Source organism: Orcinus orca, chromosome 7 (genome assembly GCF_937001465.1).
Source record: "Orcinus orca chromosome 7, mOrcOrc1.1, whole genome shotgun sequence".
NCBI lineage: Eukaryota > Metazoa > Chordata > Mammalia > Artiodactyla > Delphinidae > Orcinus > Orcinus orca.
In genome coordinates this window covers 86,468,246-86,540,088 of record NC_064565.1, presented here as the reverse complement: position 1 = coordinate 86,540,088, position 71,843 = coordinate 86,468,246, and the positions used below count along the sequence as shown (strand labels likewise).

At 42.2% G+C, this 71,843-nt stretch overlaps 3 protein-coding genes across 13 annotated transcripts in view; 2 read left to right on the top strand and 1 right to left on the bottom strand.

Annotated features, from left to right (window-relative positions):
* TRAK2 (trafficking kinesin protein 2) overlaps window positions 1-6,478 on the top strand; it is a 63,677-nt gene extending 57,199 nt beyond the window's left edge. For all 3 annotated transcript variants that reach the window (XM_004262862.4, XM_033430042.2, XM_049711950.1), the window contains one exon: window positions 2,322-6,478. In XM_004262862.4, coding sequence (XP_004262910.1) covers window positions 2,322-3,000 — 679 coding nt within the window. In that variant the 3' untranslated portion in view covers window positions 3,001-6,478. The remainder of the gene's footprint in view (window positions 1-2,321) is intronic.
* A 16,981-nt stretch (window positions 6,479-23,459) lies between these two features.
* On the top strand, window positions 23,460-35,191 carry FLACC1 (flagellum associated containing coiled-coil domains 1). The gene is made up of 9 exons (XM_049712190.1): window positions 23,460-23,595; window positions 24,093-24,167; window positions 24,275-24,332; window positions 26,217-26,356; window positions 27,536-27,629; window positions 29,290-29,351; window positions 31,406-31,503; window positions 32,543-32,595; window positions 34,057-35,191. Exons 1-9 carry the CDS (start codon window positions 23,483-23,485, stop codon window positions 34,213-34,215), a joined length of 852 nt encoding a protein of 283 aa, XP_049568147.1. The 5' UTR covers window positions 23,460-23,482; the 3' UTR covers window positions 34,216-35,191.
* A 176-nt stretch (window positions 35,192-35,367) lies between these two features.
* CASP8 (caspase 8) lies at window positions 35,368-63,618 on the bottom strand. 9 transcript variants are annotated; one of them, XM_033430062.2, is made up of 11 exons: window positions 63,402-63,609; window positions 61,100-61,163; window positions 54,290-54,541; window positions 52,573-52,907; window positions 48,980-49,085; window positions 47,994-48,132; window positions 47,839-47,883; window positions 42,136-42,221; window positions 40,389-40,563; window positions 37,761-38,262; window positions 35,368-36,584 (listed from the first exon to the last, which is right to left on the bottom strand). In XM_033430062.2, the coding sequence occupies exons 4-11, from the start codon at window positions 52,872-52,874 to the stop codon at window positions 36,449-36,451; spliced, it is 1,491 nt and encodes a 496-aa protein (XP_033285953.1). In that variant the 5' UTR covers window positions 52,875-52,907; window positions 54,290-54,541; window positions 61,100-61,163; window positions 63,402-63,609; the 3' UTR covers window positions 35,368-36,448. The 9 variants fall into 9 exon arrangements, with proteins under 9 accessions (XP_033285953.1, XP_033285960.1, XP_033285978.1 ...); XM_033430069.2 differs by lacking the exon at window positions 54,290-54,541; XM_033430087.2 differs by lacking the exon at window positions 61,100-61,163.
* Window positions 63,619-71,843: the final 8,225 nt, after the last annotated feature.

Here is a 71,843-nt window from a genome sequence, read left to right as displayed (position 1 = left end):
AATGAAGAAGATGAGGCGTAGAAAGTTCAGGTGACTGGTCCAAGGGCAGGCAGGTAGTAAATGACCCAGCTGAAACTATACCCAGAGTTAGCCAGACTGCAAGATTGGAGGGACTAGTCCTCTGCACAAGACTGCCCTCATTTCTGATATGACATGCAAGTTCAGGGGCTTCCCAAAACCATGCTCTTGTTTGATAAATTTTCTAGAAGGACTCACAGAACTCACTGAAAGCTGTTATGCACGTGGTTACTGTTTATTACAGGGAAAGGTTACAGGATAAAATTAGCCAAAGGAAGAGACACATAAGTCAGAGTCTGGGAGGGTTCCACACATGAAACCTCCCTGTCCTTAGGAATCATTACTTTCCTGGTATCAGTGTTTGATAGTGCACACAGAGTATTGCCAACCAGGGAAGCTCACCCGAGCCTTAGTGTCCAGATTTTTTTTACTGAGGCTTCACTGTGTAAGGCATGATTGATTGATTACCTATATAGCCATAACTCACTATAACTATAATAACTCACCTCCAGGTCCACTGACGCAAAGCTTCCACCCTAAATCACATGGTTAGTCTTCCTGGCATGGCCAGTCCCCATCCTACAGCTCTTGGGTGTGGCCAGGTCCACTCCAAGATCTAGTGTGGCCAGGCTCCATCCTGAACAAACACACTTCTAGCAGCCATGGCATAGATTACCTCCCAGAAGCTGAGGGCAAAGCCAGAACCCTCTGGGCAGTCCAAATTATTTACTACACAGATTAGAACAATAAGCAATATTGCTGAAATTTCTGTCCTACCAATTCCAAAAAGAATCTAGGGCAATTTCCAGAGATATGTAGAACTTTGCAGGATAATGTTAACTAGAAGTAGAGAAGAAAAATGAAGCAAAAAAGAATCAAGAGTAAGGATATAAAATGGATAGAGGAATACACCTAGTGTATAAATTGTACTATAAAGTCTTATATACTTGCTAAGTAAGGTGAGCCATGTATTTGAGTCTTAGCTTTTTAGCTGCCAGTGTAGAGGGAAATAACATTATGATTCACAATGTCTATAAGATAGAAGCAAATTGACTGTTCAGGGAAGCATTTGGGTGGATCCTATAAAGACCTCAATAAAGTCTACAGGCATACCTGCAATTTTTCTACATTGTTCTTGTAGTCAACAAGATAGCAAGTTTTATAAAATTGGTTCCTGAGGAGGCTCTCAATACAGGTTGATACCATCATTTGGTATGGTAGTGACATGAACAGTTTAGGAAAAGACAGGCAATTCTACAATAAAGTAGGACCAGGGAGGTGGGAGACTGGGAATACAGTAGACAGATTACATCAGAACCAAGGTGTCAAAGTTGTTTGCTTTAATACAAGTTGGTACTTTAGAAAGTTTATTTATTAATCCTAAATTTGCATCTTGTTCATAATCTTTATAAATCTTGATATCTAGATATTCTGAGTATTTTGTGTTAAAGTGAAAGTTTATGTATTAAATGCTGGTAACATTTGCTCAAGGGGGAATAATTTGCTAAAGAAGTACCCTCTTCATTCTATCACCATTTCCTTGAGTACATGATTGTTTATTTAGTTTTTTTTCTTTTTAACAAAACATAGAATAAGAAGAAAGATTCTAATAGCTGTCAAAGCTTTTAATTATTTTTAATTTGCCAGAAACCCATGCTTTAAGTCAAGATTGAGAAAAATTCGTTCCATGGGTATCCTTATAGTACTATTCTTTGGAATTAACATTCTTGGAAATTTAACAATTAGAACTTTATTCTCAGTAATATAAAATTGACAGATTAAAAAGAAATGTGTCTCCTTAGAAAGCCATCTTCGGTTTAATTATGAAAGATTGTATTTTCTAAAAGGTTGAAGAATTGTTAAATCACGGATTATTGTCTCTTGGTGTATTTCACTTTATGGAATGGATATGTTAATAAAAATCTCTAAACTTTACTTTCTTCAATAGTTAAATTTCTTTGATTTTTTAATTATAAAATTTAGTTGTATTTCCACAGATACATATTTTAGAGTTAAAATTTAAGAATAATAAAGTAATTATTTGAGAATAATAAAGTTATCTAAGTACAGTAAACTCATATTCTGTGAAAAGAAATACGTTTCAATAAGTTAATGACTAAATTACAAATAACTAATCATTGAAGTAACACATCAAAATTTTCATTCCTCACATACTGATGTGTTGCCTGTTCCTCTATATTTACTATGGATAACTACTGTAATTGCTTTAAATGCTGACTTGGGATTACTTTTTATTCTTAAATTCCCTCTCCTGCTTTTTTTTTTTTTCTTTCTGTGTAAAGCTCTGACTTCACTTCATTATCCTGTGGAAGTAGTGGTAGCAGTTCATCAAACACAGCAGTGAATTCTCCTGCTGTGTCCTATAGGCTCAGCATTGGTGAATCCATCACCAACCGACGAGATTCCACCATAACCTTCAGCGGCACCATGAGCTTGGCTGAACTTCTACAAAAGCGAGGCATCTCTGCTAAAGCATACCACAGCCCAGTTTCAGAGGACCCCCTCCTCCAGCCTCTCCCTAGAGGCCTGGCTATCCCTTCCACGCCACCAAATTCACCGTCTCACTCACCTTGCCCTTCTCCTTTGCCCGTTGAGCCTCGAGTGCATCTCTCTGAAAATTTTTTGGCCTCCCGACCAGCTGAAACATTCCTCCAGGAGATGTATGGCTTGAGACCATCCCGAAACCCTCCTGATGTTGGCCAGTTGAAGATGAACTTAGTGGACAGGCTGAAAAGACTGGGGATAGCCAGAGTGATCAAGACCCCTGCAGCCCAGGAAAATGGAAGAAGCCAAGAGGCAGAAAATGGTCTTGAAAGACCAAACTCTGCTGTCTATTTAAATTCAGGTAGCAATTTATTGAGTGGACTGAGGAGGAATCAGAGTCTTCCAGTCATTATGGGTAGCTTTGGCACCCCAGTTTGCACATCATCACCCAAAATGGATATCCTGAAGGAAGACTGAGGTTCAGAAGTTGACTGACCTCTTACACAAGTTAGCACATGAAGGAAAGATTTGCACTGATACATGTAGTCTTGTCTGAGAGAAAAGGAATGTTGCAGAAGGGTTGTGAATGTGGGAAGGGGAAAGTGGAAGAACGGAAACAGAATTGGCATGAGGTCTGTCTGATAAATTGAAAGTATAAATGGATAGGTCATGAGTGTTTGGAAGCAGAGAAAGAAGAAATGTTTAATGTGGTCCTCCAGTTGGTATTTCTTGTCTTGAAAATAAAAAGTGACTAGAAAATAAATTCAGTAATATTGGAACATACCAGAAATACTGAACTTGCTAGCACATTTACTTCTGGTGAGCATAAGCAGGGAGGACCCAGGTTAGGAGATGGGAAAAAAGAAGGAGCAGCTTTGACCGTTACCTTTAGAAAGCTGTTCTAGAAGGTTGCTGGAGTAAACTCAGTCTGTTAGTGAGACAACAGTGAGATGGCTTATCTGCTGGCCCCTGTTAATGTCTGGTTAAATTACACCTCCATCAAAGAGTACGCTCACTGCATTATCAGCAAGGAATTTTACCTTTTGCATAAGATCAGACTAGTGGAGACTCCCTTTCTGCTTTCTGTTTTCAGGCCTTTGAGCCACTGGGATCCCAAACATAATCCACATTCCTTTTGCATTTGTGATTAATAAGGGTTAATTTTTTTTTTTTTTTTTTTTTTTTTTGCGGTACACGGGCCTCTCACTGTTGTGGCCTCTCCTGTTGCAGAGCACAGGCTCCGGACGCGCAGGCTCAGTGGCCATGGCTCACGGTCCTAGCCGCTCCGCAGCATATGGGATCTTCCCGGACCCGGGCACGAACCCGTGCCCCTGCATCGGCAGGCAGACTCTCAACCACTGCACCACCAGGGAAACCCAAGGATTAATTTTTTTAATTTGTATTTTTATACAATACCCCCCCAAACAACATTAGTGGGGGGTAGGAGGGATTTACTTTAAGAAGGAAAATATGGGTACATTGGAACCAAGGAAACTTGTTTTCAGAATATTTCTTCTGAATAAGTGCATTGGCAAAGGTGTATGAACATAATTACTGTACATGTCTTTCAAATTTCCTTGGAGGCTGGATGGGTTAAACCAGAAGTGCAATCAATAGGAATTAGAGAATGTTGTGTATTTATCTTTGTAAGTTTTTTTGGAAGGAAAGTTGGTTGCAACTAAACTTTTTCCAAAATGTGCTATGCATACTTTTAATGAAAGATGACATATATTTGCACAAAAATTCTCAGGCACAGCAAATTATTATAAACTGAAGTAAAACCCAGGTGCTTTCTTTGAGATTGTGTTTTTTTAATATAAAATAAAATTAAAACATCTGCCTTTTTCTTCATACCCGCGGAAGTAGAGAATGAACTTTTTTCAATGAGAAAGTCAAATGCTTTTTCTTTTTCTCTGGGATTCCTTTTTTCTTTTTTTTAATTATGTGAAATGGCAAAGTGAAACTCCGGGATTATGTTTCAGCTTTCAGCAGTGTGACGCAAGGCTGTGAATTGGGAAAAAACAGATCTGTTTTCTGAGCATTGCTGACCAAGGTCTGCTTCTCATCAGATGACATGGCTTTATCTCGGCCATGCAGTTGAGAAAGAAATGCTGTTACATGAAAGGCATTATGGAGAGAAGATGAAGGAGGGGGCTAGTTCTTTTTGAAAATGGGAGGCATGTTACTTGATCTTTTCATTGCTTCATTAGCAAATGTTTTGCTCCTAAGTTCTGACTTAAACTGAAAGGCAATTTTCTGCAGAATTCTTGATGGGCGTGTTACTCCTGTGGCTCCCATCCATACACCTGTTACAGGCCAGAGGAGGGTCCTTCTCTCCTCTTGAGCTGCCTCTCCTTCAGGAAGAGCTATGTGCTCAAAACACACATGCAAGAGTAAAATGTGTGAGTTTTCCAAGATTTTTAGAATCTTTTAACTTCTTAAAAACAAAAAGAGTGACCTCTTCCCATTCTCTCCCCCTTGCTCATCATTCTGAAATCAGCAGACCATACTCAGAGATGTTCAGAAAGGATTCCAGCTGGTCTGTAAGTGAACGCACATGTCCCTGAATGTGGACCAGAAGAATTCCTGATGTTTAAATTTCTAGAATATTCCAGTTCACATTTTAAATGATATTTGAGTTGCTACTTCATAAAGTAATGCTGGGATGCTTATTTTAGACAATTCTTTAAGCTTTTTATTTATTCTCTAAGAAAGTAATCTTCCTGTTACCAGTTTCCAAGAGACATCAGGAAGTAGGAAAATATAGGACCAGAGAGTAGTACAAAGTGTTAAATTATCAGATTTTATGTATATTATATAAACAGCTATAAAAATTAAGCTAGATGTTGGAGTGTTCTGTATAGTTAGTATACTTTTAAAATAACCGAGGCTAAAATGGTCACTTTGGAGGTAGGGCAAGGGTGTGTTCACAGCCAAATAAGCCTGTCTGATTAAAGAGAACCAGACTTTGGTTTTTGAAAATTAAATTGATGTTGCTGTTCCACCAGAAACACAATGATTGGAAACTGGTGCATGCTCGTCTCTAGAAATGAATCCTGTTTTGAAACTGGGTTTTGTTGTATTTGAAATTTCCACCTAAAATCATTTTTGGTTGAGAATGAGAATCTCTATTATAATGAAATTGTGTGTAAAATATAGTAAGAACTGGAGCCTTGTAGCAAGTTCTTTCTTAATTTATCTGTTATGTTTTAGCACTGTTCACATTTTAGTTTTTCTTTATCAACTGTGTATGTACTTTAATGCCAGTATAGGGAACTCTGATTCTTTTTTTTCCTTCTGAAGGGTCTCAGTGATTATACCTCAGGTATTTCTGAGTATCCTATTATCTACTAGGAGGGATACCTTCCCTGTGAACTCAGAATTAAAATTTCTTCTGAATTATGATGATCCCAGATCTTATGTACATAGCCTTAGGCATGGGTCTTGGAAAAAAGTTAATGACTATTGTTAAAGTAGTTTTTTAAAAAATTTTGTACTATATGTCCTTGATTTGACCTGAATGAACAGACTTTGGCAAAGGGAGGAAATAAGTTAAAGGCAGCTCACAACAAGAGCCTGTTCTCTACAAAAGGTGTATTTTATACAGTATTGAAAGCCTGTTATTTTTTCTGACCATTCTGGTACACAGTTAGTACTTGTTGGTAATAACATTGACTTTTGACACCTGGAACTAGAACTCTTAGTGTTTAGTAGCCCACTCCTTTGATGTCAGATGCCTGCAAGCCTGTACTCCAAGTACAACACAGCAACATGTGCACTGAGTGGTTGCATAGCCAGCACAGCTACCTGGGAGTGGCATGGTGCCCTCTGGGGCTGCCAGGGAGATACTGTAGTTTGATATCTGGGGCTTGACTTTGTCAAAGAGCTCTTTGTGCACCTACCTTTGCTTTGTCAAATGTTAATCAGATAATAAACATGAGTATCTTCTTAAATTTTCATTTGTCTTTCTGTGTTTTTGTCCCAGTTCTTTCCACAGGTAATCCTGCATTAAGTCTTTCCTTTCCATTATGTTGTTTTTGGTACAGAAAACAACTCTATTTGTCAAAACAGCAGAAAAAACAAAACAACAATAGTCATGAGTAGTAAACATCTTATTCTATTTTCTTAGATTTTAAAAAATAGAATAGCCATATTTCCTCAGCAAAGTATCAGCAACAAACAAATAAAATCTAAAGTCAATGCAGATCTTTAATTTGAAAAGACTCAGGAAGTATGAAGCAATTCATTACTTATAGTCCACAATTTACTATTGATACTTTTAGCTGTTACGAAACTGTTTCCAAGAAATTAAATTTGAGAATTGTTGGATTCTAACAGAAAAGTTCTTTGATGTTCTCTTTTCTCTCTCACAATTTAATTGATGTATTTATTTTAAACTCATCTAATATCCATTTAGAAATATGGAGATTGGTTCCAGATAGCGGAATAGAAGGACATGCACTCGCTCTTGCAAGAGCACCGGAATTGCAACTAACTGCTGAATGATCATTGGCAGGAAGACACTGGAACTCACCAAAAAAGATACCCCACATCCAAAGACAAAGGAGAAGCTGCAATGAGACAGTAGTAAGGGCACAATCACAAATCAAATCCCATAAACGCTGGGTGGGTGACTCACAAACTGGAGAACAATTACACCACAGAAGTCCACCCACTGGAGTGACAGGACTGGGGGAAACAGAGACTCCACTCTTGGAGGGCACACACAAAGTGGTGTGTGCATGAGGACCCAGGGAGAAGGAGCAGTGACCCCATAGGAGACTGAACCAGACCTACCTGCTAGTGTTGGAAGGTCTCCTACAGAGGTGGGGTTGGCTGTGACACCATGGGGTCAAGGACACTGGCAGCAGAAGTTCTGGGAAGTACTCCTTGGCATGAGCCCTCCCGGAGTCCACCATTAGCCCCCCCAAAGAGCCTGTAGCCTCCAGTGCTGGGTTGCCTCAGACCAAACAACCAACAGGGAGAGAACTCAGCCCCACCCATCAGCAGACAAATGGATTAAAGTTTTGCTGAGCTCTGCCCACCAGAGCAACACCGAGCTCTATCCACCACCAGTCCCTCCCATCAGGAAACTTGCACAAGCGTCTTAGATAGCCTCATCCACCAGAGGGCAGACAGCAGAAGCAAGAAGAGCTACCATCCTGCAGCCTGTGAAACAAAAACCACATTCACAGAAAGACAGACAAAATGAAAAGGCAGGGGACTACGTACCAGATGAAGGAACAAGATAAAACCCCAGAAAAACAATTAAATGAAGTGGAGATAGGCAAGCTTCCAGAAAAAGAATTCAGAATATTGATAGTGAAGATGATCCAGGACCTCAGAAAAAGAATGGAGGCAAAGATCAAGAAGATGCAAGAAACGTTTAGCAAAGACCTAGAAGAATTAAAGAACAAGCAAACAGAGATGAACAATACAATAACTGAAGTGAAAAATACACTAGAAGGAATCAATAGCAGAATAACTGAGGCAGAAGAACGGATAAGTGACCTGGAAGACAGAATGGTGGAATTCACTGCCGCAGAAGAGAATAAAGAAAAAAGAATGAAAAGAAATGAAGACAGCCTAAGAGATCTCTGGGACAATATTAAACACACCAACATTTGCAATTAAACAAAATTGATAAACCTTTAGCCAGACTCATCATGAAAAAGAGGGAGAGGACTCAAATCAATAAAATTAGAAATGAAAAAGGAGACAATACAATGGACACCACAGAAATACAAAGAGACTACTACAAGCAACTCTATGCCAATAAAATGGACAACATGAAAGAAATGGACAAATTCTTAGAAAGGTATAACCTTCCAAGACTGAACCAGGAAGAAACAGAAAATATGAACAGAACAATCACAAATAATGAAATTGAAACTGTGATTAAAAATCTTCCAACAAACAAAAGTCCAGGACCAGATGGCTTCACAGGTGAATTCTATCAAACATTTAGAGAAGAGCTAACACCCATCCTTCTCAAACTCTTCCAAAAAATTGCAGAGGAAGGAACACTCCTAAACTCATTTCATGAGGCCACCATCATCCTAATACCAAAACCAGACATAGATATCACAAAAAAAGAAAATTACAGTCCAATATCACTGATGAATGTAGTTGCAAAAATCCTCAACAAAATACTAGCAAACAGAATGCAACAACACATTAAAAGGATCATACACCATGATCAAATGGGATTTATCCCAGGGATGCAAAGATTCTTCGATATATGCAAATCAATCAGTGATACACCATATTAACAAATTGAAGAATAAAAATCATATGATCATCGCAATAGATGCAGAAAAAGCTTTTGACAAAATTCAACACCCATTTATGATAAAAACTCTCCAGAAGGTGGGCATAGAGGGAACCTACCTCAACATAATAAAGGTCATATATGACAAACCAACAGGAAACATCATTCTCAATGGTGAAAAACTGAAAGCATTTCCTCTAAGATCAGGAACAAGACAAGGATGTCCACTCTCACCACTATTATTCAACATAGTTTTGGGAGTCCTAGCCATGGCAATCAGAGAAGAAAAAGAAATGAAAGGAATACAAATTGGAAAAAAGAAGAAGTAAAGCTGTCACTGTGTGCAGGTGACATGATACCATATATAGAGAATCCTAAAGATGCCACCAGAAAACTACTAGAGCTAATAAATGATCTGGTAAAGTTGCAGGATACAAAATTAATGCACAGAAATCACTTGCATTCCTATACACTAACAACGAAAGATCAGAAAGAGAAAATAAGGAAACAATCCCATTCACCACTGCAACAAAAAAATAAAATACCTAGGAATAAACCTACCTAAGGAGGTAAAAGACCTGTACTCAGAAAACTATACGACACTGATGAAAGAAATCAAAGATGACACAAACAGATGGAGAGATATACCATGTTCTTGGATTGGAAGAATCAATATTGTGAAAATGACTTTACTACCCAAAGCAATCTACAGATTCAATGCAATCCCTATCAAATTACCAATGGCATTTTTTACAGAACTAGAACAAAAAATCTTAAAATTTGTATGGAGACATAAAAGACCCTGAATAGCCAAAGCAATCTTGAGGGAAAAAAAATGAAGCTGGAGGAATCAGACTCCCTGACTTTAGACTATACTACAAAGCTACAGTAATCAAGACAATATGGTACTGGCACAAAAACAGAAATATAGATCAATGGAGCAAGATAGAAAGCCCAGAGATAAACCCATGCACCTACGGTCAACTAATCTATAACAAAGGAGGCAAGGATATACAATGGAGAAAAGACAGCCTCTTCAATAAGTGGTGCTGGGAAAACTGGACAGCTACATCTAAAAGAATGAAATTAGAACACTCCCTCTCACCATACACAAAAATAAACTCAAAGTGGATTAAAGACCTAAATGTAAGACCGACACTATAAAACTCTTAGAGGAAAACATAGGAAGAACACTCTTTGACATAAATCACAGCAAGATCTTTTTTGATCCACCTCCTAGAGTAATGGAAATAAAACCAAAAATAAACAAATGGGACCTAATGAAACTTAAAAGCTTTTGCACAGCAAAGGAAACTATAAACAAGATGAAAACACAACCCTCAGAATGGGAGAAATTCTGCAAATTCTGCAATTTGTATTCCTTTCATTTCTTTTTCTTCTCGTTGCAAATGAATCAACAGACAAAGGATTAATCTCCAAAATATATAAACAGCTCAAGCAGCTCAATATTAGAAAAACAACCCAATCAAAAAATGGGCAAAAGACCTAAATAGACATTTCTCCAAAGAAGACATACAGATAGTCAACAGGCATATGAAAAGCTGCTCAACATCACTAATTATTAGAGAAATGCAAATCAAAACTGCAGTGAGGTATCACCTCACACCCGTTAGAATGGACATCATCAGAAAATCTACAAACAACAAATGCTGGAGGGGGTGTGGAGAAAAGGGAACCCTCTTGCACTGTTGGTGGGAATGTAAATTGATACAGCTACTATGGAGAACAGTATGGAGGTTCCTTAAATAACTAAAAATAGAATTACCATATGACCCAGCAATCCTACTACTGGGCATATACCCAGAGAAAACCATAATTCAAAAAGGCACATGCACCCCAATGTTCATTGCAGCTCTATTTACAATAGCCAGGTCATGGAAGCAACCTAAATGCCCATCAACAGTTGAATGGATAAAGAAGATGTGGTACATATATGCAATGGAATATTGCTCAGCCATAAAAAGGAATGAAATTGGGTCATTTTAGAGACATGGATGGACCTAGAGACTGTCATACAGAGTGAAGTAAGTCAGAAAGAGAAAAATATCGTATATTAACACATATATGTGGAATCTAGAAAAATGGTACAGATGGACCAGTTTGCAAGGCAAAAATAGAGACACAGATGTAGAGAACAAACGTATGAACACCAAGGGGAGACGTGGGGGGGGGGCCAGGGGGATGAACTGGAAGAGTGGGATTGACATGTATACACTAATATGTATAAAATAGATAACTAATAACCTGCTGTATAAAAAATAAAATTAAAAAAAAGAAATATGAACATTTTGTGAGAAATGAGTAAAGTTTGAGTCTCTACTTCTTTGATATATAATTTAGTGATATTCCCAGCATCTTTGTGTTTTCTTTCACAAATGATTATCAATGGATGTGTTTTAAGTTCAAATACCTGATGAGGCTGAATATTTGAGGCTTTCAGCATCCTGTTGACTTTCATCTCTGTTTTTATTATATGTTTGAGTTATGCTAGTATTGGTTTTTCTTATTTTCATTAGTTTTTATGAAATAGGGCTAAAATGCCATAAAATTTTCAAGTGAACAATTGTCGTGCAGGTTTGGCGAAGATGCCAAAACACAACTGTCGGCTGACAGGCAGGAAGTGCTTTATTCTTTAACATAAGAAAGTATGAGTGAAGCACACCAAAGGTGAGGTGAGATGTTAGAAGAAATATATATAAATGTCAGATAAGTAAAAAAATTTTATTCCATTAAATTTATTTGTCTTACCTTCTCAGCAAAATCACTAAGTTGTTTAAAAGCAAGAACTTCACATCACATTCAGACATTACAACAAAAGGGCCAGAAAATTTTACAAAGTATTTTAATTTCATTTAATTCACTACCACTTATAAAGCTATTTCACCATCTCTGAAAGCAATCGCCAGATCTATACAATAATGTGAAGAATTGGCGCCATGATTCATCTGCATTCCATCTAGACCTCTCTATATATATCAATTTAAAGGTAATCAGAACCCATGTTACAAAATGCTCTTCAGCTATAATATGTAGTTCTTGCAAGTACCACTCCAATAGATGAGTACCTGTGGATTTACAAATGAAAGCATGAGAAGCAAAAAATGGATCCTCAGCACCACTGGGAAACAGTGCTCTCATTATGCATAAATCTGTGCATTCATGCTGAGTGTTTTTGACAAGTTCCCTTTCCTCCCACCTCACTGCTCCTGCCCCAGTTCTACCTGAATTCCAAAGCAGGGTTTCTGACCTTAGCAGCAGGACAACCCAGAAACTTTCATAGCATGTGGACACAGTCATCTTTTGTTCTAAAGATAAAGGGCAAGAGATGGGGAGAAGCATTCTCCTGGGGCCTGATGATGTTAATGATGAGGAAGCATGTTTAGGGTTACAGGTCCTGCTATTCCAGAACTGAGCTCAAAATCAAGGGCCCATGCGTTCTTTAATAAAGTTAGGGTTTTGTGTAGACCTGTGATATGCAGAGCCGTCTAAAGCCCAGGGCTCAGGGCAACGGCCTCTCTTTCTAGGTGTGAGGGTGGCACTGCAGGCTGCTGCATGATTCCTGGGGCTCCCTGGCTAGGGGCCATTTGGAAACTGCTCAATGAGTCTGTGGGATTTAGCATAGCACCCTTAACTCAGATCTTAAAAGACAAGAAATGATCAAAGAGAACTGAAAATAATGACAAGCCCCTTAAGAGAACACTGTCTTTTCCACAGTAGGAATATTCTCATAGAGCCACCATATAGAGCCGCACGAACGGGAAGCCTCTAGATGCTCACCAGCTGATCACATTTGCCATTTCATGAGGGCTGCAGCGTCACACAAGATGGTGCCCATTTCCCCAGCCAATGTGCAGACTAATTTTGATGACATATGTGGATTGTTAGGTCACAGTTTCTCTCATTCATTTATTCAACTTATACTTGGTTATACTGTTGGTATTCTGGCCTCCTCCACCTTCATTCCAAATACTAAGGCACACTGCTTTGGGGAAAGTTACTGAGAACGTTAGTAGCATCAGTCCCCTTACGGGGTCTTTGGAAAGAGCCTTTTATGCAATGCCAAAGTTTCCCTAAGTTCAACCAAAGAAAGAGCAATGAACATTTAGCTCCGAAAAACTTTCATTTCCTTCCCTTCTGCTGTTTTAGAGATAACAAAGTTGTCCTAATGACTAAAAAGAGGAAAGGAGGGAAAAAAATCCCAATGTTATTAGTGCTAAGCCTTGGCCAAGTCAAGTGGCTGGGGTTTTCCTTCAGCACCCACTTCCTTTGTATCTTTCTCTTCAGCCACTCTCCACACAAGACCCAAATCCTACCTATTATTTTTTAATCATAAGACAGCAGGTAAATATAAATTTTCATGCAATAAACAGACTCAAGATAAATATCCAATTCCTAAATCCAATCCCCTTGTTCTCTTGATAACTTCTCTCCCTCCCTTTTAGTTTTTTTTTTTTTTTTTTTTTTTCTGACGTGGACCATTTTTAAAGTCTTCAATGAATTTTTTACAATATTGCTTCTGTTTTATGTTTTGGGTTTTTGGCCTTGAGGCATGTGGGATCTTAGCTCCCCGCGCAGGGATCAAACCTACACCCCCTGCATTGGAAGGCGAAGTCTTAACCATTGGACCACCAGGGAAGTCCTCCTTTTAGCTTTTGAAGTCATCTCTACCTAGTCTGCTCATCGTACTTGGAGTCGTGGCAGCCACAGTGCAGTCACGAGGCTCCCCTCCAGCAACACACTGAGGCTGACATGACAGAAAGATGGAAAGAACCCAGTTCTTTTTTTGTATATAGTTTGTATGATCTTTATACATACTTTGATGCTTCAGCTTTACTTTGGTAACTATTGCAAAGTATCAACAGAGATTTGCAAATGAAGGGCAATTTTCTCCAACTGTTCCTTATGAATCACATAAAATACATTTTTCCTCCATAGCAGGTGTCGTATGGTAATAAGATGATAATGCAAATCGTAAAATACACAATAATCCAACTAAGTGCAAATAATTAGAGTCAGTCCTAGCATTTGAAAAATGGTCCATTTGGTTTCAATGAATATGTTATGTTCCTCCACACTTAAATTCAAATCTTCTGGGCTTCCCTGGTGGTGCAGTGGTTGAGGGTCCGCCTGCCGATGCAGGGGACACGGGTTCGTGCCCCGGTCTGGGAGGATCCCACATGCCACAGAGCGGCTGGGCCGGTGAGCCATGGCCGCTGAGCCTGCGCGTCCGGAGCCTGTGCTGCGCAACGGGAGAGGCCACAACAGTGAGAGGCCCACGTACCGCAAAAAAAAAAAAAAAAAAAAAAAAAAAAAAAAAAATTCAGATCTTCTTTACTTAGAGACTAATTTGTTAATTAGTCAAGTCACCAAGAACATATCTGTGAGAGTAAAGATTTATCCTAAATGTAGACATATTTATTTTCTCTGCTGACTAATTAAATATTCATTATGCATATAAAGGAAGATTTATTGAAAATAAATATTCTGGAATATAATGACAGTGATAAGGAAGAGAAGGAGAAGAGCTAACAGATTAAATGGAAAGAACCGAGTTCTACAATGACATTTCTGAGTCTACATCAACTCTGGTAGCCTGACCTCAGACTTTGTATTTCATGAAATTAATGAACCTCTCTGTTTTAAGCCACTTTCACTCACGTAGTAGTTTTACATATTTTAACTAACACATGGTTCATACTTTGAGAAACACTGTCATAAACGTTGGTGATCCTCAGGGCTCTGTTCTAGACCCTCTTCTTTTTTTTTTTTCACACACACACATACTGTATTTTATTTTTACAAGAGATAAATAAACTGACACCAAGCATTGTAAATGGATGACCACAACAAAAGCAACGATTGCAATTACCAAACACAAAACACACTCACACTATGTCATAATATTGACATTCAGTCCAGTAATCCTCCACTGTAACAGCTCCTTTACTTTGCAGTGAAAATTGATCTGTATATTTTTTGCCCCTGAGTTCTTGTGGGATTTTTTTTTCAACCTCTTCTCTTCTTACACACACCCTTTCCCTGTGTGATCTCATCCACTGCCTTGGCTTAATATAGGATCTACTCTGAAGACTCCTAAAGTGTTTATAGCCCAGACTCTTCTTTTGAACTCCCAAAACATGTAACAAGCTCTGTAACTGACCTCACCACTTGGCTGTCTCCCTGGCATCTCAGACTCAGCAAGTCCAAGAAATCATGACCAGCTCCCCTGAGCCTGTCTGTCCCCCAAACTTTCCCATCTCAATATATGGCCCCACCATCTATTCAGTTGCTTGACCTAGAAACCCAGGAATCATCATAGCCTCCTCCTTTTCCCTCAATCACCAAGACCTCTTGTGTCCTCTTTCTCTCCATCTCCACTGCTACTCCCTCATTTGGCCACTGCCACAGACTCCTAACTGATTTTCCTCCCTCATATGTATCTTGGCCCTTCCAATTGTTTTTTCCTACACTGCAGTCAAAATTATCTTTCTAATATGCAAAGCTAGTTAGATTCTTTCTCTAATTAAAACTATTTAAAAAAATTAAAACTATTTGACTCATTAAGCTAGAGAGAAATCCCAGCTATCCACTCCCACTGCATGTGGTGAAGCCCTCAATATAAGCTTCATTGTGCTTTTCTTGAATTTATTAACTGTCCATTTCCCCACTAGTCTCTAAGCTCTTTGGATCCCAGAAACTGAGGTATCCACCCAACCTCACAACAGTGCCTGGCACACAGTAGATAGTAAGTGTGGAGTAGAATGAATGGATGAACTTATAACAAAGTTTTAAAAGCTTTGGGGTGTGACTCATCAGTGAATCATGAAATCAATCTGGTGGATTTATAATCAGCTTTCATTTTAAATAGAAGAAAAAGGGATAGATTGGGAGTTTGAGATTGACATGTACACACTACTATATTTAAAATAGATAACCAATAAGGACCAACTGTATAGCACAGGGAACTCTGCTCAAAATTCTGTAATAGGGCTTCCCTGGTGGCGCAGTGGTTGAGAGTCCGCCTGTCGATGCAGGGGACACGGGTTCGTGCCCCGGTCCAGGAAGATCCCCATGCCGCGGAGCAGCTGGTCCCGTGAGCCATGGCCGCTGAGTCTGCGCGTCCGGAGCCTGTGCTCCGCAACGGGAGAGGCCACAACAAGTGAGAGGCCCGCGTAACGCAAAAAAAAAAAAAAAAAAAAAAAAAAAAAAAATTCTGTAATAACCTAAATGGGAAAAGAATTTGAAAAAGAATAGATACATATACATGTATAACTGCATCACTTTGCTGTACACCTGAAACTAATATAACATTGTTAATCAACTATGCTATGTTAATCAACTATTAACAACTATGATAGTTGTTAATCAACTATCAATATAAAATTAAAATAAATAAATGAATAAAATTTATTTTAAAAAATTTAAAAATTAAAACAAATTTTTTAAATATATGAGAATAGTATGTAACAAGGGTATTATTTAAAGCAATTTTTTATTATAAAATGTGTAAAATATAGTGAGATGCAGCAGAATAAAAATAAAAGCCACTGGTCTTTTTTTAAGCAAGCATTTTTTTTCTTTTGGGTTGGCCAAAAAGTCCGTTCAGGGTTTTCGGTAACATCTTAACAAAAAACCCTGAACGAACTTTTTGGCCAATCCAATATGAGGAAAAGAAGCTTTTTTTAGGGAAAAAAAGAAATCTGAGTTTCCTGGTACTGAAAAAGACTCCTCTCCTGGGGGATTTGTACTTTTATAGATTTCAAATCCTGAAATTCAAGGAAGAAAGTGCTTACTTTAGAGTTTTAGGTTTCTGTGAGCAAATGACAGAGGAACTTAAAACCCATCACAGATCCTGTCTGGAAACTACTGCCACAGCCAACTAAGCCTAGGAGTGCTGTTTAATTTTATTTCCTCTGAAAGTATATCTTAAGCATATCTTGTCTCACATCTTGGAGAATTTCTTAATGGCTGCTTCTCCAGCCTTCTCTCTTAAAGAGCAGAGTGCCTGAGCCAATGAGGTGCTGCCGTTCTGTTTCCATAGCAATAAAAGAAACAAATCTTCCCTTCCATCTCCCAAGGACAAACCTCACAACGCAAAGCCCACGTCAAGAGTCTGAACGAAGGGGTGACTTTCTGCTCTAGTTTGACTTTCATTGCAATACTGAAAGACTCAAACTGGATTGTCTTTAGAAGGGAAATTCATGCTCATACCAGGTCAACCTTTGTAAAAGACTTTGACAGGATTCACTGGAAGCCTGCCTCTCTGCAGCACACATACTGTGGATTTTCTGCTCTGGCATTTCAATCACTTGGAATGACCACTGAAGTCTCGAGTTCCGGAACCCTCTGGATTTGACCTAGAATGAATTCTGATTTTGTGTTGTTGCGAAACAGTTTCTCTATAACCTTGTGGTGTCTTTAAGACTCTTGGCTTGGAGAGGAACCACATGGGGAAACCAAATCTTTGGGCCGTCCAAGGTAAGCCCTTTGGGAAGATGTTTCATATAATTTTTTCTGGAGGCTCAGCTGGCTCACTGGTGACTACAGAGTCACCAGTTGGCACATTCGGTCCACTGATCCTCAGGTAAAATCATCAGGGAGTGATATAGGAAAGGAGAATAATGAGGAGAAAGAATCCTAACCCCATCACCACCACACACACCCCTGTGTTTAGAGCCATAGGGTGCGCATCAAGCCACTCTGTATGCAGCAGATCTATCTATGCTGATATGGAAATATCTATTAGATAGCCTGCTATATATTAAAAATTTAAAAAAGCAGAAATGGTGTCGTGTGTAAAGTATGTTCTCACTTGTGTACAAAATTTTAAAGATTACAGAACATTTCTGGAAGGGTAACCAAAAAGCTGTTAACAGTGGTTCCCTCTTGGGAGGGTACAGAGGTAGAGGGCTGACGTTTAGCTTGTATGCAGTTATTGATATACTGAAATACTACCATACTCGTTGTGCATATACATTGTTCAAGCCCCTCGAATGCCCTGACTGCCACCTTGTTACCCCAATACCTCCCCTGGCACCCACATACCTCCTCAGGATTCAGCAGGTAAGGGTTTAATACCTGGCATGGGGATGGGAGAGGGTCCTCCACCCTGTTCCATCCCTATAACCCTTGACTATACTGATTGTTCCATAGTCTTGTCTTACCGGTTGTTAACTATTTTGAGTGTCATCCCCACGAGTATTTGGAGGGAGAGGCCTTTACTTTTTAAGAGCAAAAGAATATGCACTAAGCATTGGTGAAAAAAGGAAACAACCAAATGTTCATCAATATAAAACTGGCTAAAAATATAAACAGGTACATTCATAGAAGGGAAATTTACAAAGTCAGGATGATATAGAATCAAATCTCAGGCTTGTTGTAAAGATTTGTCTTAGGTATAATTAAAATTATAGATTTGCTTTTAAAATAATCTAGTGTTAGAAAAGTGGCCTGAGTATAGATGAATGAGACTAGTCACAAATTGCTAATTGTTGAAGCTAGGTGATGTGTGAGTTCACTGTACTCTTTTCTCTACTTCTGTACATTTAAAAAATCTCTCCATAGTAAACTTAAGTTTAAAAAGGATTATATGGGGGCTTCCCTGGTGGCGCAGTGGTTGAGAGTCTGCCTGCCGATGCAGGGGACACGGGTTCGTGCCCCGGTCCGGGAGGATCCCACATGCCGTGGAGCGGCTGGGCCCGTGAGCCATGGCCGGTGGGTCTGCACGTCCAGAGCCTGTGCTCCACAACGGGAGAGGCCACAACAGTGAGAGGCCCGTGTACCGCAAAAAAAAAAAAAAGATTATATGATTATACTATATATAATATATATACTATATATATATGTTATACTATATATATATACTATATATATATATAGTTACTGACATTAAAGAAGCTCATGACATTGTTTAAAAAAGGCACATCTAGAATGTAAGTAGAGTTTGTTCTCATTTATGGAAAATTATATAAATCTGTTTCTTTAGAGAGAATTCTAGAAGATATTAATCAAAATATTTTCAGTGGTCATCTCTAGATGTTAGTATTTTGGAGAATTTTTACTTCCTTAGACTCTTCTGTGTTATGATTTTCTTTACAATAAGCATATTTCAATTTAACAGAAACACAAAAATAAACCTATTCTCCCACAAATTTAGAAATAAAAGTTTCTGTAAACAAAATGCCACTGGGGTTCATATTATTCCTAAACTCAGTTACCAGTTTTTGAGAATGTAATGTATGCAAGGCAGTGTGCCAAGAGCTTTCCTGACATGGTCTCGTTTCATGTGCACAACAGCACAATGAGGAGGCATGAATTTTTGTCCCCATTTTGCAGATGAGGAAACTGAGACTCAGAAATGTGAAAGTACATTTTTTGAGGTCCCACAGGTGATAAGTGGAGAAGCTTCCATGCAAATCAGACCCATCTGATTCCAAAACCCAAAGAAAATTTTAATAAAGAATGTTGTGGAGGGGGAAAGAAAAACTATAATTCTGACATTCTGGCCCAATTTTCATTTTTAAATATATTCTTTTCTAACCCTTGTCCATATTGGTACAAACTTTTACATAATTGTATTCATTGCTACACACTATTTTATATCTTGGTTCATACTCATTTCTTCATGTTTCCACAGGCTTTAAAGTGGTCAGTTAAAATCTATATAGGGCTTCCCTAGCAGTCCAATGCTAAGTCTCTCTGCTTCCACTGGAGGGGGCATGGGTTCAATCCCTGGTCTGAGAACTAACATCCAGTACACCACGTGGTGCAGCAAAAAAAAAAAAAAAACTATATAAACTCCATGGAGTGGTTGTACCATAATTTACTTCTGTACATTTTTACAGTTTCACTTGTGGAGCTCCTTTCTCCTTGTTGACTGCTCCCTGTGATTAGAGCCACCCAGTTTATTAGTCAGGTAACAAATATTTATCAAATACCTGTCGTGGACAAGTTGCTTTGCCAGGCTCCCTGGGGGCACAGAGAATGACATGGTGGATCCAGGCCTTTAAGAACTGCTCAGTCCAGATGGGCCGACAAGAAATGGAATAGGGAAGGCACTTGCTGGGAGTTGGCCTGCCCCAGCCTCTCACTTCTTGCCCCAGGGACTCCTCTAAACCCCCAAGTTCAGGATCGGCCCCATTCTCACAGGAAGCAGATACAAGGTCCTAAACAGAAGCAGAGCTTCTGTCTTACTACTGCTGCAGGCTCCTCTCAGATTCTTACCTGAATTCTAGTCCCCTGTGGCACCATCTTCTCACCTGGTGTGCTCCACCCACCTCCTTCCCTTGTCTCCCTGAGACCTCCTGACCAGGCCCCCAGCAAAGGGGAACACGGACAGCTAGATACAGTGGCCCTGTCACCTGGTCGTTGGGCCAACATTCTCCATCCCACACCCACCCCCAATCTTCCAGTGCAGTCACAGATCACTTTTTGGTTAAATCAATATTAAGCGTTTACATTAATATATATGAGAGTGTTCCTTACTATGCTTTTATTTACTTTCTTATGCAATATTTGTTAGCCTGCAGTAATTATGCAATTTTAATTTTCTTAGGTGTCTATGTTTCTATTTTTAACTTTTCCCCAAATTTTCTGTTTCCTATTACAAGTGCTCTGTAACAAATTACCACAAATTTAGTGGCTTAAAACACCAGTTTATCTTTTAGTTCTGAGGTCAGAAATCTGAAATGGGTCTCACAGAACTAAAATCAAGATGTCGGCAAGACTTCGTTCCTTCTGTAGGTTCAGAGGAGAATCATTCCCTTGCCTTTTCCAACTTCTAGAGGCTGCCCACATTCCTTGGCTCATGGCCCCTACCTCAATCACTCCTACTTGGCCATTTTCTTCTCTGACTCTGACCTTCCCACCTTCCTGTTAAAAGAACACTAATGATTACCTTGGGCCCACATGGATAATCCAGATAATCTCCCCATCTCAAGATCCTTAACTTCAGTATCTTGGCTATTATGAATAATGCTGCAATGAACATAGGGGGGTGCATATATCTTTTCAAATTAGTGTTTTTGTTTTCTCCATATAAATACCCAGAAGTGGAATTGCTAGATTGTATGGTAGTTCTATTTTTAACTTTTTGAGGACCCTCCATACTGTTTTCCATAGGGGCTGCACCAATTTACATTCCCATCAACAGTGCACAAGGATTCCCTTTTCTCCACATCCTCGTGAACACTTGCTCCTTGTTGTCTTTTTGATGATGGCCATTCTGACAGTTGTGAGGCTATATCTCATTGTGGTTTTGATTAGCATTTCCCTGGTGATTAGTGATGTTATGCATTTTTTCATGTGTCTGTTGGCCACCTGTATATCTTCCTTGGAAAATTGTCTATTCAGGTCCTTTACCCATTTTTTAATCGAATTGTTTGGTTTTTTTGCTACTGAGTTGTATGTGTTCTTTTATACTTTGGATATTAACTCCTTATCAGATATATCGTTTGCAAATATCTTCTCCCATTCAGTAGGTCGGCTTGTCGTCTTGTTGGTTTCCTTTGCTGTGCAACCTAAGTACCCATCAACAGATGAATGAATGTAGATGTGCCATATATATACAATGGAATATTATTCAGTCATAAAAAAGAATGAAATCTTGTCATTTGCAACAACATGAATGGACCTAGAGGCTATTACGCCAAGTGAAATAAGTCTGAGAAAGACAAACACTGAATGATTTCACATCCATGTGGAATCTAAAAAACAAAACACCCTTTTTCACTTTTGCAAAAATTCTAGTATATTCTAGTATATTTTTAGTATAACATTTCTAATTCTAATATAACATTTTAAAATATTTTAGTTATCTACATTGTTTTTAAACTCAGTTTCCTGCCAGTCTTTCCATGTGACTCCTTAACCAGCCAAGCAACTCTGATTTATTCTATTCTGATAACACACTATATTGGCCTTACCTGTATGAACATGAGTTATTTTCAATAAAAACTTTAATAATGACTTTAAAACATAAAAAATAAACAACAAAACAAATGAACAAACAAAACAAAACAGGAACAGACTCATAGATACAGAGAACAAACTGGTTGCCAGAGGGGAGAGGGGTAAAGAGTTGAGCAAAATAGGGCCTCCCTGGTGGCGCAGTGGTTGAGAGTCCGCCTGCCGATGCAGGGGACACGGGTTCATGTCCTGGTTCGGGAGATCCCACATGCCGCGGAGCGGCTTGGCCTGTGAGCCATGGCCGTTGAGCCTGCGCGTCCGGAGCCTGTGCTCCGCAACAGGAGAGGCCACAACAGTGAGAGGCCCACATACCGCAAGAAAAAAAAAAAAAAAGGAGTTGAGCAAAATAGATGAAGAGGATCATAAGGTACAAATTCCCAGTTATAAAATAAATGTCATAGGGATGTAATGTACAGCCTATGGAATACAGTCAATAATACTGTAATAACTTTACAAGGTGACATGGTTACTAGACTTATCATGATCAGTTTGTAATGTATATAAATGTCAAATCACTATATTGTATCCTGGAAACTAATATAATATTATATGCCAACTATATTTCAATAAAAAATAAACTAGAGGGGAAAAAAAGCATGGTTGAGGGGGAAATCCTTAATCACAGCAGCAAAGCCCCTTTTGGCACGTAAGGTAACATATTTACAGGTTCCAGGGATTAGAACATAGATTTTTTTGCTGGGGGGACATTATTTGACCTACCATGTGCTCCAACAGATCTGTCAAATACCCATCAGAATCATCAGATAATCTACCAGTTCCAATCCTGAGTCTTAGGGAGCTTTCCCCTGGAAATTGGTTCCTGCTGGTTTGTACGCCCTTTGCAGGCACGTAGGCTGCAGGTTCCTATGGAAGCTAAGTGAGGGAGTTATGGTGCCAAGCATGTACTGACATCACCTGTGCAATATTGTCTCCTCTCTCATTCTCTTTGTTTTTGTGGAATTAAATCTCTTTTAATCTTTACTCTCATTTTCATGGGGTTCTGGAAAAGAAAGAAGATAAACAAGTGTGATCAAGGCTCCATGTTTATCTGACAGTTGTCTTTCATGCAAACCTTCGTAACAGGGGTTTTTGTTATTGGTTTTGTTTTTATGGAGTCAAGAAAGAAGAGTTTTGATTGTGTAATTCAGGCAGGTGACCAGGAAAGAGAGACTGAAAGATCTGCTTGCACTATAATTTGACTAACAGACCTGATTTTCCAGAAAGGTCTATGAAGGACTTGCTGTAGGGATTCCTCTTCGCTTTAGAGACAGCTAGTGTGACCTGATGGAAGAGCAAGTACTTAGGAGTCAGATAGACTTGTGTTTGTTCCCAGCTTTTCCACTTGCTACCTCCGTGACCTCTCTGAGCCTCACTATCTTCATCTGTAAAGTTGGCATAACAATAACTGATCGCTTATTGTAGATCTGACTCATAGTAAGCACTCAACTACATCAAATGTGAAACTGCTTTCAAGTCAAGTCTCCTAGGTGGCAAGGGGTGAGGTGTTATTCTATAGTCAAGACTCTGTACCACATCGACAACTTCCAGAATCTGTCATCTGTGCTTTGGGCCTTCCCTGGGTTCTTCCCAATTTGTCTCTAAGTATTGTTGCTCTGACTCTGAACACTGTGACTCTGCTGCCGTTTTCCCATTTCAGCAAGGGCCTCCTGACCTAGCAGCCAAGGTGGCCCCTGACCTGCCATGTACCCCAACCCTCTCGTCTACTGCCCCTGCTGGGATCCCTGGAACTTGGGACCACGGAAACTAATTGAGACCCCTCGGCCACCAAGAAAGACCTCCCCAGTGAAATCCAAGTAAGGACTACCTGGGATGGAGTGGAGCCTGGGGGCTTGGGCTCCATTACAGCCAGCTTTCTCTCACAAGATTTCCGAAACAGTCAACTTGGCAGCAAAATCCCAAGAGGGCCAGAAAGCCCAGCTTTCCACAGCCTGTAGGCTGCACAGTGCTCTAGCCAGTGATGCCGGGGCTGAGTGTCATTTTCAATGAGGAAGCCTCAGAATTAGCGCAGCAGGGAAAGGGCCCATGGCAGCTGCCTCTCCATGGGGGACAAAGAGCTTCTAGAACCAGGGGATGAGCTGTGCTGCTGGCCCGGGAACCCCTGGTCAGTGAACAAGTGCCAAGGCCTTCAGCCTGAGGTTCCCCAAGATCGTCCTGTTTTTAAAGATTCCTGTTGTCAGACCATATATTCCAATTTGTTTTCACTGTGGGGATCTCCCTTACTGGGGAGTGCTAAACCTGGTTTCTGAAATTCCAATTTTCTCTTTCTCGTTATTTCCTTTTTCACTTTCAGGCTAACTCCTCCTCCTCCGGCTTCAAAAAAACAAAATTATGCCCAACTGATAACAAAATCTGTTATCGCCCCAAAGTAAGTATTTTCATGTCAATGGGACAGAGCTGTTCAAGGTATGTGAATAAAATAATCTCCCTTCTTGGCCTTCACAACCCTTCCTGACTTGAGCTAATTGCTGCCAGGTATGTCAGAGAAATGACAGAACCCGATGGGATTCCTCCCAGACCTCAGCTCCTACAAGTGGGTTCTGTGGTCCTCTGATCCCACAGCTTTCAAGGTCACTTCAAAGGAGCTCTCAGTGGGAGTGCCCCAGAAAGCCATTCCCTGACCTAAAAGGGCACGATGCCCAATACACGTCCTTGGCAAAGAGTCTCCCGTGGATTTATGGTGCTACTCACCCTTCTCCTTATTACCGTGTCTAAGGTTTTCTGTAGATTGCAGCTCTGTTTCTACTCATCAATTAAAGTTTTTAATCCATATTTATAAGCTTAGATGTATAACTTAGCTTTAGGCCATTGCATGAATCTTTGTGTTCTATTTATTTATTTATTTGGAAAATTTTTATTGAGCACCTATTATTTGCTATACATTGAGTCAGGTGCAGGGGGACAGCAGTGAACACGGCAAAGTCTCCACTCTCAGGGACTCACATTCTAGTGGGGAGGGGCAGGGAGATGACCATAAACATGTTAATCCATCCAAGATCTACAAGTGCTACGAGGAAAAATAACACAGGCATAGGGAGGAGGGTGGGATTGCTATTTTATACCGAGAAGTCAGGGCAATCCCTGTATAAAAAGCCAGCAGGAGCCGCTTTGGCACCTCAGGCAAGCACTCTTGGCCAAGGGAACAGTGGGTACAAAGGCCCTAGGTGGGAACTTGCTTGGCACGTCTGATCTTTTCCTGGAAAGCAAAGAGGCCCATGTGGGGGGAGTGGAGGAAGTGAGGAGACAGTGTTGGGAAACGAGCTCAGAGAAGCAGCAGAGATGCTTAATGTAGTCAGCAGAATAATGACACCCACCCCACTCCCCACCACCCTCCCACAAAGAAGTGCATGTCCTAATCCCTGGAAACCACCACTTTGTTCTGTTACTTGCCAAGGGAAAATTAAGATTGCAGATGGAATTATGTTGCTCATCAGCTGACCGTGAGATGGACAGATCAACCTGGATTATCCAGGTGGGCCTAATGCAAATGTAAAGGTCCTTACACATGAAAGAGGAAGTCAGAGTGTCAGAGAAGGAGACATGACGATAGAAGCAGAGGTTGGAGTGATGCCGTTGTTGGCTTTGAAGATAGAGGACAAGGCCACTAGGAACAGGGGCAGCTTCTAGGAGCTGGAAAAGGCAAGGAAATAGATTCTCCTCTAGAGCCTCCGGGAGGAATACAACCCTGCCAGCACCTTGATTTTAGCCCAGAAAGACCCATTTCAGACTCTGCCCTCCAGAACTATAAACAAGCTGGTGTTGTTTTGGGGGTTTTCTTTTGTTTTTTGCGGTACGCGGACCTCTCGCTGCTGAGGCCTCTCCCGTTGTGGAGCACAGGCTCCGGACGCGCAGGCTCAGCGGCCATGGCTCACGGGCCCAGCGGCTCCGCGGCATGTGGGATCTTCCCGGACCAGGGCACGAACCCGTGTCCCCTGCATCGGCAGGCGGACTCTCAACCACTGCGCCACCAGGGAAGCCCTATCCTCATTTTCTGATAAGGAAACTGAAGCACGGAGATGTTGAATAACTATGGTTGGTGGCAGAGCCAGGATTTAAACTCGGGCCCATCTAATTCCAAAACCTGAGCGGTTTCCACAATGCCTGGCCGCCTCCTGGCCTCTGGCCATGAAGGAGAACGCAGAGGAGGATGTGGGCTGGGAAGCAGAGCGGTGGCAGGGGCCAGCGGCTGGCTTGTGCACATGCTGAATTTGAGAGGCCTATGGGGGCGCTCAGGAGCCAGCCGAGTCTTGCGCTTGGGGCTGAGGAGAGAGGTAAGCTGGGGGAGGGCACGGGCGGAACTTGGGCCCGGGCATCCCACCTCACATGTCTGTGTTTAAGATGTGAGTAGGGCACTAGCAGAAGATTGGAGCAATCTCAGCACTCCAGGCCTGCACTATACCTTATCTTCCACCTTGAGGCCCAGGAAATAATAAACGTGTCACCTGGCTACCGCTTCGTTCGGAATAGGGAGCAGATTTGCATCACCTTGGGAGATGAGATGTCTGCTAGGAAAAAGCATTCAGAATCAGAGATCATGGACAAAGTCAGGACTTCCAGGCAATGTCCCTGGACCCGCATCCAGTTCTTCAGCCCCACCCCGGCCTGGCCTCGAGGACGAACCCCTTACCTGACGCCCAGTCCACGGCATCCCTTCACTCCTCAGCATGGCGCCGGCTCCTCTCCGCACCCACCTCTCTGCTCTGAGCCCGTTTGAGTCAGGCAGACAGACATGTCAGGCAGCTGATCTGGAGAATGACTGGGTGGGTGTCCCTCACACTAAAGGGGACTAGCTGTTTCTGGAGGTAATGAGTAGATGCAATGTTCAGAAAATAGTCTGAACTTGAAGGGTGAGAGCTGAGAGTAAGGTCAGGGTTTCTGGGAGGCCAGAGCCTGCATCTCTTTTCCATTAAGTCGAGAGATACCACTCAGTTTACGACTCCGAGAGGTGCAGCGTGGAAGGTTCTGGTCTGATTCCATCCCGGCTGGGCACGCTGACACCCCCTCTGTCATTCAAGGCCCACCCACTCTCTATCCTCCGGAACCATGTAAAGTCAGTCCGCACATCCTCTTCGTGCTACCTGCTAAACCTCTCATTCATATCTCCTCCTTCCCCATCTCCTCCTACATCCTCTCTCTTCTTTCCTCACCCTCAGGAATCAAGGACCTCATCTCTGCTGCACTGCCTGCCACCCTGTTCACTCCAGCTCAGCCAAACAGAGCTGAATAACCTTACAGATTTCACGGAGTCCCCAGACTCAGAAACACAAAACTCCGTAAATCTACTCTGAAATCCACACTCTTAAATCCCCTCTTTGTCCTGTTTCCGGCCCATTCCTTGTCTATGAGTCACTGTCTGCATCAATCCTATGCCTCCACCTAATTTCCTAATCCTGTGAATTTCTCCCTCCTCCATTTCAAGTATCTTTACCGAGTCAAGGTCAAATCCTAATAGATTTCTGGCATCCTCCTCTTTCCCTTCTAGTCAGTGGGTCACCAAACCACCCCTGCTCACTTCTGGCCAGATTACCCAAAAGGGCTCCGTGTGAGGCGCAGCCACCCTACTGCCAAATTCCTTCTCCCAAACCACCCTCTGCCCCTACCCCCCACCCCCCATGGTGATGGAGCAGGTGCAGATCATGGCCTGGCTCTCACCAGGCCAGAGCCAGCCATGCCCAGGGAGGGCCCTGACTGGGACGGCATGGAAGCTGTGTGGATCACGGATTACTTGTCCCGCAGGACTGCTATCATTACTGACCTCGAAGAACAGATCTCAGAGCTGACAGCGATAATAGAGCAAATGAACAGAGCCCATCGTTCTGCCCAAAAACTGGTGAGTGGCCCTTGAGTTAACCGACATCTCTTTGGGAAGGGGAAAGGCCAGTAGTTTCAGATCACCTGCTATGTTCCAGGCAAGGCCAAGCACCTTCCTCCTGGGAGCCAGGCTGTCCAGACAACAGCCCTGACTCCATCTTCACCCATAATCGCAAGAACTCAAGTCCCTCCTCTAGGCCTAACTCAATTTCCGGGAGTTCTCGGGGAGCCTCTGGCATGTTCAACGCCACTGTCCTCTCCACACTAGGGGGTGCCAGCCATTTCCAGCAGGGCTGGCTGTGGCCTGTGCGGTGAGTTAAATTTCAGACCTTGCTGAGGCTCTTGGTAACCGCATCAGCGTGACCAGGACTTCAGTTTTGCTCAAAAGCTGCCCAGAAGCCTCCAGTACCACTTCCTGTTGCTGGTGAAGCTGCCATAGCCCACTCTCCAGGACCTGCTCATTTCCGTTTGCACTCTTCGTGTTCCCTGGGGATTCTGGGAACACTCCCTTTAAAATTCACCATTCATTTTATCACGGACTTTTCTTCTCCGCCCTAAGCAGAGGTGTCTGGTGGCCTGGACTGGAATGATACATCAGACCCATCCTTAGATCTCCTCCCAACTCCTCCCCTCTCCTCCCCATCTGCCCATCCCCTCCTGCCACCAGCACCCCCCACCCCGGTCCGCCTCACTTGCCGTTACCGAACCCACGTGTGAAGGGTGACTTCCCAGCAGGCCAGCCCCTCGCCCTCTGATACACACCAGATGTGTCTGAATCCTGTAGTGACCCAGCATAGGACTCAGGCTGAGACCTTCCCTTCTGAGGATTCATTCCTATACCTTCCTGAAAACCCTGCCAAGTTCATGGTCACCTTCCTACAGAAAGGAAATTGAGGCTCAGGAAGTTAAATAATTTGCATGAGATCACTCATCTCATCTGTGGTGGGTTAATGGGCAAAAGGCACACTTTCAGTCACTGAAGCATCGGCCCTGCTGAAGACATATTTAGAGATCATTTCCATCGAGGGACCTCAGATTGTGATTCTTAAAATTCTCCCAGCTGTGAACATCCTACATTGTTGTGTGACTGTGCAGAAGGGGGGGTGTGCTGGCCCCGAGCCCTTGTCTCGGCTGGCGGTGTCTATTCCTCCTGAGGCACTGGCCAGGGGACCCGATGTGCATGTTAGAAGGGAGGTTCACCTGGAACTGAGCACTTCCTGCCTCCGGAAACAGAGCCATCCTGCCAATGAGGGCTTATTAACACTGGTTTTAAGTTCATCAAAGCAGGGTCTGAGTCTCAGGCCTCTTTGGCTCCTCCAGGTCAAGCCCTTTGCACAATCAACGATTGCTCAATTGAATTACGTATCCAAAAATCCGAAGGCCATGATCTTACAAAGAGATTACAGTCCAGCCAAAGAGGCCAGACCTGCCCACAAAATAGTGAAAGGGATGGTTTCCATGCACCCTTTGTGAACTGATTATGTACCAGACAATGCAGAGCGAGGCAAGAATTGTCCCGTTCCCTCAGTAACGATGTGCTCTCTGGCACTGCCGAACTCAACGGGAGAGGCTTGGGGAGAGGGACATACCCCGTGAATGGGAAGGCTTCTCAGAAGTTGCAGGTTGGAGTGGGAGTGGGGTCCTCAATACTGTCTTGTAAATGCCAGCCTCGTTTCTAGCTTGCCAATGAAATGGATCTCCGCTGTGCTGAGATGCAGAAGAACTTTGAAAGCAAGAGGAGGTACGCTTTCTGGCACAAGCTCTTGTGTACTGAAGGTCCTAAGGCTCCTGCATCCTTGCAGGATTTCAGTTCACTGGGATTTCAGACAAGGCCAAATGGAACTGGGTGGCGAGGGGTAGGGGAGATAAGAGACATGTCTTTGGAGAGCAGAATGGTTTGATCTGAGGTCACTAAAATACAGCCCGGAGAAGGTTATTCCTGGCTTTGTAATTTCTCAAACAAATTTCATTTCAATTATAATCTCCCTTTAAGTTGATTGCCGAGAAGAGCCGTTTTTTGGTTCTCCAGGAGGTTTTCATGGTAAACTACTGTTGTTCCCAGCCTGGTCTCTCCCCACGCCTCTCCTCTTCTTCCTCTCACCTCTACTGTCCCTGGCTACTAGGTCAAGGTCTGGGCAAAATGGGAAGAAGGTATGGGAAGGGCAGGAGACAGAGCTGCAGAGACAAACCAAGGGGAAGAAAAAGGAGGTGTGTTGTCTGTGAGAGTGAGAAAAGCAACAGAGTCCCCTTCCACACCTCCTGCTGGGCACCAGAGCAGCCCCAGTAGTCCTGCTGGAGAGAAGTCTTCCTAAGTGTCACAAACTTGCTTTTTAAAAATTTTTTTAATTAATTGACTTATTTACTAATAGACTTTATTTATTTATTTTTTTACTATTTTTTATTTTTGCAGTACGCGGGCCTCTCACTGTTGTGGCCTCTCCCGTTGCAGAGCACAGGCTCTGGACGCACAGGCTCAGCAGCCACGGCTCACGGGCCCAGCCGCTCTGCAGCATGTGGGATCCTCCCGGACCGGGGCACGAACCTGTGTCCCCTGCATCGGCAGGCGGACTCTCAACCACTGCGCCACCAGGGAAGCCCCTAGACTTTATTTTTTAAAGCAGTTTTAAGTTCACAGGAAAAAAGAGCATAAAGTAGAGAGAATTCCCACATACCCCCGGGCCCCATACCTGCACAACCTTGTGTCATCACTGACATCCCACACCAATACGCGACGTTTGTTACAATCAATGAAGCCTACACTGACACACACTGTTATCCCCCAATGTCCACAGTTTACGTTAGGATTCACTCTTGATGCTGTACATGCTATGGGTTTTGACAAATATTTAGTGACACGTATCCACCATTATAGTATCATACAGAATAATTTCATTGCCCTAAAAATCCTCTGAGCTCTGCCTATTCATCCCTCTCTCCCCACTAACCCCTGGCAACCACTGATCTTTTGACTGCCTCCGTAGCTGTGCATTTTCCAAAATGTCACATAGTTGAAATCATACAGCCTGTAGCCCTTTCACAGTGACTTCTTGCACTTACCGATATGCATTTAAGGTTCCTCCGTGTCTTTTCTTGGCTCAACAGCTCATACAGCCTTTTATTTTATTTTTTTAATATTTATTTTATTTACTTATTATTTTTATTTTTGGCTGCGTCGGTTCTCAGTTGCGGCGCACGGGATCTTCACTGAGGCATGCGGGCTCTTCCTTGTGGCACATGGGCTTCTCTCTAGTTGTGGCACGTGGGCTCTTGAGCACGTGGGCTCTGTAGTTTGCAGCACGCAGGCTCTCTAGTTGAGCCACGAGGGCTTAGTTGCTCCGCGGCATGTGGGATCTTAGTTCCCCGACCAGGGATTGAACCTGCGTCCCCTGCATTGGAAGGCGGATTCTTTACCACGGGACCACCAGGGAAGTCCCATATGGCCTTTTATTTTAACACTCCTCTTGAACACTGCCGACATCTGCCTCCTGGAATGGAGGCTGGAGAGACCTTGGGCTCTAAAATTATCCTGCGTGTTAATCAGCCCACAGTTTCCCAAAAGGATTGTAAGCAAAGACTGTGCTGTTGGGGGGCATCCATGGCCCCCTGATGTCTCCATGCAAAATAGTGGATGGTGAAAACAGGGATCTCCTCACCCTTTTCTGGATGGATGTCAGGAGAATGTGTCAGGAAGTGAGGGCCCCGCAGCCTGCCCACCAGCTGCCTGCGTGAGGGAGGGGAGGCGGGATCAGGTGAACTTTTCACGGATGACTGTGGCCTTCTCCTGGGGTCTTACAGGGAGCTCGAGGAGACTCACGCAGCACAGCTCAGTGAGCTGGAGAAAAACTACAAAGCAGCCTTGAAGGCAGAGAAGTTGGCTGCCCAGGATAAACTAGGTACGGTTGGGACCTGGGAGAATGACCCTGATGAAGGGGTAGCGGCTGACCCTGCAGATCTAGGGCAGAGGAACTCCCACGGCCACGGGTGGACTCTGCCTAGGCTTTCGAGGTTTCCTTCTCAAGCCCAGGAAGAGCAAGTGGTTGAGAATGAAACTGAAAAAAGGGAAACCATGTCAAGCAATGTCCTCCCTACCCCCAGAAGTTTGAAGGGTCTGTGGCCAAGTTTTGGGGTCTGAGCAAGTCCCTTCATCTCCTTAAGTCTTAGTTTCCCCATCTAGGAATCAAGGACAAGAATACCTGCCTTTATCAGAGTGATAAAAATGTGAAAGCACTGTTTAAAGTATATTTAAAAGGTCTACAAACGTAATACTGTTCCAATTCAACAAGTTTCCTCACCTGTAAAATGATGGTGTTTCATTAAATTCTAACAGGCACACTGTGATTTGTACGGCCTTAAAACCTGTAAGGGTTGTGTGGGCCATTTATCCCCTTATTTATGCTGCCTTTGGGAAGGACAAAGTGTGTACCCTTCAGAATTCTGAGTTTATAGACTAATCGCCACAGGGAGAAGAATTTCTATAATCTCCTTATTTTCCTTTAGCTTACATTTTTAAAAGATGATATTTGTACCTTGCTGGTTTTCCAGTTCTCTAAAGAGAACATGTATTGTTTTCAAAACCAAGGTACACTAGGAATGTTATTTTAAAAAGACAGAAGGTTTTGCTTCTGTTTTTCCTTCAGTTGTAGGTTTGCCCCCAGGGATTAGTCCTCATACTTGGGGTGCATCAGAATCACCTGAGAAGCATATTATTGACAGATACTGAGCCTTGCCTCTGAAACTCAGCAGGCTTAGAGTGGGGTCGGGCCATCTAAATTTCTAATAAACTTCCAGAGTGATCGCTAAGGCAACACCATGGTTTCACCACCGACAAGATGAGTTTGAGGTACGGACGGTGTGCAGGAGAGCTCTCATTTGAATTTGAAAACATGTATTTCAGAGGAATAATGATGACCCTGTTGTTTTCCTTTTGTCCAGAGGATATGGGAAAGGAATATAAGTATCTGAATAATATGTTTCATATATATCAGGTGAGATTCAGAGCTCCTTGGTGGATTATGAGAGAAAGAGAAGCAAGGCTCATTCCTGGTTGATGACGTTGAAATGAATCTAGAGCTCTTGCCCAGAAAATCATTTCCTGAAATTCCTAGCCTCCTTGAACCTAAGTGGCCCTCAAGGAGAAGAGGGAACCTGCGGACTGTGATGGCAGCCATGCAGGACATGTCAGTCACCCAGACCCTAAAGGAGCCCGTTGAAAAATACATTCGTCATTACAAAAGTAATACCTGCTCATTGTTTTTTAAAAAATGGGAATGCAAAAACCAACAACAGGGACTTCCCTGGTGGAGCAGTGGTTAAGAATCTGCCTGTCAGTGCAGGGGAGACGGGTTCGATCTCTGGTCCGGGAAGATCCCAAATGCTGCGGAGCAACTAAGCCCATGTGCCACAACTACTGAGCCGGCACCCTAGAGCCCGCGAGCCACAACTACTGAGCCCGTGTGCCACAATTACTGAAGCCCACATGCCTAGAGCCTGTGCTCCACGACAAGAGAAGCCACCGCAACGAGAAGCCCGCGCACTGCAACGAAGAGTACCCCGCCCTCGCCGCAACTAGAGAAAGCCCGCGCGCAGCAACGAAGACCCAACGCAGCCAAGAATAAAACTAATTAATTAAAACAACAGCAACAACAGCAGCAACAACAAAAAGAATGAACTATCACCACCCCAAGACAACCACTGTTAATATTTGTACTTTGTAACATCTTTGATCTTAGTAAAGTACTGGGTCAAAAAGGATAAACACTTGTAAGGTCTTTGATGCATTTGGCCAAATTGCCACCCAAAAGGACTGTGTCGCTCTGCACTGACTCTAGCAAGCAGGGTAGGGGGTACCTCAGAACACAGCCCATCCACTTAGCCAGCTAATTTGATGGAGCCCCAGGAAACCAGAATTAGGGCAGGATTTCATCCTAGGGGGATGAGAGAGTGGGAGGGGGGAAGTGGACAGGGGAAGGGCTGGGCCAGCAAGCCCCCCATCCTATGGTGACCAACTGGTCCTAGTTTGCCAGGGACTTTCCGGGTTTTAGCACTGACAGTCTGGAGTCCCAGGAAACAACTCAGTCCCAGGCAAACAATGACAGTTGATAAAAAAAAAACAACAACTTGGCATTTCCCTTGTTTCCCCCTGTGCTATTGATGAGTGATTCATGGTTCAGAGGGAGCTGACACGAGCATCTGCAACATGCTCAACTGCCTGTCTTCAAAGGAAGCCCAGTTCCAACAGGGCAAACGCCGTGCAGAGTTCTCTTTGATCTTTAGGGTTCTGCAGGCTCTTGGGTGACTGGGCTGGAATTGACTCCCACCAGTCACCATATGGGGCCCCCAGCAAGGGTCCCAGGTGAGGGAAGCTGCGAAGGGCTCAGGGCTGAGCCTCAGGCCAGGATGCAGCCTTTCAGGATGCTTTTCTTCATGGTACCTTTGTACCTCCACAGGACAGCATTTATGATGGAATGGAGAAGTGGTCAGAGAAGAAGGCAGAATGGGAGAAGGAGTGGGAAAAGATCCTGTTACAGCAAAGTGAGTACAGAAAGTTTAGACTTTTTGATGACAGATGCACCACGAAACTAGCATTAAGTTTGGTCTCGACTTGAGGAAGGCAGCCTTGAAGTCACGAAGGATGATGGGGGTGCTGCATGGCTGGACTCCTGAATGGAAAGGTGCCTGGAGTCTTCAAGAAAGTGCAACAAGGATAGAGTCTTTTATGTAGTTTAGCCACCTGAGGGTCTCAACCGTACCCTCCAGAACTCACTGATTGCAAGTTTGGCAATCATGTGCTGGAACGAGCTTGTGGACATCTGTAGGATTGCAGACTTGTTTTCTGGGTACAGGTGACCCCGAAGTTCCAGAAAAAAAGCTCTTGAATTAGTTTCAAATATTCACTTGTTGGGGGAGGGGCAACACAGTCCATACTCCCACGTCCCCCCTAGAGAAATTCATGTTTGATATATTTTTCAATTGAGATATATTTTAATTGATATAAGGTGTACAACATGTTGATTTGATACAGTCATATATTGCTGTGTATTTTTTTAATATTTCCAACACTTAGCACAGAGCCTGGATCATACATAGTGCCCTATAGGACACTTTCCTACCTCCACTGAGCTTCTTCATAAATGGAAAAAAGAGAGAGAAATCTCTGGAAACTGCTCCCTGACCTAGAGGACTAGTTGAGGTAGAATTGGGGGCTCTATAAACCTATTCCAGATTTAGTTGATATTCACAAATTTAGTTGATATTCACAAATCACTCATATAAATGCAGATACTCCCTGGGAAAGGTCATCCTTAAAGCCCTTCCCACCCTGGACTCCCAGGAGGTAGCATGAAGACCCTGGAGTCAAGGCTGGGGAATGGGGTGTGGAGCTGCTCCTGTCTGAGTCTTTACCTGGAATCTTGGTGTAGCATAGCCCACGTCATCACCCGGACTCCCAGCTACTCGTACTACGCTCATCCCATGTTGCCAGAGTCTATGCTAAGATGCTACGAGCAGTTTTGCAAGACCGGAATTTAGCTGCTCATAGTGTAGCTCAGTCCAGACTTATCTTGTGAGCCCAGGGGTTGCCTCCCTATCCACCCCTAGCACCACGATGCTGAAGAAGAACTTTGTGTAAGACCTACACCCGTCCTTCCCCCTGTTTAGTACTGGGGCTCTGCTGGCAGGTTCCCCTGTCCCCCAAATACACTTAAGCCTAGCTCTGCCCCAAGGCTAAGTATACATATTATTGAATAAATTTTATTGAATAAAGAATAATAAATTTTATTGCTAGAAAAGTCACATGAGCCAAGAGCTGTATTTTAAGATAAGGGTATCAAAAAAACATGGTGATTGCTTCAGCAGAGGGAATAGACAAAATAATAAGCAACAGATCCAAAATAAACTTCTGGTTTCCCTACTCTATTTGAGGTTTCTGTTTATTAGTTTTTTTTTTAATGAAAGCTTCTTTCTTTCTTTCTTCTTTCTTTCTTTCTTTCTTTCTTTATTTTTGGCTGTGTTGGGTCTTCGTTTCTGTGCAAGGGCTTTCTCTAGTTGCAGCAAGCAGGGGCCATTCTTCATTGCGGTGCGCGGGCCTCTCATGGTTGCGGCCTCTCTTGTTGTGGAGCACAAGCTCCAGACGCGCAGGCTCAGTAGTTGTGGCTCACGGGCCTAGTTGCTCCGCGGCATTTGGGATCTTCCCAGACCAGGGTTCGAACCCGTGTCCCTTGCATTGGCAGGCAGATTCTCAACCACTGCACCACCAGGGAAGCCCAATATCCAATTAACATCATTCCTCTTAAAAGTGAGCTGAATACTGTACTTATGAGTAATAAAAACAAGGAAAATCATGCTTAGGTTTTTGAAATCTAAGTCTAAACAGTGGTGTCCTTCACCACTGAAAAGCAAAGTCAGCTCATGGCACAGGAGAGGAAGCTCACATGTTTCTGGGATAGTTTGTCACACTCACCACCAGCAATCAGGCTGGATGTGGGAGCATTATACCCTCAACCTCAACACATGAGGGTTTTTTTTAGCCAGATCAGATCACAAATATCCCCCTCAGTGATCTTTGACATTTCTTTTAAACTTACTATACTTTTTGTATCTACTATAAGTTCATTTTTAAACCTTCTCATCAAATTAAAAATACAATTAAAATCATGCCTACAGCTATGACTGTCTAGCTATTGCAAAGCCAGAGATTTAGATTGAATTTGCATAAAAATTATATTGTCCTGATTCCCATTCTCTTGACTTCCAGCTATCAAGAAAAAAAAGAAAGAAAGAAAGAAAGAATAAAATAGCAGCATTTTAACTATTGTTTAGTTATGCAACTAAACAATAGCATCAATTAAGGGGAAAGAAGAGTTTTTTCCTCAGTGTGAAAGTAGGTTGTGGCATCTGTTTGCCCATATTTTTCTTGTCATCCTTATTGCTTACTTCAAAGTTCACCTTGGTGAGGATGGTGAGAATATCTTCACCCCTGAAAAACATAACATCACCTTGTGACCATCTATGGGGGGAAAAATCAACTGGTAAACCCTATCATCTGCTGTGATAAGTGATAGTTATGTCCCTCAAAACAACAGGCATTTGAAATAACAAGATGTTAAACCAAGACCTACCACAGCTTTCTAGGTAAAGAAGTTGTCTCAGAGCTTAATATCTTATGACCATCACAAACTTCACTGTCAACATCAGATTTGGTTTCTTTGCCTCCTGACCTATTTGCACCTCACTCTGCTCCATGTATGTGTCACTTACCCCCAATCGCCTCAACGCCCCCCCCCCCAACATCCTCTGCCTCAAATTGGCATTGCTTCTGTGGATTTATCTGTGGCCGCATCAGGCTTTAGGCAAGTGGAAATTGGAAGTCTCCTGCAGCCACCCCACTGCTTTCTCACCAGCTTCTCTTATCAGTTTAGTTGGGCAACCTGTTTATTCACTTCTGTAGCTAACCCCTTGGAACCTTGCAGGGCTTTCTCTTGTGCAAGGGCTTTGGAACCTTGCAGGATTCGTGGTCTAAGTTACAAAATGAAAATGTAGTGTGGGTGTTATGGTTCAGTCCTTCATCTGCCATGGGAAATTCTTGCTCTTCATACACTTAAAACATAATGAGACACAGAACTAGAAGCAACCTACAGAGGATTCCTTGCTATTTATCTGCTGGTTGTGTGTGCATTTGGTGAACTTGCCGTACAAAACCATCATTTAAATAAAGGAAACATAAGATAATAAAAGGGAAAGTTATTTTCCCACATTTTGTGGGCTTCAAAGCAAATTTGTGGGAATAGAAAAAGTTTCTGATCTTTAGCACTTATCTCCCACAAGAGGGTCCGAGGTTGGTCAGCTATTATAGAACTTTTGACAGGGTTGGAGGATGTTAAACATGGAAATTCCAAACTAGTTGAGTGGGTTCAGTCATATTTCTGCCTAAAGACAGAGATAAACTATATGACTTTGCCATCTTTCCCACTCTATGATATGCTGATTGTCCTTTGAGGTGCTAAATAAAAGAAACTCCTCAGTAAGTATTTCAGTTTTTTCCATCAGTAAACTTGCCCTCTTTCCCACTCTGCAACTGACCTGAGAATTACAGTTATATGATCCACAGCTAGACATTTAAAGATGAATGAAGTGTTGAATAAGCAAAAATTACCTAGGACATCTTTCTCTCAGGCTCTGGCAAAGTGACTGGATATACCAGGTCCCCTCCATGGGGCTTCGGTAGGAAACACAGTTGTCCACGGTGGCCATCCCCAGCAGAAAGTCGGCCTCATCTGGGATATATCTCTTCTGAAGCGATGAATCCATTTCTAAATAGGTTTCCTTCTGTTCTGAGTCAGTTTCAACAGCTATACCTCTCTGGTAGTTATACCCTTGACAAGCCTGAATAAAAAAGATTTTGGGTTTGCCAAGAAGGGAAGGGCACTTTGAACCAGTGAAGTAAGAGGTCAGCTCATAGATGGGGGCTTCCTGCCCATCGGAGCCATAGATGATGCCTTTGTCTCCATGGGAGAGGATGCAGCAGATGAAGCAGTCCTTGTTATTGTGGTCCATGCTTTGATAGGATTTCAGAACCTCACAGATTTTCTTCGCAGTGTAGTCTTTGTAATGCACTATCTCAAAATGAAGCTCACTAAAGGTCTTTCTCAAAGCCTCTGAAAAGTGAAACAAGAAAAGTCACATTACACCGCAAGAATTCCCAGACCACAACCCAGGACTAGCGAGAACATTGATCAGACAAGAATCTGAACCAGAACTTAAAAACAAGACCCTCTATATTAGTGGCTGGATTCCATAGACTTCTAATGTTTACTGCCACTAGCTGAAAATATTTCCCAGCCCTGAGGCAAAAGAGAAAGGGGAGACTGCTATTGTTGGCCTGTTGTCTTTTCTCAACTAGTCTACAAGCTATTATTTAGGCTTACTACCTAACCAATCTAAAAAGTAACTAATACATAATCAGAAAAAAAGCAAAAACAAATTTTTAATAAAAGATCCATACTTATTTTATCCTGAACCCTCTCAAAATTGTTCATCAAAATACGAGATATGAATGTTTTAAAAGTCAAGTAGAACTAAAAAGCTACAAAAAAAGCTTTACAAAAAAGCTATCCCTCCTTTTACTAGGTAAAAGGAAGCTACTCCTTCCTTTTACCCAGTCATGTTCTGTCCAGCCATTTCTATGAAGGAAGCCACTTTCAACTTTTAGCTATTTTTTTTTTTTTTTTTTGGTATTAGCCTCCATTTTGTAATGAATTTGGGCTCATTTCTATTTATTCGTTTATAAATTTTAGACTTTTGTATTGAGTTCCTATTGTGGGTGATGAGTGCTTGGTGCTCTTATACATTTACAAGGTTTAGTTGAAGCAATAGAAATATATGTATTACTAATACTATGTAAACATAATATTCTTTAATTATGCTTCCTTTCTTATTAAGCTTTTTGTCTTTCCTGGAATTAGCAATAGCATTATTTTTTTCACTGCTTTGTTTTCTACATGCTTAACATTAGTTTCCCCCAAATGCTCTAATTGATCTAGTCAAAGTCTTTCAACATTTTTCAGGCTGCCTGTCTGATTATTTTAGATAAAAATAGCATATATTTAAGGTGTACAACATGATGATATGAATAGTGAAATGATTACTACAGTTAAGCTAATAATTTATCTCCTCACTCAGTTACCTTTTGTTTGCGTGTGTGTGTGTGTGTGTGTGTGTGTGTGTGTGTGTGTAATAAGAACACCTGGAATATAGTCTCTTTGCATACTTCTCATGTTCAATACAGCATTATCAACTATTGCCATCATGCTGTACAGTAGATTGCTAAACTTATTCATCCTACATACTGCTACTTTATACCCTTGATCAGAAATACAATCAAGGCCATTTTAATAAAAAATGTTTTCATGGTAAATATTAAGTAAATGAAAATCGAAAGCCTGAAACCTTTTCTTCAATACCAAGATATACGATGATGAGTGATGTAGTCAGTGAACTTAAGTTCTATGGCTTTTTTAAACCTTAGAATAGATTTGCTTGAATAAACAAATGTTAACAGAAACCATTCACAGAGTCCTGATGATTAAAATCAACCTATCTTATTTTCTAAACTACTTTATTTAAAAAATAAGTAATTACCTGATGTTATGACTCATAAACACCATTTTCAAAAATTCTTTGATCAAGTAAAAATTCTTAATATCACAATGGTTGGGTTGAATTCTTTCTTTTATTGCTTTTAGTTGTAGCCATTTCTATGTTCACATGATGCAAATTATTTTTCATTTAACTTGTAAGCTCTCAATCTTAGCCGCAAAAGGCTGAGCCAAAGACTTTCTGTTTAGTTTAACATTTGAAAATGCTATTTCTGTTAAGGACTCAATTTCTGCTGTACTCATAGCCCAACTTTTATAAACACAACTTCCGTAAATGGTCTTGATACCAAAGCAATGTTTTCCACCCAACACCTAATACACTCTATAGAGGCTCTATTCATCTAGTGGAATTAAAAACAAAGTTTATTGTTGCTTTTTATAAGCTTTTTAGTAAGATTTGATATTTTATCTTTATATATACATTGCTTTGATTTTAAAAATTAATTAAAAAAAACAAAAGCAGAAAACTAACAAGTATGTAAGAATGTTGTTCACCTCCACAGGGAAATACGGTTATAACCATCTTTTTGAAACACGTGGCCCTGTTGATACAGCTTTTGTTCTCCCCTTTTGACAAAAACATAGATATCAGAAATATTTCATTTCTCTTTTGGGTTCTACTGTACCTGCATCCAAGTTTGTTCCATTCCTATCCTTCATGCTATGAAGTTTGGGCACATCCTTCCTTGCTATGCTAAAATCATAATTGTTAAAGATCAAACAGTATCCCCGAGGTTTGCTTTTCATTCGGTAAACTGTGTTCGATGTCTGGAAAACAAAAATCCAACCCAGGAGCTGACTCTGTGGATCAAACACTTGAGACGTGAACAAACAACTCCCTAGTAAGAGGTTAGGCGTCACCTAAGCCAAACTGGGATGCAAGTACACTTTCCATAGCCCCACCCCAACTTGGCACTGCTCCCCTAAGGAACTAGTTTCCACTCATCCCCCGACAAGGATCGCAGACTTCTTCCCCACAGTTAGTGTGGAAAGTCAGTGTCCCAATACTTGGGCGTCCTGAGCATTTGCACTTATATTAATAGTGTTGTCACCACATTGTACTGGTATTATTTATTCTCATTTCTGCTCAAGGCAGTGAACATCTGTGCCAGGGACTAGGATTATTATTAATTTGTGAGCTCAATCAGGAGTTCCTGGATGAATGACTGTCTTGGTGCTGTCTCTGGGCTGCCCCTTTGAGACCTTGTGATTCCCTCAGCTCTCTGCTCAACTCATCCATGCTTCTGGGCTAACAGGTGAGGGTCTGCCCATCACACAGCATAGCATGGCCCCAGGATTTTTCAAGCTGATGGCTTAATCTGGATCTCAGGACCAAAGTGACTCGAGGAGACAAAAGTGCTGGGCAGGCAGGTCTTGGCTGTGCTACAGGTTACAGTATCCAGACTCCACTACTTGACAGTATCAATCAGAGGTGACCCTGTGACCTCCTGACTTCCCTGGGGTTGTTTCAGTGCTGAGATATTTAGCATTTATTGGGAAATCCATGCAGTTCCTCAAGGTGGAGAAAAGGGCCCCAGACTAGGGGGCCAAATTCCTGGCTCTACTACTTAATAACCTTAAGACTTTGGACAAGTTAACGAATCTCTCTTGCACTCAGTGTCATTAGCTGACGGGTGGGGATAAAAGCATGCAGAGTGCTTTTACTGTTTACAAAGTGCCACATGACTTCAGTTAATCCTTGATGTTCAGACAGAGAGAGGTCTGGTAACTTGCTCAGGAGTCCACTAACAAACGGTCTCTCCTAAGCTTAATTTCAAGTCTCCCACTAGACATTAGGCATACAGGGTTTCCTCTGTTTCCCACCACAAGGAAGAGTGAATGGGCTGCTGAGCCACAATGTGGTAAATTGCTGAAAGTTACAGAAACAGAAGTGATATCTAGAAAGGCAATTCTTGGGCCAGCTCATTGGGATGAGATCATAGAGACAACTAGATCGTTAGCATGTGCTGCTTACCCCTAATCGCAAAGGAGAAACTGTTTTGAAATGCCAAGCTAAAAGAAGACTTTGCTTTTTCTAATCCTGCTGACTCTTCTCCCAAAGCCCTCTCCCATTTAGGCTGATGCAGCTGCTGAAAGGATCAGGTTGGAGGCTCCCCACCCCTCTACCCTCCAACTATTCCAACATCTTCGCTTTTAAAATAGAAATTTAACACATGGGAAACCTTTTCAAAATTCAAAGTTTAAAAGTCACATTTTAAACTTGTGCTTTTGTGAATTTTTTTCTACAGTTCTCAACATTTTCAATAAGTTTCTGTCCCTTATTAGTTTATCTGGAAGCTAAAAAAAACCTCAGGAACACAATAACTAGAATCTGCAGCACAAAGGAGAAAAGGAATGGGAATTTCCCCGTACCTGTGACTCACTGTCCTTTTCTCCTGGAGAGTCCGACATGGCCAGCATTTCAAGGGAGCCCCCCCTTATAAACAATTGTGACATATCTGGAATGACACAGGCAGGGAAGGTGCTTTGGTGAGGAAAGATGTAGCACCCAAGACAACATAAAGTCCCTTTTAAAATGAAAATTCACAGGACTTCCCTGGTGGCTAAGTGCTTAAGGATCCTCCTGCCAATGCAAGGGACATGGGTTCGAGTCTTGGTCTGAGAAGATCCCACATGCCGTGGAGCAACTAAGCCTGTGTGCCACAACTACTGAAGCCCGCATGCCTAGAGCCCATGCTCTGCAACAAGAGAAGCCACCACAGTGAGAAGCCCACACACCACAACGAAGAGTAGCCCCCACTTGCTGCAACTAGAGAAAGCCCATGCACAGAAAAGAAGACCCAATGCAGCCAAAAATTTTTTTAATTTAAAAATAAATAGAATAATTTTTTAAAAAATAAAGTCAGGATTTGTTAAAAAAATAAAATAAAGAAAAAAAAAGAAAATTCACAGACCACCTTGAACATAATATCCTTGCAGTTCACAGAATAAGGGAAAATCTTATCACTAACTAACTCTGCCCCTATTTCAAACATGCTGGCCTGGCGCTGCAGGGTCTTTGTCTTTTGACAATGCCTTTTATATCTTCCAATGTGCAGAGAAGGTGAAAAGTAGCCAGTGCTATTAGGAGAACAGGTCCATTAACATGCAAATGTCATCTGCATACAGAGTGAAGTAAGTCAGAAAGAGAAAAATAAATATTGTATATTAACGCATATATGTGGAATCTACAAAAATGGTACAGATGAACCAGTTTGCAAGGCAGAAATAGAGACTTAGACGTAGAGAGCAAACGTATGGACACCAAGCAGGGAAAGTGGGGGTGGGATGAATTGGGAGATTGGGATTGACATATATACACTAATATGTAGAAAATAGAAAACTAATGAGAACCTGCTATATAGCACAGGGAACTCCACTTCATTGTACAGTAGAAGCTAACACAACATTGTAAAACAACTATACTCCAATAAATAAATAAATAAATAAAACAAAATGAAAAAAAAAGATGGGAGAAGTGGTCACAATTGTGACTGCTGTAGCCCTCCCTCTCCCCAGCCTGAGTGAGCAAGTGAGCCCTAATCAGCCGCTGCTTTTGCCCCCTCTTGCCTGGGTGGGGAACAGATGCCTGAGGGTGGCCCACATGCACAGACGGCACCAAAACCAAAGTTGAACTCCAGGGGCAGTGGGACCAAAGAAGAGAAAGGGAAATCTCTCTGTGCAGCCACAGGAGCAGAGGGTTAAATCCCTGCAATCAGCTTGGTAAACCCTGCATCTGTGGAATATCTGAATAGACAATGAGTGTTCCTGCAATTGAGGCTGTGGACTTTGGGGGCAACTGTGGACTTTGGGGGCAACTGTGGACTTTGGGGGCAAGTACACGCCAGAGTTGGGCCAGGTCAGAGTCTGAGCTGGCCCTACATAGCCCACAGCAGGTCCAGAGACCCACCTAGAAGTACTGGAGGACTTCCCAGGCAGGCAGGGATTGGCTGCACTTCACTGTGGGAGCAAGGACACTGACAGGTGAGGCCACAGGAAAATATTAATATTACTATTATTTTTTTCACTTTGTTTTATTGTTTTTTATTATTCTTTTAATTTTTATGTACTTTTTCTTTTCTTTTTATACTTTTATTTATAATATATTTTTTACTCTATTTTTTTTTCCTCTTTCTACTTTACTTTGTCATTATATCGTGCTTTTTCCTTGTTTTTCTTTTTTCCTTTGTTTTTATCTTCTTTTTAACTATATTTTATATTTTTCAATTTTTACTTTTTTGTTGTTTTGTATTTTTTCCTTTTGTTTTCACCTTTCTTATGTTTTTATGTTTTTTTATCTCTTTTGTGTGTTTTATGCTTTCTTTGCCTTTTTTTAGATTGCTTTCTGCTTTTGATTGGTTTTTTGTTTTGCTTTTACCATTCAACTTGGGGTTTTGTTTGTCTGTTCTTTTTTTTTTTTCTTTTCTTCCACACCATGTGGCTTGCAGGGTCTTGATGCTCCAGCCAGGTGTTGGGCCTGAGCCTCTGAGGTGGGAGAGCTGAGTCCAGGATGTTGGACCACCAGAGAACTCCTGGCCCCAGGGAATATTAATCAGCGAGAGTTCTCCCAGAGGTCTCCATCTCAACAGTAAGACCCAGCCCCACCCAAGGGCCAGCAAGCTCCAGTGCTGGATGCCTCACAACAAACTAGCAAGACAGGAATGCAACCCCACCCATTAGTCTAAACCCCAGCCTTTAGTCAGACAGGCTGACTAAAGTCATACTACGCTCACAGACACCCCAAAACACACCACTGGAGGCGGCCCTGCCCACCAGAGGAACAAGATCCAGCTCCACCCACCAGAATGCAGGCACCAGTCCCCCCACCAGGAAGCCTACACAAGACACTGGACCAACCCCACCCACTGGGGGCAGACACCAGAAGTAAGAGGAACTATGACCCTGCAGCCTGCAGAAAGGAGACCCCAAACACAGTAAGTTAAACAAAATGAGAACACAGAGAAATATGCTGCAGATGAAGGAGCAAGGTAAAAACCCACAAGACCAAACAAATGAAGAGGAAATAGGAAGTCTACCTGAAAAAGAATTCAGAGTAATGATAGTAAAGATGATCCAAAATCTTGGCAATAGAATGGAGAGAATACAAGAAATGTTTAACAAGGACCTAGAAGAACTAAAGAGCAAACAAACAGCGATGAACAACACAATAACTGAAATTAAAAATACTCTAGAAGGAATCAATAAAATAACTGAGGCAGAAGAATGGAGAAGTGAGCTGGAAGATAGAATGGTGGAAATAACTGCTGCAGAGCAGAATAAACAAAAAAGAATGAAAAGAATTGAGGACAGTCTCAGAGACCACTGGGACAACATTAAACGCGCCAACATTCGAATTATAGGGGTCCCAGAAGAAGAAGAGAAAGAGAAAGGGCCTGAGAAAACATTTGAAGAGATTATAGTTGAAAACTTCCCTAATATGGGAAAGGAAATAGTCAATCGAGCCCAGGAAGCACAGAGAGTCCCATACAAGATAAACCCAAAGAGAAACACACCAAGACACATATTAATCAAACTATCAAAAATTAAATACAAAGAAAAAATATTAGCAACTTCCCTTGTGGTCCAGCGGTAAAGAATCTGCCTTACAATGCAGGGGACGTGGGTTCGATCCTTGGTCATGGAACTAAGATCCCACATGCCGCAAGGCAACTAAGCCCATGTGCCACAACTACTGAGCTCACATGCCTCAACTAGAGCCCGTGTGCCACAAATTACAGAGCCCGTGTGCTCTGGAACCTGCATGCCACAACTACAGAGCCCATGCACCCTGGAGCCTGTGCACTACAGCTAGAGAGAGAAAACCCACACACCACAACTACACAGAAGCCCGCACACCACAACGAGAATCTGCACGCTGCAGTGAAAGATTCTGCATGCCTCAATGAAGATCCTGTGTGCCACAACTAAGAGCCAACACAGCCAAAAATAAAAATAAATAAATAAATAAAAAATCTTTAAAAAAAAAGAAAAAATATTAAAAGCAGCAAGGGAAGAGCAACAAATAACATACAAGGGAATCCCTGTAAGGTTATGAGCTGATTTTTCAGCAGAAACTCCACAGGCAACAGGGAAGGGCTGAATATATTTAAAGTGATGAAAGGGAAAAAGCTACAGCTAAGATTACTCTACCCAGCAAGGATCTCATTCAGAATTGATGGAAAAATCAAAAGATTTACAGACAAGCAAAATGTAAGAGAATTTAGTACAACAAAACCAGCTCTACAACAAATACCAAAGGAACTTCTCTACGCGGGAAACACGAGAAGAAAAAGACCTACAAAAACAAACTCAAAACAATTAAGAAAACGGTAATAGGGACGTACATATTCATAATTACCTTAAATGTGAATGGATTAAATGTTCCAACCAAAAGACACAGGCTCGCTGAATGGATACAAAAACAAGACCTGTATATATGCTGTCTACTAGAGACCCACTTCAGACTTAGGGACACATACAGAAAGTGAAGTGATAGAAAAAGATATTCCATGCAAATGGAAATCAAAAGAAAGCTGGGGTAGCAATACTCATAACAGATAAAATAGACTTTAAAATAAAGAATGTTACAAGACACAAAGAAGGAAACTACATAGTGATCAAGGGATCAATCCAGGAAGAAGATATAACAATTATAAATATATATGCACCCAAGATAGGAGCACCTCAATACATAAGGCAAATGCTAACAGCTATAAAAAGGGGAAATCAACAGTAACACAATAAAGGTGGGGGACTTTAACACCTCACTTAACAGATCATCCAGACAGAAAATAAATAAGGAAACACAAGCTTTAAATGACAAAATAGACCAGATAGATTTAATTGATATTTACAGGACATTCCATCCGAAAACAGCAGATTACACTTTCTTCTCAAGTGCACATGGAACATTCTCCAGGATAGATCATATCTTGGGTCACAAATCAAGCCTTGGTAAGTTTAAGAAAATTGAAATCATATCAAGCATCTTTTCCAATCACAATGCTATGAAATTAGAAATCAATTAGAGGAAAAAACCTATAAAAAACACAAACACATGGAGGCTAAACAATATGCTACTAAATAACCAAGAGATCACTGAAGAAATCAAAGAGGAAATTAAAAAATACCTAGAGATAAATGACAAAAAAACACGACGGCCCAAAACCTATGGGATGCAGCAAAAGCAGTTCTAAGAGGGAACTTTATAGCAATACAATCCTACCTCAAGAAACAAGAGAAATCTCAAATAAACAATCTAACCTTACACCTAAAGGAACTAGAGAAAGAAGAAGAAGAACAACAACAAAAAAACCCCAAAATTAGTAGAAGGAAAGAAATTATAAAGATTAGAGCAGAAACAAATGAAATAGAAGAGTAGCCCCTACTCGCCACAGCTAGAGAAAGCCCATGTGCAGCAACAAAGACCCAACACAGCCAAAAATAAATAAATAAATTTTATTTTAAAAAAAGACACATGCACCTTGATATTCATTGCAGCACTATTTACGATAGCCAGGTCATGGAAGCAATGTCAATGCCCATCAACAGACAAATGGATAAAGAAGAAGTGGTACATATATACAATGGAATATTACTCAGCCTACAAAAAGGAATGAAATTGGGTCATTTGCAGAGACGTGGATGGACTTAGAGACTGTCATACAGAGTGAAGTAAGTCAGAAAGAGAAAAACAAATATCATATATTTAACACACATATGTGGAATCTAGAAAAAATGATACAGATGAATTGGTTTGCAAGGCAGAAGTAGAGACACAGACATAGAGAACAAACGTATGGACACCAAGGGGGAAAACGGGGGGTGGAAAGAATTGGGAGATTGGGACTGACATATATATACTAATAGGTAGGAAATAGATAACTAATGAGAACCTGCTCTATAGCACGGGGAACTCTACTTCAATTCACTGAAACTAACACAACATTGTAAAACAACTCTACCCCTATTAAAAACAAAATGCGGATGTGGTAGAAGGTTGTGGAGAGGAGGCAATGAGGCTATCAGGAAGTAAATTAACTAAATAAACCTCGAAAACATATCTGCAAGTATTACCGTTTGAAAATTCATCTGGACCTCTTCCAAGGCTCATTCCTTGCTCTGAATTTAAAAAGAAACACACATATTTGATTAGAAACTGCTGTGACATAGAGGAGTCTGTCCATTTAAGACTACATTTTGCTGATCCACAGCTCTCAGGTTATTTATACCTCTGCTTAGTTCTTCATAATCGTTGATTTTCTTCAGCAAGCTCTTGTTGATTTGCTCACAGATTCTTTTCAGGGTGTCCAAGTTTCTTTCCCCTAGCATGACCCTCTTCTCCATCTCTATGAAAATATCAAGCAAGGTCTAGAGGGAGGAGAAATCAAGTTGGAAGATTAGATGGAGCCATATTGGCTTTTAGATTAACTTTTTGTTTTGCTTCCACTCTCTCCAAACTAAGCACCCACCCTAGCTTCCCAAGCCAACCCTCCTGAGAGGACATCCTGGCCTTATAAAGCCAATCAGTAGATTATTAGGGAGGCAATTCATGATTTCTGTCCCAGAAAGATAGAAATAAGAAGACACAGGAGAAGTCACATCAGATGTCACCTAGTCCCCAGGCCCAGGCCCTGTGCTGAAACTGCCTGTGGACACCTTTATGTGAAGACAGTGAAGCAGCCTGAGTGCATGGCTGAGATGTGACAGCCTGGTCCCTATGGCAACAGCCCTGGGGACTGCCTCACACCCTCCATTGCCTCTGCCACCTGATCATCTCCAGGCTGAGTGTCCCCATAACACATACACACACAGGCAAGCACACACACATACAACATTACATCACAACACACACACACACACACACAGAGTTCCAGGTCCCAGGTTGTTTCAGAGACTGCAGAAGTGGGGAAACGATCTCAGGCCCACCACCGTCTCTCCTGGCTCTGCAAGGTCTCCACATTGCCTGTGCCTCCACACCAGCCTTCTCCCCTTGCTCCTCACTCTGCCTTGTTCCTGGTAATTAATGTGAGCAGCACTTCACAGTATACAGAGGCATCATATCTACAGCACTCATGCCTGACAGCATTCTTCTTCTCCCCAGTTAAAAAGTGAGAATTCATGTTGCTTTTACTGACAAGCGCTCTCTTTAGTCTCAGAAATCCCCACTGGCTGACTCACCCTCAGGACTAAACCTCGGTCAGACACCAGGTCTTACCATGTCATCATCCAGCTTACATTTGGCGATCTCCTGGCTCAAAAAAAACTTGAAGTCCTTCAATTCCTGTTTGGTCACATCTTCTGAAATCTGAAAAAGCATGACCCTGAAGTGGGAAACAGAAACACTTTAGAAATATTTTCTTAAATGATTTCCCAACCGATTTCCCATCCGAGTCACAGTGGACTTGATTCCTACGGCCTCCCTTTAAAATAAAGCCAGATAATGACATGATTTATGAGTTGAGTCTTTGGAAAGAGGCTGGTGTAGTGACACTGAAGACAAATGGCTCATGCCCAACTATCCCACTCTTAACAGAATTTAAAGTTCTCCAACTTTGACTTTCAGTTAATTCCAGTTAAATGAATTGTGTTTTTCCTTTGTCCTTCGCTATAAAATCAAGATCTTGTTGCAATAGAAAAAAAGCTTTGATTTTGGATATCATGCTTTTCAAAATGCAAATCAGATGGAATTCCTCAATTAAAACTAGTCAATGTTCTCCCAGGCGCTACCTTCAGTAGGAAGGCCAAACACCTCCTTCTGGAGTACAGGCTTCTCCCAGCCGCTACCTTCAGTAGGAAGGCCAAACACCTCCTTCTGGAGTACAGGCTTTTGTGAACTGAGCCCAGCCTGTCTCCTCATCTCTGGATGCTCCTTACTGCTGTCCCCCCATCTCCTCTCCAAACACACCCAGCTGCCCTGCCCCTCACCCTGTTATGCTGGGCCTCCTCCCACCCCTATCCCCTTGTCCGTCTGCAGACAACCACTCATCCACAAGCACTGCCTGACTGTCCTCAAGGCTGTATTCACCGCGCTGTACCTGCCTGTGCATCGCCAGAAGAGTAACACACATAACTGTCTGTTTATGAAGCTGTCCAAGTTCCCTGAGAATGGGATCAGTGCCCTTTTGGTTTCCATAAGCCTAGAGGGTCATGAGATATAGTGCTTAAGTGCAGGGGACCCAGACTCCTGGTGTTGGAACCTTGGATCCACCATCCATGAGCTGTGTGGCTTTAGACATGTTACACAATCTTTCCCCCTCATCTGTAGATTGTAGATAATACTCTATTTACCCCTCTGGGAGGTGTTGAGGATTACATGAATAAGTTTACCTGAAGCACTTAAACCAACCTTTGGCAACACACTAAGTGTTCAAACATGACAGGCATTATTATTTCCTAAATTATGATAGGCTCTTGGGATATGCTTGTTGAATGAACAAAGGAAAGTTTTATAAGTCGGCAAACCTTTTACTATGATGGTGCAAAGGAAAATACTTTAATACAAAAACATGTTAACTTCAAAAGTAAATTAGAAAATTAAAATTCTAAAAATGAAAACATGGTTGACCCTTGAGCAACACAGGTTTGAAGTGCGCGGGTCCACTTATGTACAAATTTTTTTCAATAAATACGTAATACAGGGCTTCCCTGGTGGCGCAGTGGTTGAGAGTCCACCTGCCAATGCAGGGGACACGGGTTCATGCCCCAATCCAGGAAGATCCCACATGCTGCGGAGCGGCTGGGTCCGTGAGCCATGGCCACTGAGCCTGCGCGTCCGGAGCCTGTGCTCCACAACGGGAGAGGCCACAACAGTGAGAGGCCCGCGTACCGCAAAAATAAATAAATACATAATACAGTACTACACAGTCTGCGGTTGGTCGAACCCACAAATGTGGAACCTAAGATATGGAGGATTGACTGTAAGTTATAAGTGGATTTTTGTGCAGAGGGTCCACATCCCTAACCCCCATGTTGTTCAATGATCAACTGTAGTGTAGAAACAGAAGTTACTCAGTATTATCACCTGCTTCATCCTTCTTCTCATGGAATCTCTACCCTAGAAGTATTTCTCTAAAACTGTCTCAGTTTGACCAAGATTGGGTCCAATCAAAAGCTACCTCCCCTTTTAACTTTATCACAAGGTATTTTGCCCTTCTACGTTCCTCATTACTGAAACCTACTGGCTTTCTTGTACCATCATTGTCCAGAAATAAATCTGGATAGTTTATAAGGTACTAATTTTATAGGTAGCAATGATAATTTGAAATTTTAAATATCTTATAAATGGGAAGTGGCCACACTAGCATTTTTTTTTCTTACTTGATATTCAACAATGATGAACAAGCAGGAGATTTTACTTGTGCTGACCCTTTTGTTCCCAAGCTAACATGTTGAAGATTTTAACAGACAGATCCTGCCCTTGTTAGACACTCGTAACCCTCCAACAGAGAGGCCCATGTCATTGTCTGCACTGGAAGTTGCCTTGGCTTTGCTCACATGGCAGGAGTGCAACCTTCAAAAGACCAAGACAGGGGACACAAGATGAGGCCCTCTAGCTTTCCTAATTATGGGGCTGTTGTTTTTATGATTAATTGATCCCTTAATGAAAAAAAATTCATTACAAGGACTTCACAATTCTATTGAACCAAAGTTACCCAGTATTGAATAGTATCCTTCCCCACTCTCCTTCCAAATTCACATCCACTTGGAACGTGTAAAAGTGACTTTACTTGGGAAAAGGGTCTTTGTGGATGTAATCTTGCCAAGATAAGATCATACTAGATTAGGGTGGCCCTAATCCAATGGTTGGTGTCTTTAAAAGAAGAGGGAAATTAAGACACAGATACACAGCGGAGAAGACAAGGTGAAGAAAGAGACAGAGATTGAAGTGATGCACCCATAAGACAAGGAACACCAAGGACTGCCTGCAACTACCTGAAGCTAGGAGAGGATCATGAAACAGATTCTCCCTCAGAGCCTCTAAAAAGGAATCAATACTGTTGACACCTCAGTGTTAGCCTCTAGCCTCCAGAACTATAAGGAATTAGCTTCTCTACTGTGTTAAGCCTTTGGCAGGACAGACAGCCCAAGCCACTGCTGTTCTGACAGCATCTGGGGTCACAGGGATTAAGCAGTCATTGAGCGTTACAGGATGGCTTATGAAGTAAAACTGTGGAAGCTGTTTAACCTTACAATGGTCGGTTATTACAATGGGGGTTTCCAGATGGCCAGGCATAGATTAAAAATGGTTATCTTATACCCTAAAAAAAAAAGCACTCATTGCGGGGGTCTGGCCTGGCCAATCCAGAATGACTGGCAACACACAGCTCACTTAAGAACTTGGTAACACAAGTCTTAAGGTATGGAATACAAGCCTAAAACCCTACTGAGAATTGCATAGTCATCCAGAAGTAGGTGGGAGGGCGTCTCAGGTGGGAAGTAGCGATGCTTTATTCAATAATAGGCAAAGAAGTGCATGGTATGGGCATCAGAGGCAGAGGCATCAAGATAACGGATACGTAACAGAGAGAGAGAGAGTTAGAACGTTTAAAAAGTGTCTATTTGGATTTTGGCATACCTATAGGTAATGTTTCACCTTGGAAAGAAAATTTTATTTTATGGTTTTAGCATATTTTTCTCTGAATTCTACATAAAGTCTCTAAATTTCTTAATCTGACTGTGGTGGGACATCTTCCCAAAGGCTCCAAAGTCACACCATACTGACAACCTACAAACAGCATCAGCCCTGCCCATAAAGATGTGCCCGTTCAACCCACACGTCCCAGCTCCACACCATGGAGGTTTCCCCACCTATAGGCAGAGATCTGGGCCCTGCCCGGCATCTGAAGCTCCCTCTCCATCTCCTCCTCACTGGTGTCCAGGTAGGTGAGCAGATCCAGTCTATTCATTCGGAAAAGCAGCTCCTTCAAGAAGGACAGGTTGCTTTCCTCCAACATTCTCTTTTCCTGGAGCCTCTGGAATAGCACCAAGGCATCCTTGATGGGTTCCTGCTTCCTATGTGGAATGTAGTCCAGGCTCAGGAACTTGAGGGCAGCCAGGTCTTCACTGCCCAGCTGTTCCCCAATATTATACAGACATCTGTTGAAATTCATGCTGATCAAGCGTTAGGAGAATGTAGTTGTTACCTAGGTTAAAATACAATGTTATGTTCAGATGAGGAAGAAAACTACCACTTACTGATTTGTTCCTTCATCAAATGCTATTACATCTACTATATGCCAGACATTATGCTGTGGATACAGGCAAGAAAATGAACAAACAGGTTCCCACTCTCAAGTAGCTTACTGTTTTTGGAAGGTAGATTTACAAACTAGCCAGTGGTCAGAGAGTTGTGACCAGGGCACAGTAGAAATATAGAGGAAAGAGCCTTAACTCAGCCTGGGAGAAGGGCTTCCTGGAGGGAAGTCACCTCTGGGGAGGAGATGGTGAAGGACAATTTTTGAAGGAAATAATTTATGCAAAAGTTGGAGGCAAGAATGTTCAAGTCAGTACAGGCAGGCAAAGGGAGCTCAATAAAGTAACCATGAAGGGTCTGGGAGAGGGAGTGGTGAGACAAAGGGATGGAGCTGTGGCCGGGAACTGTTATAAAGGGCCTCATATGATGGGTCAAGGGGGTCAGGCTCTCTCCTGGATATAATGAGAAACCAAGAAAGGATTGTAAACATGAGCGTGACGTCATCCAATTAGGGATTAACTTTTAAAGTGTGGGGGACATATGTAGATGTATAACTGAATCACTTTGCTTCACACCAGAAACTACTCCAATATAAAATAAAAATTAAATTAAAAAAATAAAATAAAGTGTGGAGGACAGATTGGAAGGGTTGGAGGTGGGAGAAGTCATGTGGTCTAATGGAAACAATGGTGGCAGGAGGACATGATGCAGTGCTCTCCCCCAAGGGCCTCAGGACAGGCACCCACAGCTGGTCAGGACCCCAAGACTGGAAACGGAACCAAGAGAACTCGGTCAGCCTTTCAACACAAACAGTCTCTAAATCAGATTATGGGGTATTTTCACATACTTACATGTTTGAGCAGGTAAAAAAAAAAGAGGGGGGCTTCCCTGGTGGCGCAGTGGTTGAGAGTCCGCCTGCGGATGCAGGGGACACGGGTTCGTGCCCCGGTCTGCGAAGATCCCACATGCCGCGGAGCGGCTGGGCCCGTGAGCCATGGCTGCTGAGCCTGCGCGTCCGGAGCCTGTGCTCCATAACGGGAGAGGCCACAACAGTGAGAGGCCCGCGTACCACAAAAAAAAAAAAAAAAGAGAGGGCAGTGTTTCAGGAAACCCCAGACAACCTTCACACAAGCAGCCCCAGGTCTGGGGTTTCTCGAGCCCCTTGAGTCACCTTGGCCAATTTCTCCCTCACCTCCCCTGCTCTGATAGGCCCATGTTCATGGTACAGGAGCACTTGGAGCAGGGTTTGTATCGGGTACATCATAGGAACGAAACTGGGACCTGGATCCCCAGGGCGGGCTACAGGGCCACTGTCAAAGCCAGGAATCTCACCTGCAGCTGACTGTCGGAGAGGCAGGCAGTGCGGTGGTTCAGAGTCTGGGGCTGCGGGGTCCGAAAGAACTTGGACCAGAACCCAGCTGGGGCACTGGCCCAGGCCTGGGCAGCTCACAGCCTACAAGGGTGAGATTCCTCCTCGGTAAGGTGGGATCAAAAGAGCAATATCTCCTGAAGTGTTGTGAGTATACAACACCTATCGTGCTTTTAGAGTAACGACCAGCAACTAACAAACAAAGACGTGTTCACCTGAAAGAAGGAAAGACATTGGCTGTGGGGCCGGACACCACCGGGCATGTGACCTGAACACTTCTCTTACCCTCCTGGTTTTCCCACTTCCTCCCTGGAAAATTCATCTGGAAGCAGTGATTTTCCACCTCTTCAACGTTGAAGAACTCTTCCTTGAAGGCTTACTCAGATGCTCCCTTACTTCAGGGCTACCATCTGCAAACCCTGAACTAGAAAACCTTTAACTTCTCGTCCAGCTTCATCATTTGCTTGCTCCCACAGACTCTGTGCCCCTGGGCACTTTCTACTCAAATAACCTTAACCTGTTTGGACCTCTTTCCTCCCTGAAACAAGGCTCCTAAATTTTTTTTTTTTTTTTTTGCGGTACGCGGGCCTCTCACTGTTGTGGCCTCTCCTGTTATGGAGCACAGGCTCCGGACGCGCAGGCTCAGTGGCCATGGCTCACGGGCCCAGACACTTCACGGCATGTGGGATCCTCCCGGACTGGGGCATGAACCCGTGTCCCCTGCATCGGCATGTGGACTCTCAACCACTGCGCCACCAGGGAAGCCCCAAGGCTCCTAAATTTTTAAGCTCCCTGCATTCACTGACATTCTCGGATGAAACCACAAATCCTGACTATCACTTGAGGGGTGATGGTGTGAACCAGGACCTGTGTATTTTGTATCTCTGATGTTAAAATAGAAACATTATGGTAAACTTTAATATTTTTTAAAAGTGGCCCAAAAGACTTTGAAGCTTTTAGTTTTTCTTTTTAAAAACACCTTTCCTGGGACTTCCCTGGTGACACAGAAGTTAAGAATCTGCCTGCCAACACAGGGGACACGGGTTCGAGCCCTGGTCCGGGAAGATATCACATGCTGCAGAGCAACTAAGCCCATGCACCACAACTACTGAACCTGCACTCTAGAGCCCATAAGCCACAACTACTGAGCCCTCGTGCCACAACTACTGAAGCCCGTGCACCTAGAGCCCGTGCTCTGTAACAAGAGAAGCCACCACAATGAGAAGCCCTCGCACCACAACAAAGAGTAGCCCTCACTCGCTGCAACTAGAGAAAGCCCATGCACAGCAACGAAGACCCAATGCAGCCAAAAATAAAAATAATTAATTAATTAATTAAAATAAAATAAAACAGTATTTTTTTAAAAAAACAATCCTGATTACTTCCCCCCAATCCTGATTATAGAACACTGGGGTGGTTTTTTTTCCGGTAAAAATTGAAAATGCAATAAATTATAACATGGTTATCATCATACATCACATACACACAAATACACATTTATATAAAAATTAGAATCAGGTTGCACATCCAAGCGTGTACATCTGTATTTTTTTTATACCCACTTAATATTTAGAATGAACATTTACCCTTACCATAAATATTCTTCTTTGGCATATTTTTAATATTTCTTGATTTCCAGCATGTGGAGATATCAAAATTCATTTTAAGCAATTTTCTGTTCCTTTGCTATTAAAAATAATATTTCACTGAGAGGTGTTTTCATATATCCTGTGCACACCTCTGATTATTTCCTTCTTAGAACTGGAATTATGGGCAAAACTTTTTTTCTCCCTTTTAATCTAGAGCTGACATTATTGTTTAGACAAGTTTTCTTGATTAGGAAACTGGAGGGACAGTGTCTTAGAAAGATACATCTTGTTTTACACTGGATTCACAAAGGCTGCAGAGCCTAGATTATTCACTGCAAAAGCAATCAATTATCATGAAAATACTTTTATATAGGAAAGATACCTTAAATATTTGGGCTGCACCTAAAAGCATACGTTCAAAGTTCAACAAACAAAACCTCTAGACATTCAAGGGAACAAACTAGCAAGTTCATTCCTTAAATCACACTCCATAGACACACACGTGCTCAACAGGGTTTGTACATGGAGTCTCACCACAGACTGATATATAACCCTGAACAACCAGAAACATCCCAAATGTCCTCCAATAAAGGAATGGCTAAATTAACTAAAGCATAGTCATCCTACAGAATATTATGCAGCAGTTAAGAAAAGGCACTCCAACTTCTGAAATTAAAATGGATAGATATTCAAGATATGTTATTATGACAGTGAAAATAGCAAGTTGCAATATAACCAAAATCATACATCTACTTTTTAGAAATAACTCAAACAACATAATTAGATTTTCAGTGATTACAGACATATATATTAAAGCAGAAAATAAAAGATAAGGAAATTCTGGAAAGAGACATACCAAACTCATAAAGTGCCTAGATTTTGTATTCACAGATCTTTGAAGAAAATACACAGGAAGCTGCTTCAGTGGTTGCCTGAGAGGAGAGGAGCTAGAAGTCTGGGGGGTGGACAGGAAGAGACTTGCTTTACATTCTATACTCTTTGCACTGTGTAAATCTTTACCATTTTATTACCCTAAATATACATGTACTTAAATTAAAATCTCTATTTAAATAACTATTTTTATTCCAGTATATGAAACTGGAAAGGATCAGAACTGGGTCCAGCCCTGTTTAAAACCATTAGGTCCAGTGTCCTTAAATCTTCCAATAAGTTCTAACCATTGCTAAAATATCATTTTACAGAATAAAATCAACCAAAGAATCAAATGAAAGCAGAATCTCCTTTTTTTCCCCTCTGCAATTATTTTCTTTCTAATGATAACAATGCTTATTGTATTCCTTTTAGAAAATACAGGAAAGATAAAAAGGAGAATAAAAATTACCTATAATTCTATCATCCAAAGATTAAATGCCTAATCAAAACATTCTCTGATGTAAATCATACCAATATTTTCTTAGGTCAGTCTCCCAAGGCAATAGAAATAAAAACAAAAATTAACAAATGGGACCTAATCAAACTTACAAGCTTTTGCACAGCAAAGGAAACCAAAAACGAAATGAAAAGACAACCTACAGAATGGGAGAAAATATTTGCAAATGATGCAACTAACAAGGGCTTAATTTCCAAAATATATAAACAGCTCATAAAATCAACAACAAAAAACAAACAAACAAATCAAAAAATAGGCAGAAGACCCAAAGAGACGTTTCTCCAAAGAAGAAAGACAAATGGCCAATAGTCACATTTGAAAAGATGCTCAACATCGTTAATTATTAGAGAGATGCAGATAAAAACTACAGTGAGGTATCACCTCACACTGATCAGAATGGCCATCATTAAAAACTCTACAAATAACAAATGCTGGAAAGAGTGTAAAGAAAAGGGCACCCTCCTACACTGTTGGTGGAAATGTAAGTTGGTAAAGTCACTATGGAAAACAGTATGGAGGTTCCTCAGAAAACTAAAAATAGAATTACCATATGATCCAGCAATCCCACTCCTGGACATATATCTAGACAAAACTCTAATCCAAAGAGATGCATGCACCCCTATGTTCATAGCAGCACTATTCACAATAGCCAAGACATGGAAGCAACCTAAATATCCATTGACAGAGAAATGGATAAAGAAGATGTGGTGTATATATACAATGAAATATTACTCAGCTATAAAAAAGAATGAAATAACGCCATTTGCAGCAACATGGATGCAACTAGAGATTATCATACTAAGTGAAGTAAGTCAGAAAGAGGACGACAAATACCACACGATATCACTTATATGTGGAATCTAAAATATGACATAAATGAATCTATCTGAAACAGAAACAGACCTGTGGTTGCCAAGGGGGAGGGGGCTGGGGCAGGGATGTAGTCAGAGGTTGGGTTAACAGATGTAAGTGTTTATGTATAGCATGGAGACCTATACTCAATATCCTATGACAAACCATAATGGAAGAGAATATTAAAAAAAGAATGTATATATATGTATTACTGAATCACTTTGCTGTATAGCAGAAATTAACACAACACTGTAAATCAACTATACTTCAACTTTTAAAAAATTAAAGTAAAATAAAAAACAAAGATAAACGCCTAATAATCTTACTGTCCTTCCTACCGAATATTTTACGCATATATATTTTCCCTCATATTTAAACGCCATATTTCTGAGGTATACGTGGACTTTTCCACTGATAATATTATAAGTGCATCTTGATGTCTTTATTTTTTCTTCTACAGCATGGATTTTTAAATCTATAAGGCAGCTAATCATATGAATGGGCAAGAATTTATCTAACCAGTCTCTGATTACATTTAGGATGATCTTAAAATGCAAATCTCCATGTATACCTCCGATTATTTTATTAGAATAATTTCCTAGAGATAGGATTACTGAGACAAAAGGAATAAAGATTTTTAAGGCTTTTGTTACATATTCAATAGCATTTTCTGACAGTACACAAAAAATTCCAATCCAAGGCCAGGATGATGTGAATTTGGATATAACATGATGGGCTCCTGTCCTCTATGGCCAGTTCACCTCACTCGTTTCATTATCTTTGCAATAGCCTGACAATGCTTTCTAAATTATTTTTGCATCATATTAAGATGGACACTTAGTAGGGAAAGTGCTGGCAAGGCTTCTTTTCTGACCCAGCTTTTTCCAGAACACATTGTGGTATAATATTGTCTTTGTTTAGGTCACACATCTCTTTGATCGTAGTGCCTGGGAAGCACTGTTACCTGCTCTAGATTTTATAACGTTAACAATGGGCCACCTCTAGGTTCTGGCTCTATAGGAACAGGGACCAAGAGGCACTTCATTTTTTATGGGCCCTGGGTTTAACTGCATGTGCTCATGAGCTAGAAACTTTGTTAGAGTAATATTTTAAGGAGAATATTCATTGTTGTATTTTTCTCATCCTAAAATAGTAAAAGTAACATTTATTCCTTAGAGAACTTTTAAAAGAAAAATAAAAATCACTTAGAAAAACTTAGAAGTAATTTTGGGGTCAAATTTGGTGGGTATTTTCCCATTTTATTCACATGTTCACAAATATATACATATATAATGTGTGTGCATATACATATGCTGAACATATAAATTTGAAGATAAATTTGAATATATTGGTTTATATTGCATACAAGGTGGAAGAGAGGGGTGGAAATGGAAAGCCCTCCAGAATTTTTCTTTTATTTCCAATTATATAACAATGATAAATCAATATAAATATATTTGTATTCTATGATATATAAGTATATGTAATATTTTTATAATAAATGTGTGCCCCAAAGTATTTTGATATAAATTTTTATATTATGATGTGTTTATAACATATAACCATATAAACATAAAAATATTTTTCTTGTCTCACTTACTGCAATCCTCTGAAGAAGCTGCTATTATCATCCTCATTTTACTATTGTGAAAAATCAGTTCAGAAATAAGCTATTGAGAGGCGTCAGGCCCAGGTTTGAGCATCTCACTCAAGTGTCTCAATGACAGACCCTGCAAGGATTTAGAATTTATTCTGATTCCAGTTGGAAGCCAGGAAGGAATTTAATGAAGAAAGACACATAATCAAAATATTTTTAAAGATTATGAATTACTTAAAATTTTAAAAGACTAAAGAAACCCCCAAAACACAGAAACAAGAGTTCTTAACAAATCTACAAAAGCAAAGAGAGGGTCAGAACCTTACAAACCAAGCCAGTACATGCTGGAGCCCGGATTTAGACCTCAGCACCTCATCCCAGAGTCCCAAATAAGCACTGCCTTTTGTGCCACAATTAAATTGCAAATAAATCTCATCTAATCACAAACAATCCTTCTAGCGACATTCTAGCAACCTCTTAGCTCTTTTGGTGATATGGAAAACTACCTCAAAGCTGGAGAAAATAAACACAAAATTTGCATTACTCTTCTGAGACAAAAATCCATTACCTCGTTCAAAGCTTGAGAGTACTGGAAAGCCGCTCTCAGGCCCAAACCCCTAAGCAATAGGGCGACTACTCCCTCCAGTCCAGGATGACCACCCCCAATTGGGGTTCCCCCAGAACCTGCCAGATGTCCCCCCTGCACACAAACACTCTCCGCTGCAGGGTCCCAGCCAGGGCTATCACCCAGCCCAGGAAAGGTGTTCAAATCACGACAAAACTCAGAGCCAGCCAAACTGAAGGAATTTATAACTCCACCTATAAACGCTTAACCCCACAAGTACTGATTATCAGTCGATGCTTGCCATTATATTATTCCTGGTACTGTCCTGTGCCCTTTTAATTTCTCAAAAATAAATAAATAAATAAATAATTGAGTTCTTAGCACTATTTCTGTTTATGTGTGTGTCTGTTTATGTGTACGTGTGTGTTTATACTGGTGGTCTGAGTGTCGGCAGATTGGTAAACTATAGCAGCAAAGACAGTTGAGAGTTGAGTTTTGGTTTCTATTCTTTGACAACTCGGCATAAGGATGAGGCATCTGTACAGATAACTGAACTTGGAGTATTCCCCCCCAAAATCAGGAATGCATCAACCGAAGCTGGAGGGACCCGTGGGCCCTCACTACAGCCCTGGGAAGCACTGCTAACTCTCCTGGTTTCCGCATCTACACTCATATACAAGGATCACCCCATGAGCCCCGAGGCCACCAGATCCCACCCTCAGTAGCCTAGAAAATTCTAGAATCAAAAACTTTCCTCTCTAAAAGCCCGTCCAACCTTACCAGAGGCAAGTCCCAGAACCCTCACAGCGGCAGCCGCTTCACAGGCCTCTCTCTCCTGGCACATCTAAGAAAAGAATGAAGTCAAATGAAGAACCTACAGCACAGCTTACTTACTTCCTGTTTTCGAAACTCCTGAGTCACTAGTGAGGTAAGCCGGCCTCCAGGCAGCACCCCCGTCTAGATCGCTAAGAGGGAGCCTGTGGAAGAGGAGGCAGGTGCCGGGAGGGGACCCTGGCCACCTGAGCTTTGGCTCGGGCTGTGTGACTTTGGACAGGTCAGTTTCTCTTCGGGGCCTCCTTACCACACTCCAACAGGAGACAGTTTGAACTGGATGATAGCTAAGAACCCTTTCTTTTCATATTGCAGGAATTTACAGATTTTTAGGGGCTCATTATGAAGACTTTAATGGTTTCATTCAGTAATATTCACTGAGCACTCCTGAGTGGTCTTGGGATCTGTAAACTGCAGGGCCCTCACCACAGCTCTCAGAGGGTCTGCCGACCCTCACAGAAACTCTCTTGGTTTCCCCATCTACACTCACATATACGATCACTTCTATGACCCCGAGGCCACAAGACCCCACCCTCAGCAGCCCAGAAAACACTAGAATCATAGTCCTTCCTCCCAAAAGGCCCAGTCGAGCTCACCAAAAAAGACAAATCCTGGGGCCCTCACCATGGACTGGCCCTGGAGAACAAAGCACACATTAGCCCTGTCTTTTTGCTCTCAGTCAGTTGAAATGTTTTCTGATGATAAAACTAGAGAGAGAAAAAAAAAAAAATCAAACACCTCTCTTCTTTGAAACTGCCTTTTTTCTTTCCCCAAATGGAATATTAGCTTTCAGAGGGCAGAGCTCACGGCTGAGAGGATTAATGAGATGTCTGAAAGTGCCCCTCCACCTGCAGAGGGCTAGGGAAGGGTGCCGTGGTCCCATTGTGCCCTTTGCTACCTCGACTCTGCCCCGAGAACTCTGAGTGAGAGCACAGTGACAGAATGAAATCCTGTTAATGGCTAAATCCTAGCCCAGGATGTGCTCCCTGACTCTTTCCTGTGGCTTCCTGAGCATACACTCAGCTTTCATCCCACTGTTTTATGGCTGGTTCCTGTCCGAGGCTGTGAGCTTCACAAAGGCAGAGACCGAATATTTCATGCCCGTTCCCAGGATGTGCCACAGGAGTAGCAATATCTAGAACATACAAAGGTTTCCTGCAAATCAACGAGGAAAAGAAACCCTGGAGAATGACAATGGATATGGACACAGGGTTCCTTGACAGGGATACTCAGATGGCCGAAGTGTACGAATGACGCTCAGACTCATGAGTAAGCTGGGAAGTGCCAAAATAAAGCAACGAGCTCCCTACTTTGTACCTATCAGAATGGCAAAGGTTTGCAAGCTGGATCAGGCTAAAGATTGGTGGGCAAGTTCTCCTATAGTCCTTATATAGGATTGGGAGACCGTCCATCATGGAATAATAAGTAGTGGTTACAAAGTGGGACCTGGCAAATTACACAGAACTTAAAATACAGTGCTTACTTGAAAAACAAAAAAAGTCAGAAACGGAACAAGCAAAATACAATACAAATAATACTAATACGTAATAATAATTGCTAACACTTACTGGATACTTAGTAGTGCCAGTCACTGTCCTAATTGGCTCATGCTGTTGTTATCAACTTAAATCTTCACAGCCACCTCATGAGGGAGTGTTAATCCCATTTAATGATGAGGAAACAGAGGTACAGAGAAATTACTTTCTTGTTCCTGATCACACAGTTTAAAAAGTAGCGTACACACACAAAACAAGGACACATTTTGCAAAGATACAGAACAATTCAAGGATATGTATCAAAAGATTTAGAGGGTCGTCTTTGGGAGGGTAGGAGATAGGGTGGGAGTGGGGAAATCAAAGAAAGTACCTAGAACAGGGCAGGGGAGATCGGCCCGTAAGCCTTAGAGACCAAGGGCTACAGGGAATAGGGATCTGACAGGGTGATTAACTTAACCCTCTGCCCCAGGCCAAACAGAAAATAATTTAAACATAAGTAGGTAAATAAAGTCTTGTAGAATTTCCAAAGTAATCCAGCAGGAGAGAGACAGTGTGTCTATATTTGAGGCAGTAGAGGAACTGGAGATTCCTCAGAGTTAAAAAGTAGCAAAGTCAGTGGTTGTGGTTCAGAGAGAAACCCAGTCCAAGATCTGGGCCCCTAGCAGGACCCAGAGGTGACTCCACTCCGCAGGTCTGATCTGCCCCTTGAGTGGACAACGTGGTATCCAGAAGCCACTTCTGCACCAGACACTCACCTGCTCCACCCTGGCAACATCACAGTCACCAAGCTCCCGATGCCAAGACCCCTAGACTGCCTAACTTCACACGTTCCAATGACTGAGGCGGGTTCTCACAACCGGAGAAAAATCCCTTGTAACGAGGCAAGGGGGAGGGGGAGGAAGGAGGTGGGGTTGGAAAGGCCTCCCGGAAGAAGTTTTCTTTTACTTTCGATCACTCAACCAGGCTTTTCTGCCTGTCCCAGCAGACTCACTTCCTGTTTCTCTCCTCTCCACATTCAGAATTTACTAACGAATTCAGCAGGGCTTTGAAACATCGCGAGATAAAAGAAAGAGAACCTGTGAAACCATTGCCCTCCGGCAGAAGGGCAAAATCTGGTCTTCAGTAAGAGAGAAAGAAAATTCCTGAACAGAGAGAACTAGAGAATAAAATTGACTTTGAAAACTGGAAAACAGAGGTGATTCACTCGAACAGAAAATGTTTCTTATTTAAAGGAACCGATGCAAACTAAAAACCAAGAAGCTGTATACTCACTACATTTAGTGTATATAAGGCCTATAATTTTTAAAGACAGATTTGAGACTGTCTGTGGCAAGTAAAAATGCCATTCCTCCTTGAAAGGGGTCTGGGGAGAGGAATTATTCCTCTATTCTGTGGCCCAAATCTCAGCACTGAAGCCATGGACCAGCCCCCCATATCATCTGGCAAGAGCTCTTCTTGGGTCGAAGCAGATGTCTTGCTGAGATTTGGGGAGATCCTGCACAAAAGGGGATGTGGGTCTGGCCCAGCCCTAAGCAAGGGTAACAGTCCCTGGCCAGTGCTGTGCCTTAGTGACCGGTACCCGTCCAGTGCCGAGCCTGGAGTGGTGGTAATGCGGAGATCTGTCCCCCAGGACCCTGAGCCCCCAAACCTCCCCAGCTTTTCTTCATCTTCCATCCCCTTCCCACCCTCTGCCTCCGTTTCCTGTTTGAATTTTTTTAAAGGTTTTCTGCCTTTTTGTTTTTACACCTTGTACATTTTATAACAAAAACACCAAAAATTATACAATACCTATATGTTGTACCTTTACATCAATTATCTCTAATTCCCCCAGCAAAGTAGAGGATTGTTCTCCCATGTCATGGATGAGGAAACAGAGGCTCAAATGAATACCCAAATTCGAACTCAGTCCCATTGGACCAAAAACAAGGATTTTCCCACCGTAACACACTATCTCCCCTTCCCCAGCATTTAGGATTTGAAATGAACCATGTGGGTGGAAGAGCAGTAAATTTAAACTAAGATAATGACCTATGCACAGAGGTCACAAGGTCACCTATGAAAAAGGAGTCCGCCTAATGACACCAGCTAATATTGAATAAACATTATGTGTGCAAGGCACAGCCACCCACACTGGCTCATTTCACCTTCTGAACAATTCTCAGAAGTGGATGTTCCCATCTGAGTGACGAAACTGAGGTTTGGAGAGGCGAAAGACTTGGACAAGTACCTTCAGCTAGTGAGTGGCAGAGTGAGTTTTGTGTGCCTCTCTAAGACCCTGAGAGGTTAATCAGTGTCTGAACATTAATACACACCCACGGTTCTCAACTTGACTGATCTGAGGGTTAACTGAGGAGGTTTAAAACAAATACCAGTCTTCAGGCCCCAGCTTTGGAATTCCTACCTGAGCAGAATTACAGGAGGCAAAACAGACTGAGCACTTAAAGGGATGCCTGGACCTTTGACAGTTCTCAGTAAACATTCACTACCACTGTGTTACATAAGCTCACAGTGTCTGTAAGATGGCTACGAATTATTAGTCACATTGTACAGACGAGGAAACTAAGTTCAGTGTCAATCAGCTGACAAACTGCACGGCCAACACAGGATGCCAAGATTGTCTCACTTGAGAGTTTACGTCCATCCCCCAGCCCCCAGCCTGGCAGAAATGGATGACCCACAGCAGGCCTCCAGGGGGCCATACTGAGGAGGAATGGGGGAGTCTCAGGGCTTTGATGTGTCATTTGTAAGGTATTGATCCTAGGCTCTCCCAGTCTTAGATCTTTTTAAAAAGGAAGATGAATAATCAACAAGTGAATTGTGAACCTGAAGTTGGTTAAATTCCTTTTGTGATCTTCTAGGATCAATATTAATTCACTTGCTCTAACCAGTTTCTTGCCTCCTTCTTGAGCTATACGTCTGCTTGATTATTTACATCGAAATGAATAATGTACCTGGTCTTTAGTCCTGGGGAAGCCGGAAAACCTGGAGGCGTTGCAGTTCAGCGGGACATAAGGGAGCTGGTCCCTGCCCAGTGCAGGGTGAGGACAGCCTGTTTTTTTTTTTTTTTTTTTTTTTTTGTGGTACGCGGGCCTCTCACTGCTGTGGCCTCTCCCGCTGCGGAGCACAGGCTCCGGACGCGCAGGCTCAGAGGCCATGGCTCACGGGCCCAGTCGCTCCGCGGCATGTGGGATCTTCCCGGACCGGTGCACGAACCCGTGTCCCCTGCATCGGCAAGCGGACTCTCAACCACTGCGCCACCAGGGAAGCCCAGGACAGCCTGTTCGGACTTAAGTGCCAAGAGGTTTCCACCCTCCTGAATCTCAGCTCCCACCTGATGGCCTGCTCCATAAGCTCATGTCTACTAATCTGCTGAAATCAGATTTGGACCTGTACCTTTCCCTAAGAAAGCCAAGAATGACTAAACCTCCTTTCAGCTGGCTGGAACACACCAGTCCCATTGATCTGGACTTGAACCACAGGACATTAGTCAAGGACAAATCAAGGACAAATACTGACAGTGAAACAAAAATCCCCTGAACAAGCATGCTCTTTTGTTGGTTACTTCTCTATTAAGTTGTATACAACTGACCCACAGGCCGGGTGGTCTGGTACGTGCATTCTATTGGGCCCCTCCTCCCCCTTCCTCAAGCTGGCCTTGGCTTGGCCTTAGAATCCTGAAGGCAATGGTGAGGGAAAGGAGACTGCATTCCAATCCATCTATTTCATCTCCTCCCGGCCATGTGGGAAGAGACTCGGCCAATTCTCTAGAAGTTTTTAACAGCTAGGCTTTGAAGTCTTTGATTTTTGTTTTGGTATTGAGATGACTAGACAGTCATGAGCAGGTAGATGAAGAGTTTACATCACTGACCCGAAGTGTATATTCTGCAATTTGGTGGGTGCTGGAACCTGCCCCTCTACTTCCACAAAAGATCCTACTGCAAACAAGAACACATCCCACTGATCTAGAAAGGAAGAAATTGAGGTAACTGTTGGGCTGTGATGCAATATTCATGTCATCAACTTAGCTTTTCAAATATTTTCTTGGAGGTCTGAACACAGTCAAGGTGAAAGTCCTCCAAGTTCCAGCTACACTCTATGCCCACCGCCAGGAGCCATTTCTTGGGAACAATTTCTCAGTACCTCAAACTCTAAGGACAAATGTCAAGAGCCATTACATTTTTTTTATTATGATAAAATATACATAACATAAAATTTACCATTCTAATCATATTTAAGTGTACATTTCAGTGGCATTAAGTACATTCATATTGTTGTGCTATCATTCCTATCATCCAGGAGCCACTGTTTTTTTTTTTTATTGAAGTATAGTTGGTTTACAATGTTGTGTTAGTTTCTGGTGTACAGCAAAGTGATTCATATATATATATATATATATATATATATATATATATACTCTTTAATATTCTTTTCCATTATGGTTTATCACAGGATATTGAATATAGTTCCCTGTGCTATACAGTAGGACCTTGTTGTTTATTTTATATACAGTAGTTTGTAGCACGATGCAGTTTTAAAGTGTTCTCCCTACTTTATCTCATTTATCTCATTAGTGAGCACAATTTTTTAGTCTAAAGCAGGCAGAGCAGGTGTTACTAAGACATTTAGAACACCAAAGGCCAGAAAGGTGAAGTGACTGAGCTGGGACTACCCAGCTACTCTATCTGCATGCAGCACTAGTGACTCCTTCTTTTAAAAAAAATCAAAAGATGGGAGGATTATTCCCTGAAACACATATATTTTTTCCCTTTTAAAAGAAGTCACTCCTCGGGACTTCCCTGGTGGCATGGTAGTTAAGAATCCGCCTGCCAACGCAGGGAACACGGGTTTGAGCCCTGGTCTGGGAAGATCCCACATGCCGCGGAGCAACTAAGCCCGTGCGCCACAACTACTGAGCCTGTGCTCTAGAGCCCGCGAGCCACAACTACTGAGCCCACGTGCCACAACTAATGAAGCCCACGCACCTAGAGCCCGTGCTCCACAACAAGAGAAGCCACTGCAATGAGAAGCCCATGCACCACAAGGAAGAGTAGCCCCCGCTCGCCACAACTGGAGAAAGCCCGCACACAGCAACGAAGACCCAACGCAGCCAAAAATAAATAAAAAAATAAATTTATTTTTTAAAAAAAGAAGAAGAAGAAGTCACTCCTCAACTTCTGCAAGGGAAATTCATTTCATTCTTTCTCAGTTCAAAAAGGATTTCAAGAATTGGGTAATAATTTTTTTCCTCAAAGCTATTAGTAAAAATAATTACAATACACCCGTTCTCAGTAGTAGCACAACTAACTTGCAGGTACAGGTAAGCCCAGGTGAGACGGCCAAGTGGCAAAATGTGTATTTGGTGTCTTCCCTGGATAGGACATTTTTTCTTCCCCCAGAAGTGTCCTCCCAGGCTCACTTGGATTCCTACTGACTCCAGCTTTCAACAGACCCTGAAACAAAATGATGTAGTAGGAGGGTTATATTTGTTTAAACATTGTGTGCATGGGTGTGTATTCTATCATTTTTTCATCTAACTCTATCTTGTATCTCTTTCTACATTAGTACTTATGAACGGCCTCTGTCCTCTTCATTACTGCTCAGTGTTTCTAAGCTAGTTTAACACTGCTTGGGACAATGTGCATTTTAGCCAATGTCTCTGCAAACCCACTGGGGTTCCTCAGAACAAGTTGAAGAGAAAAAAATGGCATGTTGTACCTGAGGCTGACCCTGGGAGCCAGGCTGTTTGATTCACTCACAGGAAGGGGCAGTTGGCCAGGGAGTAAAAGGGCCAGGTTGTAGGACTGGGTCTCCGGTTATAAATGCTCCAAATCAGACTTTCTTGTTTTCTTTTTCCTTTTTTTTTTTTTGCCTCTCTAAAGGTATTCAGAAGGAGATTAAGCCAAAGAGCGCAGGTAATAGTCATTCCAATGAACACCTTAGAGGTGTTGATAAAATCTATATTCATTCATGATTAAACAAACATTGATTAAGTGCCCAGTGATTGTTTATGTTTCACAAAATGAAAAGAAAAGGTCATGGGTAGACACAAAAGTTAAGTTATAAAGTTAACTTTTTTGTGCTTTACAACATTATGATACAAACTTCCAGTTTCTGAGAGAATGAGTCATCCCTCATCTGACGCAACACGTTGTAGAGGCTCCGAATATGCTTAAAGATTATTTTGAGTTGGAGGCAAATGAGAATCAGCAGATACAGAAAGAAGCCTTTTGTAGCATCCCTTATCTGACTAAAAGTAGCAGATTCTGAGAAATGAAGACTGCCATGAATCCCTCTTCCAGGGAAGTTTTATGGCCATGAAGAAGAAAGTCTGCACCAAGATGGACCTGCATGAACAAATGTAGTTTGCCCAATATATTTACCTTGCCAAAGTTTATCACTCTTGGAAGCCTCAACCCTTTATTACCTTTGTCTTGTCACTTCTCTGCATATTTACTGTTCGTTGCTTAGATGCTATATAAGCCCCAGTTCTAACCACCCTTTTGAGTTCCGAATAACTGAGGTTTCTCCCACTTGATGTGTTTGCATGCATAATAAACTGTTTTTCTCTTGTTCATCTGGCTTTTGTCAGTATAATTTGCAGGGTCTGAGGTAAAGAGCTTAGGAGGGTACAGAGAAAAATGTTTTCCTCCTCTACAGCGTCCAGAGTCATCCCAGTGACAGAGCAGAGAGGCATGGTCTCCTTCTTGTTTCTCACTCTCTTTTGTGCAAGGATGATGAATGAAATTTTCCTGGTGGCTCAGCATTTCAGCTAAATCTCAACAGTTAAGGACAACTGTATCCCTATATACTAAAGAGAAAATGCTAGCCACACTCTGGTGGGAGTAATAAAAGACAGTGTATTAATCGTGTCTTTTATTTTGTACTTTCAGTGCTTCGACATCTTGAGGCCTTGCTCATCCTGGAGAGACTGCCCCTCCCCAGGTGTTTCATTCCTAGAAAGAGCACACACCAGGCCGGCCAGCGAGGCTTTCAAATGCAGATCAACCAATCCAGAGTCCCTACCCCCAACCACCTCCTTCATCAAGATTTTACACTCTGGGACACTATTCCCCTGCACTCTAGAGACATGTACCAGAAAACTAGGGGCACCCCCTACAACCCAGAGCCCACTGAAATGATGCAGACTAACCCAACCTAAGCCTGATTGCCCTGCCTCATCAATTCCTTCCCACAGAAACCACAATGAAGGCTCTTGCCCACATTTCCCCTCCACATCATCTGCCTCCTGACCAACTGATGCTTTCGCATGTGGTCCTGCATGGTGTGCCCCTTCTCCTGGGATCTGCGAGTATAAAATTCCTCAAGACAGTCATTTCCATGTCTGCATATCTCACCATACCTGATTAAAGCAAATCCCAGGTACCATTACAACTGATATCCACACCGGGTTTTTTTGACACTTTCCACCCCATCCCGTAGAGTCTACAGGAGCAGAAGACGGAGTTCCTTGAGAGAGAATCAGGGCAGAAGGAGAACTGAAATTTAGGTGAGACTGGATCCAGTGGCAGAGGAATGGACTTATGCTTGTCTACAGAGTCCTAGTGAGTAGGGAAAAGAGAAAATATACCTATTGCAAAGTTATGGGGTGGGGGGGGAGTCTTGTGGAACTAAACCCGTAATCTGTGAGATCTGATGCTATCTCCGGGTAGGTAGTCTCAGAACTGAGTTAAATTCCTGGTCAGTGTCCTCTTAGAATTGAGTTAATTGCTTGGTGGTGTGAGAAGAAAACACACAGCAGAGTTAGGGAACAGTCCACAAACCACCCTCACTTCTCACACCAACTGCAAGTTCAAGAGGTTCCCAAAAACACCCTGAGGTGTGATAATTGAAGGCTATTACACTCATAGTTATGATTTATTACAGGGAAAAGATACAGATTAAAATGAGTCCAGGAGGATTCCATAGCTGAGCTTCCAGTTGTCCTCTCCGCATAGAGTCATGGGAAGCATTAACCCCTCCCAGCGCTGGAGTGTGATGATACACACTAAGTACTGCCACTGAGGAAATCTCATTGGAGCCTTGGTGTCCAGTCTTTACTGGGGTTCTGTGGCCATCTGCCTGCATGCTGACCTCAGTCTCTAGCCCCTGTGAAGGTTGAGCTTATACCCTGTGACGGAAATCCCCCAACATAAATCACATTTTAAAACTTTCTGGGGAATTCCCTGATGGTCCAGTGGTTAGGACTTGATGCTTTCACTGCCTGGGGCTTTCAATCCTTGGCTGGGGGACTAAGATCCCACCAGCTGCCCAGTGCAGCCCCAAAACAAACAAACTTTCTGACATAGTCCAAAGGCCCCAGGTAAACAAAGACATTCTTATCAGGCACAACATTTCAAGGTCATAGAGATTACCTCCCAGAGGCCAAGGACAAAGGTCAGACCTCTCTTTGAGCAAAGTTCAAGTCTTCATTACATACCTAAATAGATTGGAGTGCTTGAAAGAAGATGAGACTTGTATCTCACTGCCTAGCTGGAGGCTTGATGAGCTGCAGAAGCTCAGAGGACCATTATAGTGAGTCCATAGAAGCGGAATGCTTTGAGAAAGTCCTTGGGAGAGCCTCACTTGCAATCTCTGGTGCTGGGGGCAATGTGAACATGGAAATGGTGCCTGCATTGCACTTGGAACATGAAGGTAAGAAAATTGTTGATGTCACCACTGCTCAGGCAAGACAAGCCAGAGCGGAAACAAGATACGAGTCAGGATTTTCTTATGGGATAAAATGGATAAATGAGAAGGTTGCCTGGCTCTAAATCTCTTGATTAGAGCCCATCCAGAAGATCTGCTTGCCAGGGCCTTGATAATGTGGTGTTCACCCCTGGCGCTAGGATCTCGATTGTGATGGGCAGGATTCTATACTAATTCTCAAAAACTCCACTGTAAGTGTGCTGGGGAAGGTTGGAATTCCCCACATATCTGGGTGAATGTGTCAGGACTTGGATGCCTGCCATGGCAGTAGGTACCAACAGCCAAGAGAGATCTGCAGCTGAGCAGAAAGATCTTTTCTTCTTTACCTCCTACCCTGTGCCTGCCTGGGGGAAGCAGAAGACATGGAGTGAGTAAAGAGAAACGACAAAGAAGAAACAACAGTCCCCTCCTCAACTGATGTTTCCCTAGCTAAGATTCATTCCTGAGCTGAGGGTAATGGGATCCTTTGACTTCAGTTGAGATGGAAACTT

What these genes read in the sequence shown, in the direction of transcription:
- FLACC1 (XM_049712190.1), top strand. Translation starts at nt 23,483, where the DNA reads ATGTACCCCAACCCTCTCGTCTACTGCCCCTGCTGGGATCCCTGGAAC. An exon ending in CCAGACCTCAGCTCCTACAA is followed by an intron (nt 24,333 to 26,216) that starts GTGGGTTCTGTG and finishes TTCCACCTTGAG; the next exon opens with GCCCAGGAAATAATAAACGT. An exon ending in AACTTTGAAAGCAAGAGGAG is followed by an intron (nt 29,352 to 31,405) that starts GTACGCTTTCTG and finishes GGGGTCTTACAG; the next exon opens with GGAGCTCGAGGAGACTCACG.
- CASP8 (XM_033430062.2), bottom strand. Translation starts at nt 52,874, where the DNA reads ATGAATTTCAACAGATGTCTGTATAATATTGGGGAACAGCTGGGCAGT. An exon ending in GTAAGCTGGATGATGACATG is followed by an intron (nt 48,133 to 48,979) that starts GTAAGACCTGGT and finishes TCCTCCCTCTAG; the next exon opens with ACCTTGCTTGATATTTTCAT. An exon ending in TGGAACAAACTTGGATGCAG is followed by an intron (nt 38,263 to 40,388) that starts GTACAGTAGAAC and finishes TTCACTTTTCAG; the next exon opens with AGGCTTTGAGAAAGACCTTT.